The sequence below is a fragment of the Felis catus genome, chromosome F1 (genome assembly GCF_018350175.1).
Source record: "Felis catus isolate Fca126 chromosome F1, F.catus_Fca126_mat1.0, whole genome shotgun sequence".
In the NCBI taxonomy this organism is placed as follows: domain Eukaryota; kingdom Metazoa; phylum Chordata; class Mammalia; order Carnivora; family Felidae; genus Felis; species Felis catus.
In genome coordinates, this window is record NC_058384.1 from 39,826,693 (window position 1) to 39,895,221 (window position 68,529).

Here is a 68,529-nt window from a genome sequence, read left to right on the forward strand (position 1 = left end):
ACCCCCGCCAAAAGGGGTTATCTGAATGAGGCAAATGGAACAAACTTAACCAAGCCAATCTGGTTAAGAGCTTACAGGTCTGCAAACCGAGGAGGTGGATGAACTGATGTCACAGGACCCTTCCATCTCTGACCTCCTCAGAGGCTAGGGCATTAACCCTGGGGGAGGGGGGCTGCCCTGCCAAGCCTGAGCTGGAGCCGGAGGAGGGAGGCGGGGTGAGTGGGAGGGGCAGAGAGAGCCTGGGGCGTCCGCAGTGACCTACATCTGCTCCCGGCACTGTCTGTCCACCAGCAGTCCATTCAGAGCCTTTAGCGGTGTGCAGCAGCTGGAAACAGAGAGGAGGGAGCAGACAGGAGGCTGGAGGTCGGCGGTGCGCCCAGGTAAGTGGGTACCTGGATGCCCACCCATGGCAGAGCAGGGCAGAGATGGGGATGCTGGAATGCTCTCTAACTTTTCTACTCAGGAAGGGGCAGGCAGTGGGCATGGGATCAGCCTGGGGCACGTTTGCTGGCTGGCTGATTCCACCCTGGGGTGCCTGTACAATCCCTTCTAGAGGACTCCAGGATATTTGGAAGAGAGAATCTCAGTGAGTCCTGTCTGAGCAGTTTTGTCCTGGCTCTGATTTTCCAGGCACTGTTTGGCTTAGAGTGTGAAATGATGATCAGGTTAAAAATCTGACTAGCTGTCTAGAATAACGACTTCAGGTCTGGGGCTGGTTACATCTTGATTAATAACATGGTCAAAGCAGTTGAGACAAGCCCCATTTGACTCTTCCTGCCTCAATTCTACCAGTTTGGAAGGTGGAGGCAGCAGCTACCTAGAGACGCAAGACGACGGCAGGTAGGGGCAGGGGCGAGCAGTGTTGAGGGCTATTGTTCCGGGACAGACCAGGAGACACTGCCCTGGGCTCCAGGGCTGAGAGTCATGATGGGCTGGGCATGACACGGTTGCCCTTTGGTGCTGAGAAAAATTGGGATTTCTTCTCAAAAGGGCAAAGAGAATTCATGGGAAGAGAATTCATTTCCTTCCTCCTCCCCTCTGATTGAGACCATACCCCTCTAGTCTCCAACCAAGCAGATCTCTTGCCTGTTTATCACTAACCTTGTCCCAAATCTGGCTTCCTGGAGAGAATGGGGGTGCAGAGGGCAAGGTGGCCGAATCTCGGACCCTTAAGTTCCTGTAGGGGTTCTGCTTCTCTCTCCCTTCTCAGCTGGGACCTGAAGGCAGGAGGCCAGAGGGAGAGCAGCGGTTAGCATTACACTTCATGTGTGACAAACAGCGGAGTAAGGGACTGAGAGCTGGTAGCGAGGGTGATGGGGGCGGGGGGTGATGAAAATGAAGATGACAACGAAGGTGTCCCTGTTGAACGCTGACTACTCCAGGGTGGGGGTCGTAGACAGGTGCCGGGGCATGGGACTGGGGAACGGGTGGGACACAGGCCCCTGCAGCTCCCGCCACTCATGATCGGCTGCGTCCTCCTCCATTGGCGGCTGCTCTCCATCATCCCTCGCCCTCCCTCATGACTCCCTGCTGCGCAGCGGCTGTGGCCCTGTGACCGCTCCAGAACGCAGTTGGCGCGCCGTGGCATTCCAGCGCGCTGGGGGGCAGCCGCTGGCCTGTAGAGGGGACACCTTGAGGCCAGAAGTGGACAGTTGTGAAATGGAAGTGTCAGTTGGAGGGAAGAATTTGCTCTGTCATGTGTGATTCTATCCTGAACACAAGGCTCTTGGGGAAGGGAACGGCATCTTCAAAATGGAACCCCTCGGCCACGGGCCAAGCGCACAGGGGGTGGGACTGCTGGAGAATTTTTTCAAGACATCCCCCCACCACTGCCCTTCAATTCATGGCTCTCATCAAGGCTCTCATCCCAGCCCAGGGCCAAGTCCCCTCTCTCTCCTGGGTGGCACTCCCCATCAGCCATAATGGTAGGGGGCAATTGTGAAGAAATCAGGGGGAGATAGTGGTAATGGTGGTTGCAAAAGGCTGGAGAACATTTTGGTCACCTGACACTATAACTCACTGGCTTCAGAGGGGGGCCAGATGGATTTATGAGGATCCTGTCAGCCTGGGTCAAAAAGAGCTGAAGAACAGACAACTAAGGGATTCCCCCCTGCAGATCTGGTCATCAGTAGGATTCCAGATTGGTTGAGGGTGGGAGGCAGAAGGCTGCCGGGTCTTACTAGAAAATCTCAGAGTTAGGGGAGGAGCCAGGAGTCCCAGAGAATATCCCTGGCAAACTGACATTCCAAAATCAAGAGGGGGCGGTCCACTAAATAGCTAAAGGAATCCCAAACGCCAGGAATTTGTTTTCCCTGAGCTTCGGGGAGATTATGTCTCACCCTCTGAGTGGCCATCAGACCTGGGGACACACTCAAAGGCCAAGCCACCAGCTCAGGCTGTTACAAGCTCACCAGTTACAGGCTCAGCCCTGTGGTCTCGATTACCTGGGAAAGGTACAACCAAGCACCAACCTGCCCTCTCCCTGTCTCTGGGCAGGGAATTGTAGGACACAAATCGGTGTCATTAGGTGGGGTTAGAGAAGCTCTCAGGGACAACAACTCTACCCAGCTCCCATGCCAGAGAGCGACTGATGCCCCGATGGTGTGGGAGAGATGGGGTAAGACCAGCCTGCACCTCTCATAAACAATTCTGTCTTCTGTTCTCAGGAGATCAGCTGCACCCTCGGTAACCAAAGAGGCACCCAAACTATGGCAGGTGAGAGAAAAGCTGACCTCCCCTCCCCTGCCCTGCCCCTCATCTGGGCTTCTCACTGGCTGGAGGGGAGGGAAGGATAGGGCTCAGAAGTCTTTGGGACTTCACCTGTCTCTTGGCTCTTTTTAGTCTCGGCTTTGGGTTTTAACTTGTTTTCCTGAATAAAGCCCCCCCATGGGGAACCCCTTCGCATTCTCCCTTCTCCAGCTTTACCCCCATGACGCTCCCAGGGTCTTCCTTGGGTGCTCCCTGCCCACTTCCCAGGGGCTCCATTCACACTGCTGGAGGACTGTCAGATTCCACTAGAAAATTCAAACGCCCTGCTCACAGGCAGGAGCTCTGGGAGATAGTCCTGCCCCTGGTAGGATAGTGAGGAGGGGTTCATGGTCCTTGGGTGCCTGGGTCGGTGCTCCATTGTGTCGAAGGGCCACCCACAAGGAAGAGTAGGAAGGGCTCATCTCCCTTTCCCCCACCTTTCCCAGGGAAGCCCCTCAAGAAATCCCGCCTTCATGGGGTGAACATCCAGCAGCTGGTGGAGGATATCCCCGAAGGCTTCAGCACCCCAGACTTCCAGCAGAAGCCCGTCCCCATGGCGCTGCAGGAAGGTGAGACCTGGGAGGGGAGCTGCTGAGGGTGTGTGCAGTGGAGGGGGCTTGGGCGCTGTCCTTCCCAGCCTGCCTCCCAGCCCCCAAGTCCAGCACCAGGCCACGCCGTGTTTCTTTATACTTGTGCGGTGCCTGCCTGCCTGGGTCCCCTGAAGGGCAAGGGACCTGAGGAGCCGAACGAAGAAAGGGAGTGAAGACATACTACGGTATGCTGAAACAAGAAATATTTGGGAATAAGATTGGGGGATGCTAACCGTGGAGCGGGAACGGTGGTGGTGTTTCTTAGCGCCCTCCCCTCTCCCTGCCTCCGAGCAGCTACTGTAGACACTATAAAAAGGAGTTAAGGGGCTCCTGGGTGGTTCAGTTGGTTAGCGCCTGGCTCTTGACTTCAGCTCAGGTTGTGATATGGTGGTGAAATCAAGCCCCATGTTGGGCTCTGAGCCAAGCACAGAGCCTGCTTGGGATTCTCTCTCTCCCTCTCTCCTGCCCGTCTCCCGCTTGCACTCTCTCTCTTAATAAAATAAAATAAAATAAAATAAGTTAATTTGAGCCGTGTGAGAAAAGTGCCCAGGAAAGTGATGGCAGCAAAGGCTTTAGGGGGAAGGGATGAGAATTGGTGTTCTTTTACCAACACAGCTTCCTGCAATACCTTGAGTTTACAACATTCCGGTATAAGAAAAAGAATGGCACTTTATTTTTCTAAATCTGACTTTAAGTCACCACTCAACAAAGTCATGAGAAATTGTCTTTCATCACTGGGGAGGGCCCTTGGGTCTTCACTCCTCACTGATCTCTACTGAGATGTTCCTGGCAGGAGCCCAAGGGATTCCTTGAGGGTACGCAGCGCCCAGCCTTCCAGGCCAAACATGGAACTCGGGCGCTTTTCTGAGGCTGGAACCCTGTGTCTCCAGACCATCCCACCTCGAGAGTGGACATGGAACCTACAAAAGACTCATCCCCTTCCCAGTCTTGGGAGAATCCTTCAGACTCCTTTCCTTACCCACTTGCAAAGAAATACCCCCTTCTACCCCAAGCCTGCTTGCTTCCCCTTCCACGTGGACAGTCTAGCCACACTCTGTGATACAGAAGCCAAGCAGACATTGTCTGGAAATTCCTGATCTCCGCCTGGCATCATAAGAGCCTTGGAGTCAAGGGCACCAAGGCCTGACACCCTTTTTGGATTGGGTAGTTGAAATTCCTAAAGCAGTGAAAGTAACATAAATGAAAATCTCAACAAAAGTACACTGTCACCCCTCCCCTAACCTGCCAATCTTTTGACCACTTTTCCTGCCCCAGGGAAAAATGCCATCTTTCGGGCCGTGGTCTGTGGGGAGCCCAGACCCAAAGTACATTGGCAGTGCACCAAAGGTAACCTCAGTAACTCCAGCAAGTACGAGATCTCCTCTGCCCCTGGCAGCAAGGAGCACGTGCTACAGGTAAGATCTGAGTTCTCCCCCTGACCCAGGTCTACTCATTTCTTCCTGTCCCCTCGAAGGTCTCCCTGGTGGCCTCCAATCCCCAGAGGAGTAGGAGATGGTCCCAGTTGGGGATGAGTCCAATCAGCTCCATCCTGTGGCTCCAGGTCGCCTGAGCCAGATGTGGATCTGGCTGCCTTGCGGGTACCTCTGCTGATAACCTGGCAGGTGGCGGAGGCTGGAGCTTAAGAATTCCAGCTCTGGGGGCGCCTGGGTGGCGCAGTCGGTTAAGCGTCCGACTTCAGCCAGGTCACGATCTCGCGGTCCGTGGGTTCGAGCCCCGCGTCGGGCTCTGGGCTGATGGTTCAGAGCCTGGAGCCTGTTTCTGATTCTGTGTCTCCCTCTCTCTCTGCCCCTCCCCCGTTCATGCTCTGTCTCTCTGTGTCCCAAAAATAAATAAACGTTGAAAAAAAAAAAAAAAGAATTCCAGCTCTGGAGTGTGACAGCCTGGCTTCCAATCCCAGGCCCACCACCTTGGCCTTGGAAAGTTACTTACTTCTCTGTTTCTGTACCTCTGTTTCCTCACCTGTAACATGGGGCTGATAACGGTACTTACTTTAGGGTGTTGTTATGAATACAAAAGGTTGATGTAGAGTGTCTACTCAGTCCTGGCCTCCAGAGAGCGCTCTGTCCGTGCCGGCCAATATGAGTAATAATTACAGCTACCAGTCATGGAACACCTACTATGCGCTGGGCCTTGGGCTACACGTTTGACATAGATTATATAACTCAATCCTGACCATTCACTACTTTTTGAGATGTTATCCTCACCTTCTAAGAAACAAAGGTTCAAAGAGGTGAAGTAATATACCCAAGGTGCCGTAGCCCATAATATATGACAGAGATGATATTCAGTCCCAGATCCATCCGATCCAAAAAACAAAACAAAACAAAACAAAACAAAACAAAACAAAACAAAAAAACACGCGTGCTTTTTCTGCTATGCCACGTTGCCTCTGATGGCAGAGAGTTGGTACGTCTGCTCTCTGTCATGATCCAGCTCTTTGTTTTGGGGTCTGACTTTCTTGATGAAGGCTGGGGACTCCGCAAGGAAAGGGCTGTGTCTTGTTCATCTTTATACACTTATAGCCATGTCCAGTAAGTGGGGGAAAGGGAGGTGCTAGCCCTGTTCCCCTGGCCTTGGCCTCTCTGCAGATCAACAAGCTGACGGGTGAGGACACAGACGTGTACCGGTGCACAGCAGTGAACATGTACGGAGAAGCCACGTGCTCCACCAGGCTCATGGTCATCGAAGGTGGGCCTGTCCCTCTCCCCCTCTTCCTGTCTCGTCAGTACTTGGATGTTGGCCCTGCTTTTCCCCTCAGAGACCTCAGAGGCTGTGCAGCTGGTGGGGTAAAAGGAGAGAGGGACACCAAGGCTGCTGCCCCATCTGGTGCCAGAGCCCTTGGCTTTACCCACTTCCGCGCTAACTCTGCATCTGGTTTAAAAGGTGCACACTCAGCAGATGCCCCATGGCAGAGGCTCTGGATGATATTCTCTTAAACCCTTGGAATGAGGGCAGGAGCTGGAGGTTGGTGTCTGGTCCTGAATCTTCTGCTCACTCCTTCAATGGGCTTCATTTTCTTCTCTGGGCCTTAGTTCTCCACTGTACAAAGGATCCTTTGTACAGGCTTATGTCAGAGGTGACAGTCAGATATGTGGGGTCGGTTTGTTTGCTTTGGCTTGCACAATGTTTCCAAATTTTAAGTCACTTGTCCACTGGTAATAACGGGAAGGTACATGTCTCTTGAGAAAGCAGATATAGTCTTTCAATTGGCTATACTGTATACAAGTAACAGAAAACCCTACTACGAATAGCCCAAGAAATAGACACTTGAGCATGTCACATGATAAGAAGTCCTGAGGTCAGAGTCCAGGGATCAAACCACAGCTCAGGGCTGTCACGGGACAGCCGGACTCTTCCTGTCTCGCTGCTCTGCTACCCGAAGAGGCTGGTTTATCTCCTCAGAGTCATAAGACAACTGCTGCAGACCCACACTGAATCCACAGACAGATGCACCGGGTACATCTGGCCCTCTTATCAAGAAAGCCAAAGCATTCTCAGAAAGTCCTTGGAGACTTCTGTTTATATCTCATTGGCCAGAACCGTGTCACTCACACGGCCACTCCTAGTTGCAAGGGAAGCCAGTATTTAGCTTTTCCGGCCTCCTTCCTACTAGTGGGAGTGGATAGATGATGAGGACGAGGATTGGGAATGGCTGCAGAGTCAGCCAAATGGCAGTGTCTGACTTCTTTGGCAACATTGGCCTATACCCCGAAACGGCAGCTCCCAGGTGCCGGAAGAGCCCCTCCAGAGACAGTTCAGTGTGCTGTCACCCATGGTCACCTCACTCACTTCTGCCACCTCCCTGTCCCTGCAGCCATGTCAGTGGGCCTCCCCTGCATGCGATGATAATCAGGTGAGTTCCACCTCCATCATGCTAAGGCTCTGGGGTACCAAAGCTTATGACAGACAGACCATCGCCCTATTGAGCCCTCTTGCTGAGCCCTTGCTGTGACTTGGAGGTCAGTGGAGAGGGCAGGGCCCTGGCACTCAGCTGGCTCTCAGGAAGACCACCAATGTGTCTTGTTTCTCTCCCCTTCTGTCCACATTAACTCCCTCCTCTCCTCCTGATGGTCCAGTTGGCTTTCGGAAGAATCGGAAGAGGCACAAGGAACCCCAGGAGGGTAGGTGGAAGGGTGGCCAGAAATCTCCTTGGGATTGGGGGAATGGGCTACTCCTTGTCTGGTGCTCCCTACCTGGCCAAACCCTTACCTTATGGAGCATAACCAGTCCCCAGGAGAGCCTGTTCAAAAGCTTGGCTGTCAGCCATGGACCACAGGTCCTCAGACTGCCCACCCCACCCTACCCGCATTGCTACGGAATAGCCCCGTGTTAGCCCCTGGGCATCCCATCCTGGGCTTGGGGCCTCATTCCTGCTCCTTTTCTAGACCTCAGGAAGGAGTTGATGGACTACCGAAATCTCCTGAAAAAGAGGTGGGTCTGGGCCCGTCCAGGGGCAGGGGTGAAGGCTCCCTGCTACTTCCATGGGCAAGCCAGGCTCAGCTCTCCACTCCACCGGCTAGGAAGCTAGACTGCAGGTGGCCAATGGGAGGAGGTGGAGGACTGACCTGGGAGCTCCGCCGCCTTTAAGCTCTATGTCCTTAATCATCTCTCCTGTCTGGGTCCTGATTTACTCCTTTGTAAAAGGGGATGCTCTGCTAGAACAATGATATTTTTAAAAAAGTGTTAAAGTAACAGAATAATCTGCACTCTCCCCCTTCCCCCCGCCCTGCGCATCTTTCTCAGAAATACACAAAAAAAGTTGTTAGGAGTGGTGTTTCTCCTGCGAGCAAGTTTGCACTATGGGGAGAAGGCGGACGCACCCATCTCTAGGTCCATCGTGTCCTGACAGTGGTCAGTCCCAGAGCCCAGCTTCCCTGTCCCTTTCTTCCAGGGCAGAGAGGGCAGCTCCCCACGGGCCCCTCGGGGGGGGGGGCAGGCCCGGGAGACCAGCTCCTGGGGCTCCCCCAGGGCTCCTCCGGCCTCTGACCCGCCCACCCTGCTCCCCAGGGCCCCGCCTCCCACCAAGAAAAAGCCGAACCTGGAGCAGGTGTGGCAGCTGCTGATGACGGCCGACCGCAAGGACTACGAGCGGATCTGCCTGAAGTACGGCATCGTGGACTACCGCGGCATGCTGCGCAAGCTGCGGGAGATGCGCAAGGAACACGAGGACAAGATGGCCCAGGTACCCTCTCCTGGGCCGCAGCCCGGTGCCTCGCGGGCGCCCCCTCCTGGAGCTGGGCTTGGTGGAGGACCCGCCCTCGTCCGCACCGTCCCCGCCCAACCCCGGTGTCGGGCCAAGGACCCAGGCCTGAAAGTCCACGACTTGGCTTTAAAATCTGGCTCTGATACTTACTGAAATCTGGGGCTTTGGGAAAGTTAGGGCCTCCGTGTCTTGGTTTCCTTATTTGTAAAATGGGTGTTCTAGACATACCTGCCTCTTAGGCTTAGTGAGAGGATGAACGAGGGAAGGTCCTTAAGGCACCCAGCCCGGTGCTGCAAGGGCTTCCGGTCAGCTGTCAGCCTCCCCAGACCTTGGATACCTGTCTTATTTCTAAACGCTTCCAGTGGAGGGAATTCCACAGTGTCCTATAAACTGCAGGAACTTCTGCCCTGGGTTTAACCTAACTATAGCATCAGTCTGATTTTGTCTTCTGGAAATGCAAAACGACTAGTTTCCATCATCCTGAAAATAGTATTTTATCATTTTTGAAGGTGGTTCATCAAACATCCTGGGACTCAGTTTCTGTCCTCCAGGCTTTCTCACTGACCTTATCACAGGGCTTTGCACACAGTGGGAGCTCAACTAAATTTTTATTGGACGGAATAACAGATGAACAGAAAAGCCCTCCCAGGTTCTCAGAGCACTTGGACACCTGGGGTCCTTTCTCGCTTTCCTTGCTGACCTGATGTCTCACCTTGGAAAATTTCTTCCCACCTGTAAAATGGGCAAATGCATGCTCCAGTGGGGCCCTGGGGGGCTGGAGTCTGCGGGTTTGGAGTGCCCTGATTAGAGAGCTCAGACAGCTCCCCGGGCGGGTTTGTCTTCCCTAGTATGTCAACGCCATCTCCAACCTGAGACACATCAAGGTCAGCAAGGAGGGGGTCGCAACGTTTGGCCTGGAGCTGGACCTCAAGTATTCTGGGAGCAAGATTTACCTGTATAAGGTGAGGCCGGAGGAGCCATTGAAGGGGGAGGGATCTGGCAGGGATGCTGCAGGTCCTGGGCGGGGAGGAAATAGGGGCCCACGGGTTCTCCTCTGGGAGCAATTCAGGTCCACAGATGGTGAGTCCTGCATCCTATGGAATTCCTGGTTCGGGTGAGGTCAAACTTCGGTGTGGACAGTTCGCAGAGTGCTCTTACCTCTCATTACGCAGCCAGGTTCTCCAGCTAGGGCACGGGGACAGGCGGCGGCAGGGGTTAAAAGAGGATTCTGAGAAATCCCCCATCCAATTCTGCACCCCCATCCATCTAGCTCTCTCTCCAGAGATCTGACACATCCTTGCATGGGCTCCAATAGTAACTGCCTGTCAACAAAGTGGGAACTGGGGCAGATGTGTGTGTTGGGGGAGGAAACAGAGCACAGCAATTCTAGTTCTATCGTCAGACTCATCCTGGCTCCACCACTTACTGGCTGTGGGACCCCAGGCAAGATGCTTACCGTCCCTGTGCCTCGGGGTCCTCACATGTAAAGTGAGGGTCATGCAGGACCTATCTCATGGCACAATTAGAAGATGAATGAGATTATATATGATTTACCACTTTTCTTAGCTCTGTTCTCCTCCTGCCCCCTCCCCCCTCCCCTGGGCTTGCCTCGGTTTCCCTGCTCCAACTGGTCCTGCTGCCTGTCACGTCTGGTCTTCCCCGCAGCCAGGCTTCCCCTGGCCACCTTGTGTGACACTGTTGTGCCCCCCCAACCCCATCCTGCCTTCCTGAATCTATACCCTCCTCTCTCTTTTCTTTTTTTCCCTAGTTCTATCTCTTTCTAATATACGTTATATTGCCTGCTTATGATATTGGTTGTTTGTCTGTGTCCCTCGTAGAATTTTAGCTCCCTGGGGGCAGGAATCTTTGTTGTATTCACTGATGCGCCCCAAGTACCTAAAACAGTGCCTGGCACACAGTAGACAACCGAAGATGAGCTATTATTAGTATCTGGCACATAGCAAATCTATCCAGGCTTTAGCTAAAGTGGGCGTGGGTATAGAGTACTAGGTTTTGTAGAGCCCTGAGGGTATCTGATAGAACTCTCTCACGACCCTCTGGGAACAAATTTGCTGCCCCCCCCCCCAGGCTCCTGATGGTGCCTCCTTGCCCCCTGCTAACCCCCTCAGGCTGCTTGGTAGTTGCTCTACTCAATCTCAGCTGAGATCTCCCACTCTCAGGTGCCTCTTGGGTAACACTTACAGATTATTTACTCCACGGTGAGAGTCAAGGACACTCCTAGGACATTTATTCCCCTTCACCTCACATTCCCTGTTTTCAAGGGCTCTGAGCCCTGCTCTCCACCCCCTGCCCCTGTCCCCCTCCCATCCCCCGTGTGGTTCCAACAATATGTTGTCTGGTGCCTGGGCCAGTGAGAGAAAGCTGTCAGAATGGGGTTGGGGCAGGAGGTCCTGGGGACCCGCTGAGGCCCTGAACCCTCCTCTTCCTTTCTCCGCCTCAGGATGGTGAGATGATCCCCTACGGCTTCGACAACCAGATCAAGCACTGTCTGCGGCACCTGGGGAAACGCTACCACTTCCAGATCCGGAACCTGCATCCTGAGGATGCTGGCATTTACCAGGTCAAGGTGGAGGATGTGGAAATCTTCTCCACGGAACTGGATGCTAGCGGTGGGTGCTCTTCCCCTCAGAAGTTCGAATGGGGGAGATCCGTAAGGAGGGGGGCTCATGCCATGGTTGGGGGGAAGAGAAATGTGATGTGCCCCCTACGCCTGCCTTGCAAAGACTGTTCAGAAGAGGAAGATACACCCAGATGTTAAATTGAAGTGATCTCTGCTTTCCAAAAGTCTTGGTCCAAGGTCTATGTTCTCTTGGTGCTGAGTTCCAGCCACAGACGTACAACATCCATGCCATACCCCTGCTCACAGACCTTCTGCGGCAACCAATTATTTCCAGATTAGGTCCAAATTAATACCACTCCTCCTCGTCACTCCTTTCTGATGCAGACTCTCACTTCCCAGAACCCCCCCCCCCCCCCCCAGCAAGAAGCTCTACCCAGGTTAGGCACACTTGTGCCCCGTACAGACCTCTTCCTTCCCTGCCTCTAGTGCCCACACCTCACCTGGGAACCGTCCCTTCCTCCCTCATCAAACTCTGCCCCATCCCACAAGTAGCTGCGTATGCAATCTCCACCCCCCCCCCCCCGCGCCCCTCCACCAAAGCACTTGACAGCTCCAGAGGCTTCCTGGGAGGAGGAGAGACTGGAGAAGAAAGCTTTGGGCAGATAGAGTGTAAAGAACATGGTTCTAAATCAAGGTTGAGAAAAAAGAGGGCATGAGATCTCTGGTATACCTGGGCATATGCCTGGTATAGGGGAGAGGGGCAGGGGCTTTGGAATCAGCCAGACCTGGGTGTGAATTCTGAGCGGGTTGCCTCTTGGTTGGGTAAAACTGGGGCAAATCGTTGAACTTCTGAAGCCTCTGTTTCCTTTCCTATAAAAAGGAAATAATAATACCTACCTTGGAAGTGGTCACAAGAATACATAAGATAACATATATAAAGCACTGGCAGTCAGCATATAGGTTTTCTTCACGTACCCATCTTACCCCGAGATACAATTTCCGGATTTAGGATTACAGAATTCCAGAGCTGAAAACAGTCTTACTATTCGTAACCTAATTATAATCCCTCATTTTATAGGGGGGGGGGGACCGTCACCTGGGGTAAGGAGGTGACCTGCCCAAGATGACACAGGGGGTTTGTGGCTGAGCTGGTCTGAACCTGGGCTTCTGACCAAGCAGCCCCACCGTGTCAGGTCACACTGAGTCATGTTGCCAAGCTGACACCCCCATTCCTATCTCCCGGACAGCCATCCCCGCCAGAGTGGTGGTCCCGCTGGCTGAGACCCACTGTGAAGAGCAGGGTGACGCCGTCTTCGAGTGTGTTCTCTCCAACCCCTGCCCCAATGCCACCTGGAATTTCCGGCACCGGCCACTCCAACTCAGCAACAAATATGAAGTGTCTGTGTCTCCTGATGGGCTGACCCACCGTCTGGTGGTAAGGGGGGCCCATTTCTCAGACATGGGCCTCTACTCGCTTGGCACTGGGTTCCACAGCTCTAGCGCCTGGCTGGTGGTTGAAGGTGAGTGGTTCACACCTCTGTCTTTCCCTGCCTCTACCAAGGCAAGCCTCAGGGCCGAGGAGGGCATGAAGAAGGTCAAGAGTAGGGGCTCCCTTTGGTCAGTCATTTGCTTTTGAGGATTCCTTCCCTGTCAGAGAATGAGGAAGGCTCCCGAGATCGATTCCTGAGCTGTTGTGATGTAGGCCCTTCACTGCCAGCCGGGTCGACCTCAGCTATATCTCCTCCAAGAGGCCTCTGGAATTACTCTGGGGGTGCAGATCCAAGATGGCCTGAGGGTCCTGGCCAGCGCTTGGCCCAAGTTCAGTATGGGTGAGAAGTCCCTGGGTTAGGCCAAAGAACACCCTTAAATCCCCCTAGGGATGTGGGCTCAAGGTGATCTCAGGAAACTAAACTGGGCATTTGTAAGGCAGATGTTGGGGCAAATAGATCTTTTAAAAACCATGCAACTGCTCGTGGCAGTGTGATAAGGAGATGAGTTTGGGGTTATGCGTTTTCTCCAAAAATCCTCACGAAGCACATAGCAGCAGCGGGATGGTCTGTGGCTTGGGGGCTGGGGGAGGTGGTGATAGGATTCATCTATCAGTGAGCTGGCACACCCTGGCTTCTGAGATGGTCAGCTTTTTCTCTACTGGGGAACCTGAAGGTCAGTCAAAGCAGTTGGGGTCAGACAGGTGCCTTGGCCTGATTTAACGGGTCTTTTCTTTCGTCTCTCTGTGGGGCCATTGACCTCTCACCAAAGCTGGGAAGGATAAAGGCCTCATGACCACAAGTGATTACCACCAGCTGCAAGCACAAGGAGCCCAGACTTCAGAAGCAGAAGATTCCAGGCGCGTCGGTGGCAAGGGAGGGAAACCCAGAGAACAGGGCCCCCTGGAGGGCTCCCTTAATGGGGCCAGGCCTGCTTCTGAGCTACAGCTCACAGCTGGCTCAGAGACAGGTGGCCTCGGTGGGCATGGCTACTCCTTGATGGAGGTTGATGGGGCAGCTGGCTCAGCCTGGGGCCCTGGACAGGCAAGAAAGGGCTTTGGGGAAGCAGAGGGATACACAGTCACTCCCCCTGGGGAAAATCAGCTGCACAGGGAGGGAGGCTGGGACAGAAGCCTTCCAGGGAGCCCCTATCCACAAGGAGAAGGCCTGGAATCAGGTTTGGGCCTCACGGAAGGTCAACAGCAAGATCATGGCAGGGACAGTGATGGGGACAGATGTGGTAGGACAGCAGGAGGCTGGGAGGCTAAGTCCAGGCACTCTCAGGTGGGAGGCCTGGGAAGCGGTGGGGAAGGAAAGGAATACAGAGAAGATCATCAGAGTCCGCTGGACAGGCATAGCCAGGAACAACTCTGCAGTGCTCATCTGGGACCTGGGAGGGGAAAGACAGCTCTGAGGGGATCCCAGTCTGGTCCTGTGGGCTCTTGGTCAGAAGAGGAAATGATGGAGATTTTGCAGGAGGGAAGCCTGGGTGAGGTGGAGGGAGGGGGTGATCGGAGCAGGGAAAGGCAGAAAGGAACAACAAGGGCAGTGTGGGGTAGTGGGACTGACCTGGGGGAAGCCAGAGACAGTCATAGGGCAGGTGGTCCTGGGGCCCAGGAGTACTCTGGAGAAAGAGCTTCTAGCTCCAAGGCAGGCATAGGCCCTGAGTCCTGGGGCTCTCAGGGAGGTAGAGATGCTCATAATGGGGAAGCAAGGGGTTTCTGGGGGCCAGAGGAATCTCTAGGAAAGAACTTCCAGGAATCATCAATATCTGGTAGCAGAAAATTCCCCCTGGGACGAGAGGGGCCTGAGGACAAAGCTGAGGGTTCACTACAGGCAGATGATCGTGGCCCAGGGAAGTCTGTGGAGGGCGGAAAGGGCTACAAAACTAGCCCTGGAGGCCCAGGAGGTCCTGGGGGCTGGGAAAAGGGCCTACAGGGACTCCGGGGAAGGGAGGGCCAGGAGACAGCAGGGGGCTTGGGTGAGGCAGGGCATGACTCCGGAAGCCTCCAGTATTCACAAAGCTGGACAGCAGGGCAGTGGGGAGCAGAGGGTAGTGGCAGAATAGAGTCTGAGGGCACAGGTCCTTGGGATGACACAGGGTCCAGCCTCAGCAAAACTGGGGCTCACCGTGGGCCTGGAATGTTGGGGTCTAGTGTAGGGGATGGTGGTGTGGGTGGTGCCCAAGGGGCTGGACTGATGAGATCTGGTCAGGGGGTGGATACCAGAAGCCACAGGCTAATTGGGTCTCCAAGCCTGGGTGCTCAGGGGTCTGGGAGGACACTAGGAGACCCTGATGGGTTAAGAGGTCCAGGGACAACAGGTTCTGAACCAGACTTCTGGAATGGGTCAGGGGACTCCAGAGGACAAAGACCCAGAGGTGAGACAGGCTATGAGGATGGCTTAGGAGGTGCAAGGAGAATAGGACCTAGGTATGGTGGTGGCTCAGGGTATGCCAGGGAACTAGGTCTTGAAAATGCGGCTGGTTATAGTGATGGCTCAGCGACGTCAGGAGAAATGGGATCTGGTTATGGCGCTGGTTGTAGAGTTGCCTCTGGGACACCTGGGGGAACAGAGTCTGAGGAAGGGGGTGGTTATAGGCATGGCTCAGGGGTACCTGGGGAAATGTGGTCTGGAAACAAAGATGGTTCTGGTCCTGCAATAAGGGGGTCTGGGAGACTTGCTAGTCTCAAGAGTGGCTCAGGTAGCCCTGAAAGAGGGCCCATGGATGAAGCCAGGATACATCCAGAGGCCGGGGATGCATCCAGAGGCCAAGGGGATACTGGCCCTGGGGGAAGGCATCATTCTCATGGTGGCCTAGGGAGTCCTGGGACAGTGGAGTCTGTAGGTAAAGGTGGCCATGGGGCCTCTACAACAGTGGAGACTGTTGGGGAGGGACATGTGGAAGCAGAACCAGGGGTCTCTGGAAGAATAAGACCCTGGGGTCAGACTGGAGACTATGGGGACTTCAGAGCCTCAGGGTCTCTGGGGGCCTTTGGAGAAGGAGGCCATGAAGATGGCTCTGGGGGAGCAGGAGCCATGGAGCCAGGGTATCTGAAGGCAGGAGGTAAAGTGAATGACGGGGGTAGGACCAGGGACCTTGGTGCTAGGGCCTCTGGAGCTGGAGCTGGTCATTGGGATGATACCAGGTTCCCTGAGGCACTAGCTCCTCATGCTGGGGCCAGTTCCAAGAGCCAGGGGGCTTATGGCTCTGGTGATGTGCCGGGTTATGGGGGTGGATCAGGAATTCGAGGGCCTCAGCAAATTGGAAGGAGAACAGCTTATGGAGAAAGGTCAGGGGGTCTTGGGCCTGGGGGGATCGGGCCAGGGGGTGAGGCAGGTTATAAGGATGGTATTGGGCCCTCTGGGGGAATAGGGCTTGTAGATGAGGTAGGCTATAGGAAAGATTTGGGAGCTCCTGAGGGAATGGGTTCAGTGGGTAAGGCAGATCATAGGGGTGGTTTGGAGGGTTCTGGGAGAATTGGGTCAGGGGGTGAGATAGGTTATAGGGATGGTCTGGGGGGTTCTGGGAAAACGGGGTCAGGGGGTGAGGCAGGTTATGGGGATCGCTTAGGGGGTTCTGGGAGAATGGGGTCAGGGGGTGAGATAGGTTATAGAGATGGTCTGGGAGGTTCTGAGAAAATGGGGTCAGGGGGTGAGGCAGGTTATGGGGATGGCTTCAGGGATCCTGGGAGAATGAGGATGGGGGGTGAGGCAGGTTATAAGGATGGTTTGGGGAGTTCTGGGAGAATGGGGTCACAGGGTGATACAGGTTATGGGGATGGCTTGGAGGGTTCTGGGAGAATGGGAATGGGGGGTGGGGAAGGTTATAAGGATGGTTTGGGGGGTTCTGGGAGAATTGGGTCAGAGGGTGAAATAGGTTATAGGGATGGTCTGGGGGGTTCTGGAAGAATGGGGTCAGAGGGTGAGGCAGGTTATGGGGATGACTTGGGGGGTTCTGGGAGAATGAGGATGGGGGGTGGGGCAGGTTATAAGGGTGGCTTGGAGGGTTCTGGGAGAATCGGGTCAGGTTATGATGATGGCTTGGAGGATTCTGGGGGAATGGGGTCAAGGGGTAAGGCAGGCTATGGGGATGGCTTGGAGGGTTCTGGGAGAATGGGGTCAGGGGGTAAGGCAGGCTATGGGGATGGCTTGGAGGGTTCTGGGAGAATGGGGTCAGGGGGTAAGGCAGGCTATGGGGATGGCTTGGAGGGTTCTGGGAGAATGGGGTCAGGGGGTAAGGCAGGCTATGGGGATGGCTTGGAGGGTTCTGGGAGAATGGGGTCAGGGGGTAAGGCAGGCTATGGGGATGGCTTGGAGGATTCTGGGAGAATGGGGTCAGGGGGTAAGGCAGGCTATGGGGATGGCTTGGAGGATTCTGGGAGAATGGGGTCAGGGGGTAAGGCAGGCTATGGGGATGGCTTGGAGGGTTCTGGGAGAATGGGGTCAGGGGGTAAGGCAGGCTATGGGGATGGCTTGGAGGGTTCTGGGAGAATGGGGTCAGGGGGTAAGGCAGGCTATGGGGATGGCTTGGAAGATTCTGGGAGAATGGGGTCAGGGGGTAAGGCAGACTATGGGGATGGCTTGGAGGGTTCTGGGAGAATGGGGTCAGGGGGTAAGGCAGGCTATGGGGATGGCTTGGAGGGTTCTGGGAGAATGGGGTCAGGGGGTAAGGCAGGCTATGGGGATGGCTTGGAGGGTTCTGGGAGAATGGGGTCAGGGGGTAAGGCAGGCTATGGGGATGGCTTGGAGGATTCTGGGAGAATGGGATCAGGGGGTAAGGCAGGCTATGGGGATGGCTTGGAGGATTCTGGGAGAATGGGGTCAGGGGGTAAGGCAGGCTATGGGGATGGCTTGGAGGATTCTGGGAGAATGGGGTCAGGGGGTAAGGCAGGCTATGAGGATGGCTTGGGAAATTCTGAAAGAATTTGGTCAAAGGGTGAAGCAGGTTATGGGGACGGCTTGGGGGGTTCTGGGAGAATGGGGTCAGGGGGTAAGGCAGGCTATGGGGATGGCTTGGGGGGTTCTGGGAGAATGGGGTCAGGAGATGAGACCGGTTATAAGGATGGTTTGGGGGTTTCTGGGAGAATCAAATCAGGGGGTGAGGCAGATTATAGGGATGGTCTGGGGGGTTCTGGGAGAATCGGGTTAGGAGACGAGGCAGGTTATAAGGATGGCTTGGGAGGTTCTGGCAGAATCTGGTCAGGGGGTGAAGCAGGCCGTAGGGGTGATTTGGGGGGTACTGAGGGACTGGGGTCAGGAAATGAGGCAGATTATAGGGGAGGCTCACGGGTATCTGAAAAAATGGGGTCAGAAGGTGAGGTGGGCTACAGAGATGGTTCAGGGAGTTTCAGAGTAACAGGCACACAGGCTGGAGTGGGGTATGAGGGTGCACCCAGAGACCAAGAAGCCATAGGGCAAGGGTCAAGATACTGGACAGCATCAGAAGGGACTGATGGTGGCACAAACTCCAAAGATGGCTCAGAGAGGGGCAGAGGAAGGAGGCTTTTGAAAGGGGCACGTCCAGGACTGGGCTCTAGGACGACTGGGGTGCCAGCAACTACAGATGGTGCAGCATGCAGGGACGACCCTTCGGGCGCAGGGGTGTTGGGGATTCAAGGAGGGTCACAGAGTCTTTCAGATGGGCAGGACTCCAAGAAGGGTCTCAGGGGCCCTGGAACCTCAGGGGTCCCTGAGGCGCCGGGGGCTGTTGGCTCTATGGGAAAATCAGGTGTCAGAGAGTGGCAAGATGCTGCTGGGATCCCAGGGTCTCCTGGGGGCAGAGAGCCTCCCAGTAGGGAGGGTGGGTCTGCAGATCAAGCAGGGGGTATGGGGGCTTCTGGGTTTCCTGATGGTCAGGGCGCAATGGAGGGTGAGACGTGGGCAGATGCGGCTGCTCTGGAATGTGGACATGAGCAGGACTTCTGGAAAGCAGGCCCAGGAACACCAGACAGGGGTAGAGCAGCTGGCCTTGGGGGATTTGCACCTCGGGGAGGTGGGGACTCACAGGTGGAAGGCAGAAGGATGGGAGCTGCATGGAGGAGTTCAGCGGGTACAGGCCAGGTTCTGGACAGCAACCGGATGCCTGGGGAAAGGAATAAATCAGCATCAGGTTCTGCTGATGGACAAGGTGTAAGCCACACTGGGGCCCTAGACAGGGAAGACCAGGGATTTGGCCAAGGTAGCACAGGTGCTGGGAATCAGTCCCCAGGTTCCAGAGCTTCCAGATCTCTGCAGGAGAAAGATCCCACTTTCAGTGGGACCCATGATGGCTCCAGGAGCAGGAAGGGTGCTCCAGGCCAAGAAGGAGCTGGTGGGCGTCAAGGCCCATGGTTCCTGGATAGCAAAGGGTCAGGTCCTGGAAGGGGCAGGTCTATTGGCCCAGGGGACTCAGGTGTCCTGGAGGAAGAGAATTCCACTTATAGGGAGAATGGCTTCACCCAAAAACCTGGGGATTTAGGGCCTCAGGGAGCCTGGAATAGCCTAGATGGGCCCTTTGGCAGAAAAGACTCTGTAGACAGATCAGGGGGCATCCAGGGCATGGGCTTTCAGCTAGACAAAGGACATAGAGGAGAAAGAGGGTCCCTGGAGGCTGAGAATGACAAGGCCCAGGGTCCAGGTGCCCAAAAGGAATATGAGGGATGGGGAGCAGAAGAGTGTGGCGGGTCAGACAGAAGGCCTGGCCAGCTCAGAAGCAGGTCCCTGAGACAGTCAGGGGTGGAGGCTGGAACAGCAAAGAGAAGGGGAGCAGAGGAGGGCAGAGGCTTGGGGCAGCCACTGGGAGGAGACAGCAGAGGGAGCGGAGGGGTGACTCTGCACGAAGACTGGAGCCAGGAGCCCCCAAGTCATCTTGGCAGCAGGAGAGGTGGCAAGGACGGCAGGTCAGACATCTATGGCCAGGGGAGGGATGCCACCCCGAGTACCAGATCCAGATCCAAGCGTGGCACTGACGCTTTCTCCAAGGAGGCCCAAGGTAAGTATTTCTCAGGGGAATGGCTCCCGTGGGGTAGAGCCAAGGGCAACTGGAATGACTGGGTCGGTCTCAATTCTGTCTCCAGCCCCAGGAGTTTGTCCCTGCTGGCGCCCCTCCCCCCATTTTTAGGGATCTCTTCCCATCTAGGAAGCAGCCTCTTCTTCCTTGTGCAGGTGGGATCCAGGCTGCGTGGGGCCCAGAGGTCTCTGGGTCTCTGTCTTAACATCCTATGTCCAAAGAACTAGAGCTGTTGAAATGCTCTGTGTGAGCCACTCAGACCTCAGACTTCCCACCCATGTGACTCAAGGGGACCCTTCATCTACCTTGCATCCCAGGTCTCCCATACAAGCCTAGGTCCTGCTGAGAAGAAATGGAAGGTTTGGCTTTGCTGAGCCCAGCTGGCAGGATGTGGTGGCCTCCCAGGGCACAGTGTAGGCCATGGTCTGGGAGGCTGGGCCTTGGGGGGAATCCTTGGGTGGCTAGCCCCCCCAAACTCCCTCTGTGTATCTCCAGGCCCCATGAGCTACTTCTCCAAGAGCCTGGCTGACCTGGAAGTACAGCAGGGAGAGGCCGCTGTCCTCTCCTGTACCCTCACCCGTGACCTGGGCCCCGGTGCCTGGTTTAAAGATGGAGTCAAGGTACGGCCTGCCCCTGTGCTTTTCCAGCCAGTTTGTGGGAGGGGCCTCTGCTTACCCCGGGCGGGGGGGGGGGGGGTGGCCTGGAGGAGCTGGGCAGGGGTGGGGATGACAGGCTCTTCTGTGGCCCTTGTTTCCAGCTCAGCGCCCAGGATGGAATCACTTTTGAGCAAGATGGTCTCGTGCACAGCCTCCTCCTTGCCCACGTGCAGGGGCCCCAGGCTGGGAGGTACACCTTTGTTGCCGGCAACCAGCGGAGCGAGGCCACCCTGAGTGTCCATGGTGAGGCTCCGCCCTGCCCTGCTCAGCAGCCCCTTTGCACCAGGTGGTATGCTCCCCCTTTAGACACCTGACTGTGTGCTAGTCTGCAGCCAGTGACGAATCTCATCCTCAGTCTGAGAAGGTGATTTTAAAAAGCCGACCCACACTCTCCCTACCCTCTGTCAGGAAGAGAGGTCTAATCCTAGTCCCTCCTGCAGCAGATGAAGCCCATTCATCCCCTTGTTAGTCCTCTTGGGGAGGGGTCTTTACTCTCGGCCACATTTCCTTCTCCGGGTCCTTGTGTCCCCACCCCCCATGTGCGCGGTGCCCAGGCTGCCGTTTGACGCCCTTGCCCCGTTGTGTCTCTAGATCGCCCCGTCATCGCTCCAGATGTGACAGAGAAACTGAGAGAGCCCCTGGTGGTCAAGGCTGGGAAGCCGGTGACAGTGAAGATCCCCTTCCAGAGCCACCTCCCAGTTCAGGCTGCCTGGAAGAAGGACGGAGCTGAGCTGGTGGGCAGCGGCAGCAGCCGGGGGGTCCAGGTGGCCCTGGGGGACGGCTTCACTCGGCTGTGCCTCCCTAGCGCTGGCAGGAAGGACCGTGGCCAGTACAGCGTGACGCTGAGGAGCGAGGGAGGCTCCGTCCAGGCCGAGCTCACCCTGCAAGTTCTAGGTGCCAGCCCCGGCCTTCTCCCCAGCCAAGGCCTGAGGGTCCTGGGCTTCTGGAACCTCCCTGCCAGGAGGAGCAGGCCCAGAGTGTGGTCCCCGGGCTCAGATCCTCATTTGCATGCTGTTTAAGATCCAGACCTTCTCCACCTTGTCCTTTCTCCCCCTCTCAGACTGGTCAGGAAAAAGCAGTTTAGATAAATACAGGGCTGGGCTCCCTATGGTTGTGCTTCTCCAGGAGAATGCGCCCGGCCCCGGGAGCTAACGCACCCGGCCTTGAGTGGTGGCAGCAAGTTAGCGTGGAGCAGGGGCAGCCACGGTGGCACGTTCCACGTCACCCCTGTGGGTCTGTGTGTGTGTGTTGGGGGTGGAGACCGGGGACACCTCCGGGTAATGCCCAAGGCCCTCTGGACATTCTACCCCACTGCAGGCTTATCCGCTGATGAGGGGGGCAGTCTAGTGCCACTCCCCTCCAGCTCCTTTGACCCCCCCTTCTCTTCCTGCTCCTCTCGGTGGGACCCCAGACAAGCCCCAGCCCCCACAAGGTCCCCTGGAGGCACAGGACTGCCAGGGGGCTGGTGTCTGCCTCCACTGGCGGCCCCCCCAGGACGACGGGGGCCGGGCCTTGGAGCACTACGTGGTGGAGAGGCGGCAGGCTGGCAGAAGCACTTGGCTGAAGGTGGGCGAGCCCCCCGCAGGCACCACCACCTTCACCGATACCCACGTGGAGCAGGGCAAGAAATACACCTTCCGAGTGCGGGCTGTGACCTCTGAGGGGCCCGGGGAGGCCCTGGAGTCCACAGAGGTGCTGGTGGCTCCCGAGGGTAAGAGGGCTCTAACACTCCCGGGCTCTCCGCTGTGCCCAGAGAGTAGGCGGGGCTGCCCCAGACACTGAGGGACACCGGGGGTCTTGGGGCCCTTCTAGAGCACTGTGGAGACTCCTGACGTCAGCTTCCTTGGGGATCTGGCGGGCAATCAGGAAGCAAGATTTATGGGGTCTTCTCGTGGCCCTGGCTCTCTGGGAGAAGGGGTGGACAAGCAGAGCCCGCGTTCTCAGGAGCGTGGGTGGGGCAAGCGCCATTCTCCAGCAGATGCCCTCCATCTGGAGGGAACTTGAAGCTGAGGGGCCTCAGGGCAGCCTCTAGGCTCCCAGGCCACAGCCAGAACAGTGTCCTAGGGCAGGCTGGCTCAGCCCCCTGATGCTCCCTGGGAAAGAGCAGAGTGTGGCCCCCAGGACCTCACTGTGAGCTGGCACCTTTCCTCAGCCGCTGGGCTGATCTGCACCTTCTCTGCCCCCAGCTCTCCCCGGGCCCCCTTCCACCCCAGCCATCCAGTCGGCCTCCAGCCAGGGCATCACACTGACATGGACGGCACCTAGGGGCCCCGGCAGTGCCCACATCCTGGGCTACCTGATCGAGAAGCGCAAGAAGGGGAGTAACACCTGGACAGCAGTAAATGCGCAGCCCGTGCCTGGTGAGTGGGCCAGAATGGGCGCTCTGAGTTATCCTGGCCCAAAGCTTCCCTACGTGACCTCCGGGCTCCAGGGTCCTGTGGCACCATCGTGCCCGATCCCGTTAGTACAGTGGGTCTCACTTGGGGTGGTCTCGCCCCCTGCGGGCATTTGGCAATTGTCTGGCAATTTGGGGTTGTCATAACTGAAGTGTGGGAAGGTGGGGGGTAGAGGCCAGAGGCGCTGCTGAACATCCTACGATACACAGGGCCACGCCCCTCTCCCCATCCCCACGCCCCCAAAGAACTATTTGGCTACAAATGCCAATAGTGCCAAGGTTAGGAAACCCTGGAGAGGGTTCCAGAAGTCTCAGGATGGAAGCCAGAGATGGAGCTGCTAGCACTAACCCCTTTCCTTCGGGCCTGGACCTCGGGCAATGCACTCTTTTCTCTAGATCTTACCTTCTTCATCCATAAGATGGGGAGAAATGTCCCCTATCCCATTAACTTCCCTATGGTTTCCAAGAAACTGCTTTCTGAGATTGGAAAGAACTCAGAAAAGTCCAAGCCAAGTTTGCAGGAGAAAGACCAGGTTTGAGGCGGGTTGTCAGGAGACCAGGTTTCTAGCCAGGGCTGTGCCACTTAGGAGCAGAGGCCTCTCAGGGCCTCAGTTTCCTCATCTCTGGAAAAAGGGTTTGGAACTAAGGGCATTCTTCCAACTTCCCTATTTAGTCATTCTGTCTTATTTATAAATATATATATTTATAACAACTCTTATAACTCTGTAAAGCAGAGAGAACCAGAGAGATTAAGGCACTTGTCCGAGACCACCAGCAGGTTAGTGACAGAACCAGACAAGGATTAGGGCCTCTGACATCCTGAGCAGTGTTGTTTTCACCTTGGAGAGAACCGAGTCACCGGTAGCTGGCTGCCTGGAGAGGAGGAAGGTGTTAGCACCCTAGGTTTGGTCTTTTCCAGAGCTTGGTGGTGCCATCTGTGTCCCCATCACCTGGTCCTGTCACGGTGGGACTAATGTGGGGTTGGCTTCTCACAGGCAGGAAGTGGACCGTGGTGGACATGCGGCAGGGCTGTCAATATCAGTTCCGGGTCACGGCTGTGGCTCCCTCTGGCCCCGGAGAGCCTGGACCCCCATCAGATGCTGTCTTTGCTCGGGACCCCATGAGTAAGTAGAACACCAACCCAGGTTGGGGGTGGTGGTGGTGAGGCGCAGGGGACAGCTCTGAAGCCCGCGGGACAGGACTGGGACCGTAGGTCAGGGCCAGTCCTGAAGGAAATGGTCAGGAAGGCTGGAAGACAAAGGTCGGAAGGCCTCTGGGGTGAGGCATATTTTAGGGGCCTGGGGGAGACATAAGCCCCCAAGTTGAGATCAGACAGGCCCAGGGGCCAGGCAGTGGGGATTAGAAGAAGCCCTTCCTAAGATCACTTTGCTCACTCTTCAGGTTCTGAGAAGGTCAGCTCTCAAGGACTCATTCCAGTCCTGTAACTGTCCACCCACCCCAGTGAAGGGTCGTCATCTCTGTGGGGCAGGTGGGAGGTCACAGTGGAACCTCACCATTGACTCTCCAAACAGCAGATATTTGCCCTTCAAGGTGGCTAACACTGTGCCCGCAACTAGATAAATAAATCCTGGTCTCTGCCCTTGAGAAACATTCAGCCTCAAACAGCATTTCCCTGTCTGTGATTTCAGACCTCCATGCACAGAGAGATGTCAGAGCATCATGATGTTGAGAACAACACAGACAGCCAAAAAGTTCTGTGATCAAAGATGTTCATAACAACAACCACCACCACCACAACAACAGATATTTATAACATCTAGCCTCTGATATTTCCAAGTCCTACAGGAAAGAGTCCTGTTCTAGTTTGAGCCAGATTTCCCAAATTTGAGGAGAGAATACCTTTTCCACAAAACACCTATCCAAAACCTCACCCCAAGACATACAACTTGGAAGACGCTCCTCTGTATACCTCTTATGAGCCTCTTATCCCCTTACGAGTCTGCTAATGACAAGCCATGGAGGGAGCGGCACATTTCTGGCACCTCCTGGGTTGGCCAGGTGGTCCACACCTTGAGAGTACTTTTGTATCCCCACAGGGCACACACGGTAGGCGTCAGGTCTGTTGAAACGAACCCAGCAGGAACAGAACGTTGTACAAGTTGAATGGACCCAGTGGCATCTAAGTTTTAGTCCTAGAAAGGGCAGAGTGTGGAGTGGAGGGGATGAGAGGGGGAAGATTTTATCCCTTGCAGGTGGACCAACCCCGTCCTAGTTTATCAATCTCTCTCCCTCTCTCATCGCTAATAGGGAATGGAGACAGCAAGCAGCGTAAGCAGCGCCCCACATTAGCCACCCCAGTCCCTACCTGTCCTAGACCCTTGCTACTAAGCATGGTCCATGGACCAGCAGCATTACCTGGGGACTTGCTAGGAATGCAGAATCTCAGCCCTCACCCAGGCTGCCGAATTAGGATCTGTAGTCTTAACCAAATCCCCAGGCAGTTTGTAAACAAATTCAAGTTTGAGAAGCACTGCCCTGGTCCAGAGTTAGAAACACGTGGACAGCTCTTAAAAATCCTGCTGCCTGGGCTGCACCCCAGACTAATGAAATGCACGTTTCTGGGGGTGGGATCTAGGCATCGGTGTTTGTAAGGTTCCTCCTACATGATTCCAGTGGGCAACCAGGCCTGAGAGACTGCTGTGCAATTCACAGAGCCCTTTCTTTACACACGTCACAACCCCTGCGGGTGCGTAGGGCCTGTTATTATCCTTCCCATTTAACAGGTGAAGAGTAAGTATGGACTGAGTGCCCAAAAGGCGGTCTTGACTAACTTAGAGCTCAGAACCAAAAGATAGAATTCTAGCCTTCGGGGATCTTGGAGCCCAAGAGGTCATCAACGAAAATACCCCATTCCAGGAAATACAGAAGGGCAGTTAGGGGAAGTGGGTTGGCAGGTGGCTGAATGAGTGGACTGAGGTGGGGAAAGCTTTCTGGAGCAGGTGGCCTGGGATCTGTGGTGCGTAGCTGAGGCAGAGTATAGGATAGAGTAAGGGTGTGGTTCCAGGTACCTGCTCTAGGGAAGTCTAGGGGCAGAATCCTTAAGTGAAAGAGATACCCAGCCTCCCCCATGAAAACTAATGAATATCCACACTGAGTGGCCTCCCTCAAGAGAGGGTGATGCCGTTCCTGACATTCCCGTGGTACCTGGCCAGGACCCCCAGGGCCCGTGAGGGACCTCCAAGTCACAGATACGTCGAACACCAGCATCACCTTGAGCTGGGCCCAGCCGGATGCTCAGGATGGGGACGAAGCCCAGGGATATGTGGTGGAGCTGCGTGGCTCAGACAGTCTGCAATGGAGCCCATGCCATACGGGCACCGTGCCGGTCACCACCTTCACAGTCAAAGGGCTTCGGCCCCAAGAGGGCTACTTCATGAGGGTGACAGCAGTTAACGACGGGGGCCACGGCCAGCCCACTGCCCTGGATGCATTAGTGCAAGCCATGCCTGTTACCGGTGAGTGCCACCTCCTTGCTCTTCCTATGCCCCCTTCCTGAGAGGGCCTCTGGGCAGCGTCCGTGTACTTGCCGAGCCAGGATCCCCCTCCCCAGTTTCATGAAGGGCCATTTATCAAGCACCTATTATGAGCCCGGCACTGGGCCAGGCAGGCCCGTCCAGAAATGTTTTCTCATTACAACTCATAAAAATCCTACAGGGTTCATATATTTGCCCCCAATTTACAGATAGGGAACCTGAGGTCAGAGGCCCTTGGCCCTGGGTCATACCACTGGTATGTGGCATAGCCAGGATTTAAGCCAGGTGACTCTGACTCCAAAGTCCAGGCTCTCTCCAGGATTCTTTGCTGCTTCCCAAGCATGACCTGAGAAGGCATAAGTGCTACTCAAGTGCTACTAAGCACCCACAGTTCGTGCTCAGAGTAGAAGACACACAGCTCCCTGTTACCCAAATGTGGATCTTTTCCTTTGGATTTAACCCCTGGAAACAGCTGACTCGTCTTTGACCCAAGCTGACCTGGGCCATCCCAGCAGGCCCTACTTGTCATAGTAACCATAAGGAAGACAAGTACAATGAATAGCACGTGTACCCAGAATCCAGAATCCTGGAACCTTGTCCTGTTTCTGCCTCCGGCTTGGTGTGGTCCCAAGCCTATCACTTCCTAGCTCAGATCAGTGTTCATCTATCTCCTCTGCAAAACAAGAGTTGGATTACCTTTTCACTATCCCCCTCTGTTCTGGCCTAACCCTTACCCTCTCCCCGATGGCTTCCCTTTCTCAGCTCCCCACCACCTCCTGCGGCTCCCCCTGCCCCCGGGATCCTCCTCCCAGCTCCCTATCCATTTCCTCCAGAGCCTCCCCTGCCACCATGGATCTCTGCACCAATTAGTCGGGCCCAGACTTCCCCCTCCAGCTCCGCCTTGTTGGAGACCTGGAGCTGGGGCCCAAGTGTGGAGGGAGGTGACGAGCCATATTGTGTGTTCCAGTCTGTCCCAAGTTCCTCATGGATTCCAGCACAGAGGACCTGCTGATGGTCAGAGCTGGGGACACCATTCGTGTGCCTGTTTCCTTTGAAGTGAGTATATCTAATGGGGAGTGGGGAAGAAGGGAGCCCAGAGCAGCCAAGAGAGCCGGATTCAGCCCTGTGGTTCTCTTCCCCACCGCCCTCCTTTTTGGTCCCCAGCCAGTGGTCAGGGCTTGTGCTGGAAATCAGGCCAGAAGTGAGGAAGGAAGAGGGTCCTCCCTGAAGGCACAGCCCCTCACCTGGCCACTGGGTGGCCACTCTGCTCTTGTCTACAAGTCCCTCTAGTGGTAGCTTCTGTCACTGCACCTCTAAGCTATGGTGCCCACTTTCCTCCACCTCTCCTTACTTAGCCTGGGAATTCAGGGGCCTGCAGGATGGATAATCCCTTTTGACCTTAGAATGAGTATTGTACAAGCACATGACCTGCATTTGACTCGGGATGATCCCCAACCAACACCACCTGTCTCTGTATGTGTAATGTAGCAGTAATGTGTGGTGGCTGGAAGCCCAGATTGCCTGGGGTCAGGTTCTAGCATCATTACTCACTAGCCGTTTGACTTTGGACAAATATCTTAACCTCTCTGTGTTCCAAATTCCTCATCTGTCAAATGGGGATAATAGTAACTTATCTCAAAGGATTTTTCTGAGGATTCAAGGAATTAATACATGGAAAGCATGTGCAGTACCTGGCATATAGCAAGTGCCCAGTGTGTGTTATCCATCAGTAATTACGATGATGATGATGATTACTATTAAGATCATCATTGTCGGGGCGCCTGGGTGGCTCAGTCGGTTAAGCATCCAATATCGACTCAGGTCATGATGTTTCGGTTCATGCGTTCTAGCCCCGCGTTGGGATCCACACTGTTAGTGTGGAGCCTACTTGGGATTCTCTCTCTCTCTCTCTCTCTCTCTCTCTCTCTCTCTCTGTCTCCCCTGGCCCCTCCCCCCTTCTCTCTCCCTCTCCCACTTGCACTCTCTCTCTCTCTCTAATTAAATTTTAAAAGCCTTTAGAAAGAATCATCATTGTCACCAACATCATCTGTGTGGGAACTCATAGGCGGCAGAGCCAGACTCAAACCCAGACATAACTCTAAATTACATGTCCTTGGGGCACCTGGGTGGCTCAGTCGGTTAAGCGGCCGACTTCGGCTCAGGTCATGATCTCATGGTTCGTGAGTTCGAGCCCCGCGTCAGGCTCTGTGCTGACCGCTTGGAGCCTGGAGCCTGCTTCGGATTCTGTGTCTCCCTCTCTCTCTGCCCCTCCCCTGCTCATGCTCTGTCTCTGTCTCAAAAATAAACAAAACATTAAAAAAAAATTTAAATTACATGTCCTTAACAATTAGACCATAATAAGGACAACGGTGGTGACAAAAATACCTAACACACACTGAGTGTTTAACACTGAGTGTTCCTTGGCCCTCTTCTCTATGCTTTCCACGTGTTACTAACTTCTCCAATCCTCAGAACAATCCCGTGAGGTTCATTACTGTCGGAATGCCCATTTGACTCTGATGCCCAGTGAATACAGTACCAGAGGATCTCGCGGGGAGCTGGGGGTTTGCCTTACTCTCCCTGTCCTGCTTCCTCACTGTCCCACCGCCCCCTACTATCCTGTATCATTCCCTCTCGACCAGCCCCTCCCTAAAGAGGCACTTCCCACCTCTGTGATTCTGCCCAGACATTTCCCCTCCGAGAATGCTCTTCTCCCCTTAGGCCCAGCTTAAATACCATCACCCCCACAAAACCTCCCCTGCTTACTTTTCTTTCCTCTCATTTCCCAGGCTGCCCCCATGCCTGAGGTGACCTGGCTGAAGGATGGCTTGCCCTTGCCTAAAAGAAATGTGACCTTCACCAAGGATGGCCTCACCCAGCTCCTGATTCCTGTGGCCAGCCTCTCAGACAGTGGCCTCTACACTGTGGTGCTGAGGAGCTTGGAGGGCAAGGAGGCTACCTACAGCTTCCCCCTCAGGGTGGCAGGTGAGGCAGGCCTAGGTAGGGTCTGCCGACACTGGCTTGCCACTCCCCAAGGCATGGAGCTCTCCATCTAGCCTAGTCTCAGCTCGTCTACCATGCCAGGGAATCCAAGGTGACCACACCACCAGCCATTCCTAAGAGCTTGAAGAAAGGAGAAAAGGCAGAAGGAGAGTCTGGAGTGGGGTGCGGGGTGCGGGTCCGTTGTCCTGCCCCAGGAACTTAGGGACAGTCAAGCCACAGCCCTTCACTGGACTTGTTATTCTTTATTGGGGGTCAGTGAGCAAAGATAGTCATCATCATTACCTCAACTGAATGAGCCTTGGAAGGATTGTCTGTGGTCCTTGCACACGATAAATGCTGCCCTCCCCACTGGGACTCCCACATAGCCCCTACCCACCCTGGAGAAGCTTCTAGAACACAGAAGTGACCTACAGCTAATGATGGGGGCTCTGCAACTTGGTCTTGTGGAAGCAAGTCCCTCCGCTGTCCTGTGTCATTTGACTTATAAACCAGAGTGAATTCAAATAATTCTTGTTGGAAAGGTTTTCTACTCTCTAGGGATAGCTGCAGACCCCCAGCTGAGCTCTCTCTCTGGCTCTAGCTGCCTGCATGGCAAGACTGCACTCCCAGGACCTCGGAAGACTTGGGGACCTCCGGGAGGGCCGTACAGAAGCCCTGGGGACCCCTGCTCAGTACCCCCGGAACTCAGCTCCCTTTGCTTTCTTGAGCAGCATGCCCGAAGGCTCCCGGACCCATCCGCCTGCAGGAGAACGTGCCTGGGACAGTGACGGCTGAGTGGGAACCTTCTCCAGATGAGGCCGGGGATGTCCCCCTGCACTACGAGGTGCTGACACGCTCCTCGGAGCACGGGCCCTGGCGCCAGGTGGCCGACCACGTGCACACCAACCACTTCACCCTCCTGGGTGTGCTCCCCGGCCACGAGTACCACTTCCGGGTGGTGGCCAAGAACGAGCTGGGGGCCAGCCAGCCCTCAGACACCAGTCAGCCCTGGTGCATCCAGCGGCAGCGAGGTGAGCTCTCGGGGATGCGGGCTGCCACTGGGGGGCAACCGGGGCAGTGGTGGCCGAGCTCCGCTCAGTGTGTCTCTGGCCGCCCCGCCCTCATCCCCGCCTCCCCGCCTCCCCCACTCCCCGCCTCACCACCTCCGAACCTCGCTCAGCCTACGGGCCTCTGTGTCCTTGACTCAGGGTGGGTCCAGAGAGAACAGAGGGCCGTGGGTGTCCACGTGTCCAGGAAGCCTTTGGGCGGGGTCGCAAATCAGCTGCAGGCAATACAGCAAAGAGAGGTTAATGTTTCTCTGAAAACCAAGTGTGTTTTAGAGTTAACGAAATGTGGGCCTTCAAAGTAGTTACTAGAAAAAGCAGATGATGAAATCGAATGCATGATTCCATATTTCTAAAACACACACACACAAAAATGTCTGGAAGATTCCACACCAAAATGTTAGCCCTGGTCGTTGATAGGCAGTGAAATTATGCATGGTTTTTATTCTTTCCCTTTTTGACTTTCTATACATTCTAGTTTGTCCACAGTGAATGTGTATTAGCTTGTAGTTGAAAAAAAAAATCCAAAAGGTATTTTAAGAAAAAGATAAAAAAGTGAGTCAAGCCGTGGGGGCCAAATTTGCAGGTAAGATGTGGCAGAAGGACCGAGGAAATGCCTACATTCCATGTGACTCACGCCTCAGCCAGCCCTTCCTTGCTTGCTGACCTTTCTCTCTCTCTCTCTCCCTCTCTCTCGCCCTGGTTTCTGCCACAGACAGGTTCACGGTGAAGGCTCCCAGCTACCGGGAGCCTGACCTGAGCCAGAAGCCCCGGTTCCTGGTGGGCCTGCGGACCCACCTGCTGCCTGAGGGCTGTGAGTGCTGCATGAGCTGTGCCGTCCAGGGCTGGCCCCGGCCCAGCGTCACCTGGTTCAAGGACGACCAGAGCCTGGCAGGAAACCCGGAAGTATATAGCACTGATGTGCTGGGCGTGTGCTCCCTCATCATCCCCAGTGTCTCCCCCAAGGACAGCGGCCAGTACAAGGCAGTGGCTGAGAACACGCTGGGCCAGGCTGTCAGCACCGCCACCCTCATTGTCATAGGTAAACGTCCCGCCCTGGCAGAAGGCCAAGCTGGCAAGGGGGAAGGGAAGGAGAGTCAGAGCAGGGAGCCCACCCTGTCGCCTCAAGAGTGAGTGGGCTGCAGGTCAGGATACCAGGTTCTTCCAACCGCCTTGGCTCTCCAGGATCTCTGTTACCTAAGCTGGCCATCTCTTGCCATCCAGGGCCTTGATTTGCCCATCTGCAAAATGAGGTATTGACTTAGATCCTTGACAACCAACTCTTAGCTTAGGGGACTATGTGCCACCCACCCAAGCTTCCCAGTATGGCCTTGCAATACATCTCAAGCTGAGAGCTAAAGAGGCTTCTTCTGCCTTCTGTGTTGCACCTTCATAAATTTGCCCAGATACAGACGTTAAGTCCAAAAAGCCCTGCTGATTTCCTTATCAGTAGTCTCCTTTTCAGTAAAGCAAATAATATATGTTAGTAAGAAACCATTTTTCCTTAATAGTACTTAAACATCTTCTATTTTGAAGAAGGGGGGAAAACAGTAACTCCTACACATTTTTCACTCTTCAGAATCAACCTTTGGGCAAAATGGCCCTTTCAGCCCCGAACCAGCGTGTCTTTTGTTTCTGTGGCATTTACGCCAAGGCCCTCGGGAAGCCACTCTCAAAGCGCCCCAGCGTGTGCACACACCTAGTCCTGAAAAGACTGTTTTCAAAAAGGTGTTTGGAGATGGTTGCCAGGGAGGGAGTTTGCCCAAGCTCAGAGAGCACACGGTGTCTCTGCATTTGAACCCATGGCCCCTGACGGCGGAGCCCCTGGGCCTGACCCTGTTCTGTGTGACCTTCACCATGTAAGAGGGGTGGGAGGGGAAGTGGCAGCTGCTCCTTCGGGACCAGCCAGAATATTCTGGTGTGCTTTGTCTTGCAGAATCTAGCTCCTAGCCCCACCTCGCCCTGGGATGGCCCTGTCTGGCCCCACAGCCATCGGATGGTGACAGATTCCTGAAACTTCCCTCTTGACGCCCACACTGGCCCAGAGAGCCAGTCCTAAAGGATGGAGCACACTGGTAGTGCCCAGAGCCCCAGGGAGACAGAGTGAGGGGCTTCCTGGGGATGTTCCACCAGAAGGGCATGGAGTCCTTGGGGAAGAAAGAGAAGAAGCGGGGACATCCAGCCTCTCAACCCCAAGCCAAGTGCCTGAACGGATGACAGGGAGCCTCCTCCGCCCTCATTACGTGGGCTTCTTTCTTTTCTACTTTGGGGGAATCCGGAGAGAACCTGTCTGCAACATGGAGGCCAAGTCCTTGTTTTCCCGAGCTGGGTTCCTAGAGGGAGAGCAGGAAGAGCTGGGCCTGCTGTGGACACCAGAGGGAAGAATGAGGAGGTCAGAGGACCTGGGTGAGGGCCAGGGCGTCCAGGGCATGTGTGGAGGGAGTGCCTTCTGTGCCTTTCATCATTAAAACGTTAAGCTAATACAAGCCTATCGTTTGCAAGTTAACTTGGGGTTGGTGTGGTGGAGGAAAGGTTCCCAATGCAGAGCCTTCGTTCCAGGCTCCAGCTGGGAGGACGGGTGGGTTCTGGCTCAAGGGAAAAATTGGGTGAGGACTGGCCTCCTTCTGTAGCCCAGGCCTGTGAGCAGTGGCTTCCCGGGGCAGGAAAGCGGAGAAGACTTGTTGGGTCTGCATAGTAGAGAGACCTCCCACGCTCCTCTGTTTGGCAGAACTCCTGTGAGCGGCAGAGCAAGGGCTTTCCTGCGTGTTATAGTGTAGGGGTCACGGAGCCAGTGTTACCCAGGACTGCCCTTTGCCTGTCCCTCCCCGGCACCAGAAAGAGTCTGGGTTGGGGAAAATCCTACTCCAGGTTGTGACCTGTGGGCCCCGTGAGAAGGTGCTGAGAGAGACCGTCAAGTGCGTGGGGATTTGGCTCTCATCCAGGGCTGTGTGGGCCCCTCCTCGCCTTCTCCACAGTCCCTGTGTCACAGACAGGCTGGGACGCCTCCCTTTCCAGGGAAGGACCTCTATGTGACCTCCCACCGGAAGGTGCCCCTCCATCCCCAAGGCGTGGCCTCTGCGCCTCCTGGGCTTCCATGAAATACTCCAGGGTTCCCAGGGACGAGAAGGAAGGAGGGGGCCCCGGGAAGGCTGGGCCCCACTCTGTCCCAGGGTGCCAGCTCCGAGGCCCGGCCAGTGGCCTGACATAGTCTGCTCTTCACTCCCTCTGCCCGGATCCAGGCTTCCGTCTTCCTGGCCTCCCCTCACACCCAACTGCAGTCAGATGCAGGAAGGAAGGTGCACAAGCCCCACGGAGGGATGAAGGGATGAAGGAGGGTGGATGTCAAAAACTCCTTTCCGAGATGTGGGAATATGTGACCCAGGGAAAGCTTTCTGGATTCGAGAAATAATTGTCCACCCCAAATAGCCCAATAGCGGCCCCCAGAGGCAGGGGGACGGACTAGATGACCTTGTATAAGCCGTGGTTCACTCCTGCCCCCACCAGGGAAACCCACAAGAGCCGTTTTCCTTGGGTTTTCTCTTGCCGTCTTTGGCCACGGCAGGCCAACCTGGGGCCACGGGCAAAGAAAGAAGTTCTTGGAAACTACGAGGCAGTGGCCGAACACTTCAGCCTGTATGAACTGTTCGCCTGAGTGCTTTTTAGGCTGCAGTGTGGGGAGGGCAGGGCTTCAGCTCAGACCACAGTGTCAGCAATAGGGAGAAGAGGGGGGTTCCCACAGAAGGGATGACCCAGTGCCCGCGGCCTGCCTGGCTCTGAACAAAGGCTCACATAGCAAGGATGGAAGAAGAGCCCTTTCCGCATTCCTAAGGGTGGAGCTGGGGCCTGACCTTCCAAGGAGATACAAAAACAAAAGACCCCAACTTGTGATAGCTTCTCAAGATACATTCATCCATTTGATGGCCCAGAGCAGGTGCTGTGCAGGGAGGTACAAAGGTGACTCAGACATGGGACCCGCCCTCAAGACACCTACCTTCTGGAAGGGAGAGAAGACTGACAAAGGCACCAAGAAAGTCCTGAGGAGCTCAGAGGAGGGGAGAGCTGCAGGCTGAGAGCATCAAGGAGGGCTTCCTAAAGGAGGTGGAAACCTTCTCGGCAGATAAGCAGGAAGTGGGCTTGCAGAGATGAGAATGTGATTAGCGCGGGCTTGGAGGTGGGAAAGCACAGGCTGGGTTCAAGGACTGCAGGCGGATCAGTGTGAACAACTCAGCCCAGGACCGTGGAAAGCAGGGGTCTGTTTTGACGGTGGACACCAGAGCTCACGTCCAGGGCAAGTGATGTCACGTGTGCCTGGGAGGGAGTTGCACACTTCTGTAACCAGGACAGAACGTGAAGGAGAAGGGGAAAGATCATGGACATTTTCATTCATTTCCGCACAAAGCCCCCAAGCCCTTGCCAGTCAAGTACATTCCATGTGAGCATGAATGTTAGGGTTTGAAGACTAGTTCTGCCACCTAACTAGTTATGTGGCCTCAGCAGTTCCTTATCCTGTCTTTGCCCGCTTCCTCACTTGTAAATGAAGAACAATAATTCCGAACCCAAGGCCCCAAGGATTTCCTCCTGTTTTCTTCTCGAAGTTTTAGGGTTTTAATTCTCACTTTTAGATCTATCCCTTTTGAGCTGAGTTTTCTATGTGGTGTGAGGTAATAGCCAAAGCTTGCTTGCTTTCTTTTTTCATTATCCAGTTGGCCTAGCACCATTTTTTTTTTTAATTTTTTTTCAACGTTTTTTATTTATTTTTGGGACAGAGAGAGACAGAGCATGAACGGGGGAGGGGCAGAGAGAGAGAGGGAGACACAGAATCGGAAACAGGCTCTAGGCTCCGAGCCATCAGGCCAGAGCCTGACGCGGGGCTCGAACTCACGGACCGCGAGATCGTGACCTGGCTGAAGTCGGACGCTTAACCGACTGCGCCACCCAGGCGCCCCTACTTCATTCTTTTTTTGAGAGAGAGAGAGAGAGAGAGAGAGAGAGAGAGAGAGTGTGTGCTAAGGGAAGGGCCAGAGGGAGAGGGAGAGAGAGATACTCCTGAGCAGCCTCCATGCCCAGGGCAGAGACTGCCACGGGGCTTGATCCCACGACAGTGAGATTATGACCTGAGAAGAAATCGAGAAGTCGGATACTTAACCAACTGAGCCACCCAGGTACCCTGTCATTCAACGTGTTCAAAACCTAATGGGGGACACCTGAGTGGCTCAGTTGGTTGACTATCCAACTTCGGCTCAGGTCATGGTCTCACGGTTCATGAACTTGAGCTCCACATAGGGCTCTCTGCTGTCAGCACAGAGCCTGCTTCAGATCCTCTGTCCCCTTTTCTCTCTGCCCCTCCCCTGCTCGTGCTCTGTCTCTCAAAAATAAATAAACATTTTTTAAAAACCTAATGAAACTTGTTTCATGGCCCAAAGCATGGCCCATCTTGTTAAATATTCCCTGTGCACTTGAAAGGAGATGCATTCTGCCTTTGTTTCAGGGAGTGTTATGCAAATATCGATTAGGTGAAGTTGGTTGATGGTGTTATAAATCTGCCATATGCTTATTGATTTTCTTGCCATTTTCTCTCTCAGTTCCTGAGAAAGGAGTGTTGACATAGCCAACAAAATTCTGGACTTGTCTAGGGTATAATACGTATCTTTAATTTATCACAGTTTACATTCAAAGAATATGCCTCTTCAAATACAGAGTAAGAACCTCACCGTAGCATGCTTACTCTCTTCTCCTCTTTCCATCTTCTGGGCTGTTTTGTCATGGCTTTTTACTTCTACATAAGTTACAAATCCCAAATACGTTATTTTTTTTTCAGTGAATTTTTATTTTTGAATTATTTTTTATATAATTTATTGTCAAATTGGCTTCCGTGCAACACCCAGTGCTCATCCCAACAAGTGGTCTCCTTGATGCCCATCACCCACTTTCCCCTCTCCCCCACCCCCCAATCAACCCTCGGTTTTTTCTCTGTATTTAAGAGTCTCTTATGGTTTGCCTCCCTCCCTCTCTGTCTGTAACTATTTTTTTCCCCTTCCCTTCCCCCATGGTCTTCTGTTAAGTTTCTCAAGATCCACATATGAGTGAAAACATATGATATCTGCCTTTCTCTGACTGACTTATTTCACTTAGCATAATACCCTCCAGTTCCATCCATGTTGCTGCAAATGGCATGATTTCATTCTTTCTCATTGCCAAGTAGTGTCTCATTGAATATATAAACCACATCTTCTTTGTCCATTCGTCAGTTGATGGACAGTTAGGCTCTTTCCATAATTTGGTTATTGTTGAAAGTGCTGCTATAAACATTGGGGTGCACGTGCCCCTATGCATCAGCACTCCTGTATCCCTTGGGTCAATTCCTAGCAGTGCTATTGCTGGGTCATAGGGTAGTTCTACTTCTAATTTTTTGAGGAACCTCCACACTGCTTTCTAGAGCAGCTGCACCAGTTTGCATTCCCACCAAATACATTATTATTTCTGCTTTAAAAACTCAATTGTCAGGGCACCTGGGTGGCTCAGTCAGTTAAGCACCCAACTCGTGATTTTGGCTCAGCTCATCATCTCACAGTTCATGAGATCGAGACCCCCATTGGGCTCTGTGCTGACAGTGCGGAACCTAGTTGGGATTCTCTCTTCCTCTCTCTCTCTACCTCTTCCCCCTCACAATAAATAAATAAACTTTTTTTAAAAAAAACCTTAATTGTCTTTTAAAGATATTTTTAATGAGGAAAAACCATTTATATTTACTATTTTCAGTGTTCTTCACTCCTTTGTGTAGTTCAGGTCTCCATGTGGTATCATTTTGCTTCTGCCGAAAGAACTTGTTTGAACGTGTCTCGTATTGCAGGTCTCTTGACAATGTATTTTTTCAGCTACTATTCATCCTAAAAACTCTTTATTTATCCTTTGTTTTCTCCAGAGCCTACCAAAGAGGCTTTTATTCAATATATTAGCATATAAATGTTCACAGAAAAGCTGAATTATACTGTGATCCATATGCCCATCACCTGGATTCTACAATTAGCCTTGCTGTATCTACTGCATCACGTACCTAACCATCTGTGCGTCTCTCTATTCATCCATTAATCCATCCTATTATTTTTTTACACATCTCAAAGCGAGTTTCAAACATGAGTACACTTCACATCTGAGCATCTCAGCGTAGCAAAAGATTTTTTTAGTTACAGTATTTGGCCACGAGGGGGCTGCCAAGTGCCATCAAAAGCATGAGACGGTAACTAAATCTACAGTCCCAAAGGGTCCTGTTCTGGGGAATGTCTAGAGAAGTTTCACAAGGTGTAAACGGCATCATTTAGAAGGAGACTCCAGGGACGCCTGGGTGGCTCAGTTGGTTAAGCGTCTGACTCTTGATTTCCGCTCAGGCCATGATTTCACAGTTGATGGCATCGAGCCCTGCACCGAGCCCTTGCATCAAGCCCCGCATTGAACCACACATCGGGCTATGTGCCGACAGTATGGACCTTGCTTGGGATTCTTTTTCTCCCTCTCTCTCTTCCTCTCTCTCTGCCCCTTCCCTGCTCATGCTCTCTCTCTCTCTTTCTCAAAACGAAGTTTAAAAAAGAAAAGGAGAGACTCCATCTGCAATCTAGCAAGAAGGTTGGAACACCTGTTATCTTTACCCTCAGAACTGCCCTCCTCTTTTTTTACAGTTATTTTAGCTATAAAAGAGAAAATACAGGGACACGTGGGTGGCTCAGTTGATTAAGCTTCCAACTCGTAGTCTCAGCTCAGGTCATGATCTCACAGTCAGTGAGTTCAAGCCCCACCCTGGGGATCCACACTGACAGCAAGGGGGCTACTTGGGATTGTCTTTCTATACTCTCTCTGCCCCTGCCCTGCACTCTCTCTCTCTTTCTCTCTCTCTCTCTCTCACACACACTCTCTCTCTCTCTCTCAAAATAAATAAAGTTAAAAAATTTTTGTAAAAAGACAAAATACGTCACTGACCACTCTTTCAAATGATTTGTGCTATTTAGGATAGCAATTCATTAGATCAGAATCTCAGAAAACTTGATGAAGTCAGGGTGTTATATTCAGGGAAATGAGCCGATAAAATGAATTAAATGTTAATTTGTTGATTATAACTCTGCATGAGAGCAGGAACTTAGTTTATTACTTATCCCCAGGATGTAGATAGAATCCAGGCACGTACTAAGGCTCAATAAGTACTTACTGAAGTAATGAGTAAATTCAAGTGCTTAATTCCAAATGCAATATTCATACATTTAATGTTATTACTTATCAAAATTAAAACAATAATTCTAGTTTTGAATGTAATAAGACTCAAAATGACTATGTAATATAACAGCTCCCGTTACATTTCAAAAAGGAAAAAAATCTAAAATGTAACTATTTTACTTCAGAAATCTTGAAGATTCCACTGACTTTTTTTGTTGTTTCTTGTGTGTGTGTGTGTGTGTGTGTGTGTGTGTGTGTCAAAAATAAACCTTAATAAAAAATAAGAGTATAGATTTCACCATGGAGCCGGGGTGCATCTAGAAATGACCCTGTTTTCCACACGTGCCATGGGAGATTCAGCTTAAGCCAACATTGCATTATCCCAGTCCTTAGTTTTGGAAAAAAAAATTGGGGGGGTATAGAATCCTAAGTCATTTTTGTTTTCATTTCCATTCTCCAAAGATGTCACTCCATTATCTTTTGACTTTCAGCCGTGTTGAGAAGTCTGCCATCATTCTTATCTTTGTTCCTGAGCAGGTATGTGTCTGTTTCCTCTCCAACTAGGATATTGACTCCGTGCAAGTGGGGACTGGCCCTTATTCATTCTTGGACCCTCCTCTTCTTGCTTAGTTCCTGGTATATAGTGAGCTCAAATATCTATTGATTATTCCTATTGATGATGGATATCTATTGATTATTCTTCAACATGTTAATGTCTCTTCCAATTTCTCAATAGACCCACATACAAAGACTCAACCACACACATATCTTCTCCTCTCCTGACTCAACTGATAAAAATGAAAGAAGAGGGACAATGAGGCAGACATACAGAAATGGAGGTAAAGGCTTGATTTAAATGCAACCTCCAGTCATACTGGACTGAGGCCATGTACCTAATTCCATGGGGATGGGGAGAAAGACTTTATTTGAACAAATAAAAACTGGAATACTTAGCATTATGTACAAAGATAATTCTGAACTGGTATGCACCTAAACATAGAGCCCCCAGATATATTTTCAATATAGTGTCAAAACATCTAAAGCAGAAATTGATAGAACTACAAGAAAAAATAACTAATCATCATGCTATTGTACCACGCTTCTGTCAGCAGTTAATGTAACAAACAGACAAAAAAGTAATAAGGATACAGAAGATATGAACAACTCTATTAATGAGCTTGTTATAATAGATACACATAGACCATTGTGACCAACAGATGGAGAACAGCATTCTTTTAAAGCACGCATAAAACGTTTATGAAAATTGCTATGTACTAGGTCATGAAGCTAGCTTGAACAAACTTTAAATGATTGGTATCATGTAGACCACATCGACCACAATGCAGTTAAGTTGGAAATCAATAATGAAAGACAGATAGAAAGGAATCTCACACAATTGGAAATTTAAAAATACACTTTAAACAATTAATGATTCAAACAACAGCCACAAAGAGCACAATGGAAAAGAAAAAAATATTTAGAAATAAATAATAAAAATTAATAAAACTATGTGTAAAACCTTATAGACTTCAGTGAAAATCAAATGTAGAAGGAAATTTATAGCTTATATGCTAGCTCTAAAAAAGAAAAAAGGCTCAAAATCAATGAGAGAAGGATTCATATCAGAGACAGTCATCCAGCCTCCCACCATTGATATGATCATGTGTGCCCATATCAATGGGCCAACGGCGGATGCCCAGACATAATGTGAGTAGCTCCCAGGTCTAACCCTTAAAACTTCCTTTGCAAGCATCCACTTTCTAGATGCAAAGAATCCTTTGTGGGACTCCCTAGCTCTACAATATGGTGCAGCCAACCGATGAAACGACTTCAGATAGAGCAAGTTCATCCATGCCTCTCCACTTAACTGTATCATATTAGGCTACTGAGGTTTGGAGTTTGTTATGGCAGCCCATCCTCACTAATACAGCAAATAACTTTTTAAAACTGAAAAAAAGAAACCACAGAATGGTACTTAAAAACTTAGAGGAAAATAATGAAGTGCAAAAATTAATGAAATAAAACACTTCATAGAGGGGATAATTAAATTCGAAGATTATCTTTTTGCAGTGGTTAATAAAATTGACAAACTTTTGTTATGATTAATCATGGGGGAAAGGAAATGGCAAAAATAAACACTAAGACTGAAAATGGATGCACTACAGGTTCAGCAGAAAAAAGGACCACTATTTAAAACTATATGCTAATACATTTGAAAATTTTAATGAAATGTGTGAATTTGTAGGAAAAGGCCATTCATCAAAACAGACTCAAAGAAGAGATGGAAAACCTAAATAGTCCTATATCATTGAAGAAATTCATTTGGTAGCTAAGCATTTTTCCCACAAAGAAAACATAGCCCAGTCGTCTGATTGGGTGAAATGTTCTTCCAAGTGTTTGAGGAACATTTACAATTTTTAAACACTTCTCCAGAGAATAGAAAAAGACGGGGTACTCTCCAGCTTAGTAAATGAGATTAGCCTAACCCTGGTGCCAGACCCACAAGGACAGCGCAAAGGAGGAACACTATTGGCCAATCTAACTCATTAACCTAGATGCAAAATCCTTAACAAATATTCACAAACTGAATCCAGTAAGGAGGAAAAATGTTTACATCCCATGAACAAGATAGATTTCTACCAGAGTTGCAATGTTGGATTCATATTAGAAAAATGATTAACGTAATTCACCACATTGATGAAATAAAAGGGAAGCCATGCAAGCATTTCAACAGATGTACAAGAAACGTTCAGTGAAATTCCACATCTAATGACAGGTACTAGAGAGTGTTACAAACACGGACTCTGGAGCCAGGCTGCCTACTTTTGAATGCTGACTATATCATTAAGGAGCTTTGTGACCTTCGGCAAGTTATTTAATCTCTCCGAGCTTCCATTTCCTTGTTATCTATAAAGATAATAATAGTAGTTTCCTCATAAGTTTGTTGTGAGGATTAAAATAATTTATATATGTAAAGCAGTTAGAACAATCCTTGCATGTGGTAATACACGTTTGCTACTGTTATATTAATGATTTTTAAAAACTCTTAGCAAACTAGGAAAAGAAGTAAACATCCATAATGTCCATAAAGGGCACCTACAAAAGCCTGCAGCAAATATCATAATTGCGGCTGAAATGTTGAAAGCATTCTCTTTAAAGCTGAAGAAAGACATAAGGCCTACTGTCATTGTTTACACTTAACATTACACTGGGACTCCTAGCCAGTGCAAAACACACACACACACACACACACACACACACAAATAAATATACAAGAATTGGAGAGGAAGAAGCAAAGCTAGCATCTACTTATAGACAATAGGAATGCCTACATACAAAATGCAAAATGATCTACAAATCATACAGATCAAGAAGAGAATTTAACAAGAACTCTGGATAAAAGAAATAATAGACAAAAATAATTTGTATTTTCATAAAACAGCTACACACAATTAGAAAATGTACCTTTAAAAAGATACCATTTTAGAATAGGAAATATGAAATAGCCGGGAATAGATCCAAGAGAAGATGTGCAAAACACAGATGGAGAAATTATAAAACTTTATCGAAAAAATGTTAAAGGCATAGGTAGATGGACATACTACATTTCTGGATAAGAAGATAATATTACCCAGATGTCAGTGTTTCCCAGATTCATCGATAGATTCAATGCATTTTCAATAAAAAAATCCCAGCAGGGTTTTTCATACAAATTAATAAAGCAACTCTAAAATTTATGTGGAGGAACAGAATAAAAAAAAAAAGTCAAAACATTCCTGAAGAAGAATAAAAAAAGAAAGAAAGACACTTGCCCTGTCAGTTATCAAGATTTATTCCCTCTACAGACATTAAAACAGCGTGTTTTTTGTGTTATCAATAGACTTCTAGAAATAACAGAACAAGCAGACACATGCCTATTTGGAAACTTGATTTATGACACAGTGGATATTATAAATCAACAGGAAAGAGTCAACTCTTTAATACGTTATTCCAGGACAACTGGTTATCCAAGTGAAGTTAAATTGCTACTTTCTCCTACACATAAAAACAAATTCTGGGTGGTGAAACTATAAATCTTAGAAGATACGGTAGAAAAATGTCTAAATTACTTTGAGGTAGGGAAGGGTTTCTTAAACAAGATGCCAAAAGCAAAGCCGTAAAGGAAAAGAGTAAAAATTTTGACTACATTAAAATTAGAGCCGTGTTTTCACCCAAAGACAACAAAGTGTGTGAAAGAATAAGCCACAGAGCTGGAGAAAGATTTGCTGCACAAATATCTGTCAGAGAATTATTGCCCGTAATTAGTGTCAGTGTCTTGAAATCGATGAGAAAAAGACAAACATCTCAAGAGAAAAATGAGCAAAAGAAACTACTAGACCCTTCAAAAAAGTAGCATGAATACTGGCTCATACCCTAAACTCTTGGCCCTAATTTATGACATTTAAACGCACAATTAAAGGGGCACGTGGGTGGCTCGGTCGGTTAAGCGTCCGACTTCGGCTCGGGTCATGATCTCACTGTTTGTGAGTTTGAGCCCCAAGTCGGGCTCTGTGCTGACCGCTCAGAGCCTGGAGCCTGCTTTGGATTCTGTGTCTCCCTCGCTCTCTGCCCCTTCCCTGCTCATGCTCTGTCTCCGTCTCTCTCCCTTTCTCTCTTTCTCTCTCTCTCAAGAATAAATAAACATTAAAATTTTTTTTTAAGTTAAAAAATAAAAAAAATAAACACACAATTAAACACATAGTAACATCAAACACACAACTGTATAACCCTTCACCTCTATCAGACTGGCAAAAGTCAGTGGTCTGTTCAGGTGTTGGTAAGACTGTGAAACATGGGGACTCTCACTCCCTGCTGGGAAGGCGTAAATTAGGGAAAATCTGCCATTACCCGATCAAGTTGACCTTGGCAATTGTGTTGGTGAGGGCTCTCCGGAGAAACAGAACCAGAGATTTATCATGAGGGATCGTGGAGGCTGATACATCCCACAGTCTGCTGTCTGCAAGCTGGAGGCCCAGGAAAGCTGGTACTGAAGTTCTAGTCCAAAACTGAGGGCCCAAGAACTGACGACTGGAGGAGACAGTGGTATAAGTCCTGGGCTGAGTCTGCAGGAGCATCAGTATCCACAAGCAGACGACGGACGGATGTCAAGCTTTACGCTGAGCGCAAATCTGCCCGTCTCTGCCTCTCTGTTCTATTCAGGCTTTCAATGGATTATGTGGTACCCACCTGCATTGGTGAGGACCACCTTCTGTACTCGGTCTACAGAGTCAAATGCTGATCTCTCCTGGAAACCCCCCCACAGACACACCCAGAAACCGTGTTTTACCAGCTAGCTGAGCATCCCTTATCCCAGCCAAGCTGGCGCATAAAATTAACCATTATAGGAGTTACACCTTTTGACCCAGCAATCCCACTCCTACGTATATAGTATAGACGAGAAACTTTTATATACATGCCCCATGTAGAAGAACATTCATGGCAGGACTGTGGCTCCTACGATAGCCACACACTGGAAATAACGCAATATCCATCTGGAATCGGCAGAAAAAGAAAATGAAATGTAATAAAGCTTAGAAAAGAAATGAATAACTGCTGTGTTGGGTTATAGAGCCACAGCCTGAGGTTCCTGGAGCTAAGAGCTTACCAAGCTTTGGAGAGCACAGGCCAAGCTGGGGCTGAAGTTCCCAGAAGCCACAGGGCTGGCTGAGCAGGTACCGGCCAATGTCCCTCCAGAGAGACTGGGGAGGAGGCTGGGGGGGAGGAGAGGGCCGTGGGCCAGGTGGCCTGGCTCTCTCAGGCTCTGTAGCCGCAGCTGGACAGGAGCCGGTGGGAACTGGAGAAGGTGAAGGAGAGTGTGACAGAGCTAAGTGGCACCCCAGGGTCCAGCAGCTGGTAAGAGCAGGGTGGGCCAGACAAACTGCGCTGAGAGTCGGAAGGCTACCACTGCCTCCTTGGGGACCTTGGGGACCTCACTGAACCACCTTGGGTCTTAGACTTTCCTCAAAGGGGCTGATACTGCAGTCCTGCCTGCTTCCCATGGCCATGAGGAAGGACGCACTTTGAGCAGCACTGATAATGCCCAGTGATGTTCTGACTAGTTCCCCAGTGGGTGTCCTTCATCGCCCTGCCGATGACAGCTGATGGCGGCAGGCCCCTGGTGGCAGTACTATTGGGGCAGAGAAGACCGCGTGGGCTGGCTCACCTCCTCCCTTGTGGGTTTTTCCTCTAGATCCAAAGCCTCAGGGTTTCCCAAGCATTAGTCTCATTAAGTTATCAATTCCCTCATCCAATTGTTACCGACTGCTTATTATGTACCAGGCCCCAGCTGGATGCTAAGAGAACAAAACATGGTCTGTTCCCTACAGGGGCCCCTAGCCTAGGAATGTACTCAGCAGTGACTGGGCAGTTGCATTACTGTGGGGTTAGGGTGAGCTTACAGGTGAGCACGGGTGCCATGGGAGTGCCTAGCTGGGCACCTAACCTGGCTTAGGGAAATCGAGGAAGATTTCCTGGAGAGAGTGGTGCCCGATCAGAGTCCCAAAGGACAAATTAGCAATGACCGAGTCCTAAGGAGGAGTTTCCAGAGACAGGGGTGCCAGTGAACAGTGGGCACATTTGGGAGCAAAAGAAGTTAAGTTTGGGTCTTTACAGCGGAATCTTCGAGACTGGATCTCAGCTGTCAGCTGAGAGGGACAGTGGTGCCACTTCCTGAGAAGCCACACAACACGTTGAGTGGTGCATCCCAGTGGTGAGGCTGGCAGGGAGTCGGGTAAGGGATCGGAGTTGGAGATGTGCATTTGAGAGGTGTCTGTCCCTTTGGTTAGGAGGACGTGGGAGGGGATGCGGCAGCTCCGGGGTAGGGTGCCAGGGTGGACCCCGAGGTAGACCGAGGGCTCAGAAGTAGCCAAGGAGGTAGGAGGGAAGCCAGTAGATCTTAAGGAGAGAGGATCTGTGAGACTAGATGCTCTGGGAGGTCAAGTAGGGTCAAGCCCGAGAAGGCTCCTGGGGGCGTGGCTGGGCTCCAGAGAACAGGCCCTTCCAGGGCCGGCATCTCCTTGTGGGGCCTGGGGGCTATAGATGGGCTGGGGGTGGGGTGGGCAGGGGGTTCTGGACTTTCCTCACGGAGCCCCTGTGGGATGAGGGGCCCAGCAAGCACTGTCTGGTGAGCAGGAGATGAGCAGGAAGGCATGAGGACAGCCACCCCAAACCCACGGCGAGGTTTGGCCAAGAGCTTGTTGGTCACAGTGTTAAAGATGTTGGCAAGGATGACCTTGAGTAGGGGCATGGCCTGGACAGCAACTTGTGCTGGGGTGGCTTCATGGAGGAGGTGATATTTTAGCTGGAGCTCAATGGATGAGTGAGAGGTCAGAGGAGGAAGAACATGACTCAGCATCCTTGGGGCACTGGGGATATATCTGGGGTGGCTTCATGGAGGAGGTGACATCTCAGCTGGAGCTCAATGGATGTGTGGAGGTCAGAGGAGGAAGAACGTGGACCAGGGCACGGAAGAGGATGACCCAGCTTCCTTGGAGCACTGGGGATGAATCTTGAGTGGCAGCAGGAGGAGGAGGCCTTGAGGGCCACCCTAAGGGATCGGCCATACGTCCTTTGGTCAGTTTGTCTTTTGGGTAGCCAGCCAAATGTTTTCACCTGAAGCGACCTGGTTCCTGTTCTGGCTTGGCCACCTGCTCTGTTGGAATCAGTAGAACAGCTCAGGATGCCCCCTCCTGCTGCACCCTTGGGAGGACGAATGAGATGACATAAGCAAGGCCAGGAGGTTCAGACCAAGTCACGATGGCCACGGGCAGTTGGCACTGTCTAGGGGACGGTCCTCCCCCGCCACTCTCCCCAAGCTGCACCCTAAGGGGGAACGTCAGCCTCTTAGAAGAGATACTTGGAGAGGAAGCAGAGAGAAGCCCCTCCCGGGCCCCCTCAGATCGCACCAGGGGGACCACACCTGCCCGGTGGGAAGGGGTTGGGGCCCTTTGGGGGTGAGTCCAGCAGCCCCAGGCAGGATGAGGCAAGCGGTTCTGGAACAGGCACAGTGGAGCCCAGATGACCAACCCGAGGTCCCCAGTTTTCAGACTGACATCCGGCCAGAGGGGAGAGGCCCACTCACCACCCACCCCCCGGCCTCCAGGTCCCTGTGGCAGCAGCTGCGGCCTGAGAAGCCAGCGGCCTGAGGATCACCAGCCCCGACAGGGCCAGGGCGACAGGGCGTGCAGACCTCTCTGCTCACTGTGGCTTCCTGGCCTGGGGAGGGGGCACTGCTTGGATGCCCAGGGGAGGGCGGCGGAAGCCAGGCCGGGAAAGAAGGCCTGAGAAGCACAGAGAAGGGTACAGCAGCCAGCATCTGACCTCCCTCCGCTTCATCTCCGCAAACCTCATGTTCCCCAGCTGCCAAATGCGGGTAATAATACCTGTGTTTTAGGGTCGTTAGAATGAAATGAGGAAATGTGTGCGGAAGGGCTCAGTTGATGTTAGAATACATCACAATGAATATTCATCATGGCAATAATAAGAGGCTTCATTGCCGGGTTACTGGGGATCTAAATCGCCCTGAGAGCAGGGAAGGGGGCTCTGCTCCTGTCTCCTCCTCCAGGAGCCCTCCGATTGCTCCTCTGGCCTCCCTGCCCCAACCATGCTGGGAAGGGGGTCAGGGACCCTCCCACTTCCCGGGAGATCCCTCTTGCAGCACCCAAGACCACAGACAGTGGAAGAGCCCTGGGCCAGGACACCTGGCCACTGACCGAGCTCTGAGAGACTTTGAGCAAGTCCCGTCCCCTATCTGTGCCCCCAGGGTTCCTTCCTGTTCTGTCTGCATTTCTGATATTCTCAGGCTGGGGGCCGTGCTGGGGCTGCGCCTCCCTCCTTCCCACATTTCCGAGTACATCTCCCCAGGTGTGCGCTCTCCTGCCCGGGGAGGAGAACGTGCCTTAGGTGGCCAGGGGTGTGACAGCGTTCCAGGCACCTTCCTCAGGATACCTGTGACAGGGACTCCTGGGAGCCAGCAGGTCAGGCTGGAGTCAGGACTCGAGGACACCCAACATCAGCCTCTCTTCAAGCCCTGTGTGAGGAGGGGAGGCATAGTCCCTGTCCTTAGATGGACAGGAGGGGCTGGGGACAGGAAATGGGTAGAAGCAAATAGCCAGCCAGGTGCTGCGTTACTGAGTAAACAATGGTAGGGGGCAGTAGTCATGTCAGGCCATGTACAGACATTCTGAAGGTTTTTAAGAGTCTGCCGCATGCCTGCGAATATAGTTACGATCAGGCTCCTGCTCCCTGAGGCTTACTGGAGGTCCCACAGCCAAACAGTTCCGTATTCCATGTGAGGTGCTGGGCGCTATGGGGCCACACGGCTCAGGGACCCATGCTGGCCTGGGTGAGGACGGGAGGGCAGAATGTTCTAGGCAAAGATGTGAGGGAGAGCATTCTGGTGGGGAGAGGAGGCTGCGCATTCTTGAAGGCCAGGGAAAGTGCCTTCCGATCACCAGATAAAAGCCCACAGTGACTGGAGCCCATGGTCTATGGGAGTGAAAGAGGGGCTCTGAGGGGCACATTATGAGGGGAAGTTGAGGATTTTAAGAGACTTGCCACAAGTGCTTGGCAGAAGGGGGAGAGTGGGGGCCAGGAAGAAGGTTCAGTGATACTGAACACTCAACCTATGGTCTTTGAGGCCTACTTCAAACACCACACATCAGAACCCCAGAACCTCATTCAACACCTTTGGGTATCCAGTGACCTGTGAAAGCCAGGGGCACTGCAGCCCACCCCACCCCCCCCAGTCCAGCCCCGGATGGGCAGCCCAGATTCCCCCAGCCCCTGGAGGATTGTCTGATCTGACCCTCTCAGGGGATGCATAAGACCCAGAGAGGGAAAGTGCCTCGCCTAGAGTAACACAGCAAGTTAGTGGCAGGGCTGGGATTAAGATCAAACTCCTGGTTGAGTGTTCTTTCTACACTCTCCCCCAGGGCTTCAGCTTGTCCTGGGACTGAGACTGCGGATTTCACAGGCTGTCTGCAAAGCGGAGAGGCTCTGGCTGTCCTGTCAGGGGGTTCAGTTCCAGCCCCATCACTTGTTGTGTGGTCTTGGGCCGGTCATTTCATATTTCATACCCTTGAGCCCAGTATGTACAATGGAGATCATCCCAGAACCTCCTCCAGCACGCCGTTGTGAGAATCCAGTGTTACTCCATATTCCGTGCTGTTTTTCCTTTTTAAAAAATGTTTATTTATTTGGGGAAGAGGAGGGTCAGAGAGAGAGAGGGAGAGAGAGAGAATCCCAAGCAGGCTACACGTTGCCAGAGCAGAGCTCCATGCAGGGCTCTAACTTACACGAGATCATGACCTGAGCCAAAATCAGAGTCGGACACTTAAGGACTGAGCCACCCAGATGACCCTCCCGCACCCTGGGTGCTGTTATTTCTAAATCTCTCACACCTCCGGTGCAGGCCCAGCTCTCCAACACCGAGTGGCTGGAGCAGGCAGAAGGCAGCCAGAGCAGTGGGGCCCAGCAGCGGAAGGGCCTGGAGCTCTGGGAGATCACAGGTTGTGGGGAGGGGACCAGAGAGGTCTCAGCCAGTTCCTCAGAGTCCTGGGTGTCACATGGCCTGCCATCCCATATTTGACCACCAGGTGGCACCACAGGCTTTGCAGCAGTACTGGAGAGGTAGCAGGTGGGGCCAAGAGAAAGGGCCCTTTGAGAAATCCGGAGACAGCCTTGAGGCAAGGGAGCAGGGGAGGAGGATGGAAGGGAAGCTGGAGGAGGGGTGGGGTAGTGGGCACCAGCAGGTTCTCCCTCCCCCTCTGTTCTCTCCCAGGCCTCTCTAGAACATGCTGGACCGGAGACCCCTGTACAGAGCCTGGGTGAGAGATGTCTCCTTCCCCAGCCCCCTCCCCTAGCCACCCTCCATGGTCCTCAAACTGGCCAGAACTTCAGCTTGAGCAGACCCTCGGCCTGGGGTCTTCTAGGGGTCAGGGATAGGGCCCTGGGTGTCACTGAGAAGAGCTTCCGAGTTCAGGGCAGGAGGCAGGACCCTTGGAGGTCAGGATGTCCTGGAGGGCCTATAGGTGAGAAGAGGCTGCCTGGATCCTGGGTGGGAACCCAGCCTGCCACCATTCTCCCTCACCCGCTGCTACCTGGGCCTGCTTGGCCTTCTTACCTCTCCCCAGGTGCACTTCTCTTTAGCACTTTCCCTCCTGGATCCTGGGTAGGATTCTAGACTGCCTCCCCCCTCCCCCCCTGCAGGACCCCGGAGAAGACAAGCTAGGCCCACATAGCAGACCCTCGTCTCTTCTTCCTGCGTCCAAAGCTGGGGTCTCCCTGAGGGTCAAAGAGCAGTGCTGGGGGCAAGGCCAGAGTAGAGCTCTGGGGCCCCGGCTCAGATGGCCCAGATGGGACCGCAGAGTGTCCCGCCAAAGACAGGGCATGGCCACGGCCAAGAAAGGGTAGATGGGGCTGGTGGCAGAGGAAAGTGACGCCGGACCTAACCAGGGGCTCAGACCCAGAGCTGACACTTGCTGCCTGGCAACATGTCCTCCCTGGACGATGGAGGGGGGCCCTTTCCCTCCACCCTTGCCCACTTCGGCTGGGAGGTGCCTGGCGGCCCATGAGGGAGGCACCTCAAGGGTGCGGCCTTTGCTGCTGACAGCTCTGTTGCACTCCGAGGACATGGTGTCCTGGGTGAGGTGCCTAGGATGTGGGGCATAGTCTGGGCACAGGCCCCTCCTGGGGCACACCCCAGGGAGGGTGGGGTCCCCAAGGGTAAAGTGACAGGTGCTCGTCCTCAGCCCTTTGCTACAGTCGACGCTGTAGGAACAGCCTGGCTGGCCTGGCATTTAGCTGGGGCGCGGGGCGGGGGTCTTCCCAGTGCAAAGTGAGCTTCCCGCCCACCTTGGGCGATGCTGCAGGCTCCAACCTCCCCCAGACCCCACAACCAGTTGGAAGCCCCGCCAGCCGGTCCATCACCCTTCACAGTTCTCTCTGGAGCTCTCCTCCCTGCATGGACCACCCCTTACCCCCCAACCCCCACCCCAGGAAACCCGGCCCTGTCCCTCTGTCTCCCTCACCTCCTCTCCCCAACCCCATGAACAGAGCCCACACCCAGAGGCCCGTTCTCCAGGCTCGGGGGCTCATGGGCCTGCTCTCAGCTCATGGCTGGACCACGGAAGAGTTGCATCAGTGTCTGTGAAGGCAGGGGCCACCCCACCTCTAGCTGTGCCCCGCTCTGAGGGTCGACTGGGATCCTGGCCGAGAAGCTGTTCTCACATCCACAGGACAGTGGGCTCGGGGAGCCTCCAGCTGGCCCTCCATGCCCACCACCACTCTGCTGTCCTATCCCATCCCCACTGGTGACAGGACAGCCCATTCTGGGTCCAAAAGCTGGACTAAATGAGTGTGCTCGGCCTAGAAGCAGCACGCCCCGAGCAGAGCAGGCTTTGGCGGAACTGGATGAAGACCGGGCCGCCGCAGGTAGGGTGGCGGGGGCCGCACTAAGATGGCCCCTGGAGGCCCCGGCGAGCCCCTCCCTCCGCCTCTTAGCTTGCTGGGGAGAGCAAAGGCCCCCGGTTCTGCTGAGCTCACCGTTTTCAAACTCCTTCCTGAGAGGTGTTTTGTTTTTTAATGATCAGGGAGTTGGCCCGCACTGGCTCATCCTGGCAGCACCACAGGCACTGCCAAGCTCTCTAAGGAGCCCCTGGAGCTGGGGGCTGCCTGGGGCCCCTCCGTTCCTTCTCCGATGGGACCAAGCTGGTCTCCCTCCTTGAACTGGGGCCGCTGGCCTTGCTACATTACCAGATGGCAGGTGCTGATCAGGCCACATAATGGCAGTTACAAGAGGTCAGAGAAGAGGGCAAGGGAGGGGCTTGGCCCGGGGAAGAGGTGGGGGGACTCCCACCTGCTGCAGGTGAGAGAGGCGTGACTTTGTTGTTTCCTGGGGGCTGCAGCTAGTAGGCACCCCCTCCCCCCAGACCTGGCCTCGCCCAGGGAGCTGTCACTCAGGAGCCCGCCCTCCTACCCCAGAGCCAGGAAGGGCTACCCCTGCCCCGCTAGGAGGCCAGGCCCCTAGAGTGTAGGCTCTGGAACCCCTGCTAACGTGCACTGGGCACATGAAACGCTCACTGGGGGCCTTCCCCCGCCCCCAGGTCTGGGGAAGCTCGCCAGGGTGGGGGCTGGCCCAGCAGCCCTGGGGAAAGCCGGCTGCTCCCCTGGCAGCAGCACCTGCCCGCCCCCCCACCCCCACCCCTACCCGCCGCCTGCGTCAGGGGAGGTGTCCGCGCTTGCACCCGGCTTCCCAAGCGATGAGACATGGCTCCCAGCCTGCCTCCCCAAGCTGCTGGCAGCTCGCACCCTGTGGTCTGGGGAGGCCGCGGATCCCGGGAGTGCTCCCACAGCCCCTCTCCCTGGGCGGTAGACCTGGGACCCTGGTCCTCTGGGGGAGGGAGACCAGCCATGGACTATAGGGAAATGGAGCTGGATCCCCCTTTTATAGCTCCCACTAATTCCCCCAACCAAGCCCTGAGGGTTGGGCCGAGGACCGGAAAGGGACCACGAGTGAGTTAGGCTGGACCAGGTTGGGGTGTAGGTCTTGGTGTGGCCTCCGAACTAGAGTGGGGCCTGAGCAGAGCAGATTCTGGGAAAAATGTGCACACAGAGATGGGTGTGTCTGGCCTTGCCTTCTGGACAGAGACTCCTTCTCATCACTCCCAGGGCCTTTGCTCCAGCAGGGAACCACACCCATCTTCCCATGCTGTCCTGTCTCAGAATCCCTAAATAAAGGAGGCATGTACCCGTCTGCTAGCCCCGATTCGTTACTTCCCTCCCTCTGAGTCTGTCTCTTTCCAAGCCTTTTTTTAGCCATGGAGATAATGTTTCATACAGAGTCAAATGCACGGGCCTCGAGTGTACATTTTGATGAGTTTTGACAAATGTATACATTCCAGATATAGCACATCTCCAGCCCCCCTGAGGGTTTCTCACTGAACAGTAGCCTGTGGGCGGAGCCTGTGTCGTGACCATCTTTGCGTCCCTCCTGTACCTGGCAACAGCTACTGGTTAGTACGTGGAAAGTTTTTTCCACACTGACTCCTCTCCCCTGGACACCGGGACCACTCACACTCTCTCCTTAGAAAAGGAGGTCTCTGGGTCTCCTGGTTGTATCCAGACCAGCTTGAGACAGCCCCACTGAGCTCACAGGGTCTAGGCTCAATCCACATACCGTGGTGTCTTTGCTCCCTGCCTCTGAGCTCTGCCCATAGCTCGAGGGGCCCCTCGCTCCTGGTGTGGTGCCTGCCTGGGCTCACAGCATCTGGGGAGGTGGGGACCAGGGGAGCTGAAGGGCCTGCCCATTCTGGGAGTCTGAACAGCTTAGGCTCAAGTTCCAATACTGTTCGGGGTGGCCAGCCCCCTTTCCACTCTGGCTTTGGGAGGCAGTGGGGCTCCAGGGTTAGCAGCCACCTGCTCCGGAGCTGGAATCAGCCCCCTTGTACCCCTAAGAGCTTTGGCTTCAGTGATCGGCCCAGTACCTTGTTCTTGCTGTGATCGGGGCAAGGTCTAATTCTTTAATCTATACAAGGAAGAGGTTGTAAAGAAGTGACCTCAAACTTTCATGGCGACAAAAATGTATTTTCAAATATAATGCTATTTGAAACATTAATACATGAGGCAGATAGAAGTGGGGCTACTCAGAATTGGGCTTAAGGGGTTCAGAACCCCAGTCACCAAGAAAAGCCCTCTCTCCTTCCCACAGGAGCTCCAGGTGGCCCCAGTGAGATCCTTGGGTTCCTACCACACTTCGAAGTCCCTGGTGATAGGGCCTGCTCCAGACAGAGACACATGGACCCCGGGTCACCCTGAGAGACCCCCTTATTGTGAAGGGGGAGGTGATGGCAGCCGGGCTCTCGCTTGCAGAGTAAGCCACTGGCAGAAACGAAGGGGAGGACGTGACCAACTATTGATGAAGCACTTACTGTGTGCCATAAGTCTTCATATCCATGACCTCATTTCTTTCTCATGACCTTCCCACAAAGGGGGTGTTATTACTCTGTTTTATAGACGAGAAGTGTGCTCAGAAAGTACAGAGGAATCTGCCTGGGATTACACAACCGGTTCCCTTCAAGAATGGCAAGTCATGATGAGGAGTCCAGCAGGGTGGAAGGATCCTGGTCCCGATGGTCATCTCCGTTGTGCTGGGAGATTGACATCACCTGACAGTCACTCAGCAAACATGCCAGGCATGTAGCAGAGACTCTGTCATCACAGGGATGGGAGACTTCTTTGCTCAGGGACTACTGTCACCAGGAAGTTTGACTCTTGTGTTTTCCCGTCCTGAGGGCAGCAGAAGGTGAGAATGTAGCTTCTTTCAGGTCTTCTGTGACCAGGCAGACCAGTTGCTGAGGGTGGACTGATGGTGGCCATGGAGGCGAGTAGGGCCTCGAGTGCTGGTGGACTGAGGACAGTGAGTGGCAGGCAGGAAGCACAGGGCTGGATTCCTGAGCCCAGCTGCTCACTGGGCAAGAAAGGCCAGGAGGAGAGGGCTCTTCAGCTCTTTCCAGACAAGCGTGAAGCCTCATGAGCACCAAGCAAGTCTGCTCTTCTCTGAAGAGGAAGCTCTGTTGGGGCAGGGGCTGCTCCAACCCACCCCCCGCCCTCCCGGAGGCCTATCATTGGGCTGCCCCATCGCCTGTGTTAAGTGAAATCATGGGGAGAAAGTTTGGGGCTGGATCCTGTTGTTCCAAGTCCCCTCAGGGACAGAGACCCAAAGGGACCTTTTCTCTGTCCCTTCTTCTCCCTTCCTTTCCCTCTCCCAGGTAGGGGACCTGCTGAGAGCTGAGTTGGCAGAATTGGGACCCACAGTTGGGCCGGAAGCCTCACCATTTATTTAGCCTAGAGTTGCCCCTGGGAGTGGGGAAGTATGGCCAGGGGGGCTGGGGGTGGGGAGGAATGTGACAGAATGGCTGATGGGTCAGGAAAGGGAATCACACCAGCCAGGGGCTTCCTACATAGAACCCGGCAGAGGTCAGTAGAAGGAACTCATGGTTGTTGAGCAAATGAATGGATGAACGAATGCATCATTTGTTGTTTCTTTTGTGCCCCCCCGCCCCCCCGCAGTCTCCTGGACGTAATGTGTCTCTAGCTTGAAAATCTGTGCTGTCCAATACTATACCTGGCTATACAGTGCAGATCAAACACTTCATATGAGAAAAAGAAAGGTAAAATATCTTAATAATTTTCAATATTGATCATATGTTGAAATACTATTTTGGATATATTGTGTCATGTAAGAAAATATTATTGAAATTGTTTTCACCTGTCTCTTTTTACTTTTTAAAATGCAATCCCTAGGAGAACTTAAATCACATCCGTGGCTTGCATTGTATTTGTTGGACAGCCATGATCTCGATGTGTCTCCTGGTGGTTCCCTGCCCCGTCTGGAATCCTAGGGCTCTGTGCAGCATCCAGCCCAGCTCTCCCCTGGTGACTGCTCACCTCTGGGCCTGTGAGGGAGGTCCAACGGTCAGAGGCCTAGTCGTTAGCTGTACTAGACTGGCAGCCAACCAGGGCTGGTGAAGAAACGGCCCAGGGAAGATGTCTGATGGCCCGAGGCCACCAGCTAGAATGCAGATCTGAGTAAGAATCAGGAGTGGCAAGGAAATCAGCAAGCACGACATGAATAAAGGGGCCAGCCGAAGGATAATGCATCCACCGTGCATCGGGCACATTAGTTGTGCCATTCCATTTAATCCTCATGACAGTTTTATGGGGGAAATAATACAATCTCCATGTTATGTCTGAGGAAATTGAGGCTCTGAGAAGTTAATGAACACAGCCTAGGTCACACGGTTAGTATGTGGCAGAGCCTTGATTCCAATAAAATTTATTGGACTTCAAAGCCTGTGCTCTCAACCTCTAGCTTGTCCCGTGAGGTGGTTTTAGAGTCCTGGAGGTGGGAGTGGGGTTTGGGAATTTCATCCACGGGGAGGGAAGGGATGGGCTTCAAAGGTCAAAGTAATGACGGGGGTGGGACAAATGTTCTCAGAGGAGCTTAGAACCAGCCCCTGCCATTTATTGGGAAAAGGCTGAACGGGTTGGCCCAAGGTTGCCCAACGGTGAGTGGTGGAGCCTGACTTAGAGGCCAGGACTCCTAGGCCATGACTCCTTTGAGATCCAGGCGATGACCAGTTTCAACTGTCCTGCTAAAGCCCGGATACCGCAAGACAGCTGGCTCAAAACAGAGCCCTTGGGTTTCGGGTCCCAAGGCCCTGGGCTCTGGGGAAGATGAGGAAGCCCAAGACCATTTTATTGCCACTTGCTATGTAATTAATGACTTAATGACCTTTTGGGAGGCAAAAGCCACCATTTATGGCCTCTAAGAGCATGACCCCAGTTGCAAGCTGAGTCTCCATGCCCTGCAGGTTTGGGTGGGTGTAGTCACCATCCTGACCTTTGCCTGCGTTGTGACTTCAGTCTTCCTGGCCCCCTCCTTTCCTGGGCCTGAGGAAGACCTCGGCCTAACACATCCACTGCTTCTGGGAGTTGGTCTCGGTGCTCAGGGTCCTGTTTGTGGTGACACGGGACAACACCCGTCATCATTCCCTTCCCTGACCAGACTCATGGCCATTATGCTTTGCGGGCACTTCTTGTGTTCACACATACAGTCACAAGGTCCTTCCTCGGAGCCTTTGTATGGGATCTTCCTCACACTGCCTGGGACACACTGTCCCCGAGTTTTGCTCCACCCCTGCCCCAGGGAGGCCAGGTCCAAGCACTGCCAGCTGGCTTCGTGGCTGCACTTGAATTCCCAGTCTACCCTGTGCTTTGTGCTCTATCTGCCATGCTGTCCCCTCGCTTGCTCTGTCTGGCCTCGGTTTCCTCTTCAAACACTGGAGATGATCCTATCTACTCCATAGACACAGAAGGGCTAAGTAAGATAATCCATGCTGTGCCTGGAAAAACAGATGTTCTCCAAACCTGCCTGTTCTTCAAGGTCCAGCTCAAAGCCCACCTCCTCCAAGAACTCCTGTCTCCTGTCCATCCTGTGAGCAGGGAGGTAGACCCAGCTCTTGGAAGGAGCCAACGCAGGCATCCCACTGCAGCCTACAGGACCTACCCCAACTGCTCGAGGACTGATTTTTGGCTACAATCACTTTCTGCTTTCCCTCAAAGTTCCTAAGTAATGTTTTTGATGATTTCTGCCAAAATGGCACGCGCTCGTTATGAAAATTCAAACAGCACAGACATCTGCAAAGAAGGAAGTGATAACTCACCCCGGATCCCACCACCCAGATTTAACCCACATAAACAGTTGCTGAACATCAGTCCTGACAGATCTGTAAGCATAGATACAAACAGAATGGTAGGTAGATGATAGATGGGCAGAAATAATTGTCTACGAATGAAGTCGTAGATTACATGCTTTTAAAATATAGAAATGTTAAGTTTATTTGTACTTACATATAACAGGAAATAAAACAAAAAATAAAACTGAAGTCATTTGGACTTTGGATGAATGTTTCTTAACCACAAGGGACATTTGTACCTATAAACTCCCTCTGTATATAAGAAAATGAATTCTTTTTCAAAACCATTTGAGGGGCGCCTGGGTGGCGCAGTCGGTTGAGCGTCCGACTTCAGCCAGGTCACGATCTCGCGGTCTGTGAGTTCGAGCCCCGCGTCAGGCTCTGGGCTGATGGCTCGGAGCCTGGAGCCTGTTTCCGATTCTGTGTCTCCCTCTCTCTCTGCCCCTCCCCCGTTCATGCTCTGTCTCTCTCTCTGTCCCAAAAATAAATAAAAAACGTTGAAAAAAAAATTTAAAAAAAAACCATTTGAAAAGGTTGCAGTCATTGATTTTTTTTTAAGTTATGCTTCATGAGAGACAGTATGACTGATTCTGCTATGAAAGACGAGATGATAAACTCCCTGCACTTCATCCCTCCACGTCTCCCACATCCTGATTTTTGTTGCTTACACAATTTTCGTTTTGTCAGGATGATATTCTGCAACTCTATATTTAACTGGATATAATCCTCACCACCCATCTTTTCTTTGGCTTCCCTGCTTTTGAGTTCTTTAGCTGAAATCTTTCATGATTTTCTGCTGCTTTGTTGTCAGATTTTCAAGATAGGCTCTCCCATCGGAAGATCTCTGTTGCCTTGAGACTCACTTGGTATAGTGTCTGTGGGTCAGGCTTTCTGTCCCTCCAGATTTTGTGACCGTTACTTTCTGATCTTCTGGCTTTTCCCTCTTGTAATCACTTGGGTTTTTTTTTTTTTTTTCTGCCTGAATACCTGAAAAATTCTTTATGCTTTGAAGTTCAGGAACTTAAATAGGATGTGTCCGGTGTCGACCATTGTTTTCTGGTATGCTATGTGCCCTTTCTCTCGGAAAACTCAGTCCTTTCTTTATTTAAAGGAAAACTTTTCTGTAAATAGACCTAAATATTTTTCTCTTTCTGTTGTATCGTTCTCTCCTTCTGGGATATTAATTATTCTTACTTTAGCTGATCTTCATTTAGTTATTATTTTGTCTCCCAAACCTATTAGCTTCTCTCGAATCATTTTGATCTCTGCCTTTTCCTTTGCATTGATTACCGCAGGCTCAAGCCTTTCCTTGGTGCCATTCTATTTTTAGCCTTCTGTGTTGTTGTTTCTAAATCATTCGTTTGATTAGTAATTGTATTCAGGTCTCAAGTTGTTTTCCTAACCCTACAACCTCTTCTTCTCCTTCAGTCTTCTTATTATCTAGTCTTTGAATGTTGTGTTAACATGCTCCCGGAACATGAAACACCAGACAGGACTTTGTTTCTGTTTTTAGTTTCGATTTTCTTCCAGACTGGATTCTTCACCTATCTTTCTCATGCTGCGTTCCTTCCTTCCCGTCTCCCTGCCCCCAAAGTAGATTTTCATAGTTGCTGTGCTATTTCTTTTACATATTGCTTATGCTAACATGAGCAGTTCTGTCCACACCCTCTATTAGCTTTGATATCAAACAGATGAATCACATTAGTCTTGTATTGCTCCCTGGGTTGCCTCATGCATGTAAATCTCGCCCTCATGCCTGCGGCGTCCCAGAGACAAGGACCGTGTTTCAGTCATTCCTCTCTGTTCCCGGCTACACTGCTGGACACAGGCACACACAACTGGATGTCTGAGCTCTGACTAGAATGATAAGAGGTTGGGGCCGTCGTAAGTTCTCGAGTCCTAAATGAGTTTTTGATAATGACAGATGATTCTCCACCGCAGTTCTGAAAGTTTACTGGGGACAAAACTAGAGAAAATGTGTTTCAATTACAACAAGAAAAGTTGAAGTTACTTAGAAAATATAACTGTCTAAATTCCGAGAGTTTGCCCACCATGAACTAATTTTCTAGCCGCAGAAATCTTGGGTTCAGTGTGGGGAAAGGTTTTGCCTACCCCATCTTTTGCAGGCACAGAGTTTTCTTTGCGAAGTTCCTCCACCCAGATCCACCCTGCCGGGAAAAGCTTTCTTGAATAATTCCAACAAAAGCCACCACTTATTAAATACCTACTCTGTGCCAGGCACTTTACACTTATCTTTACACTTAATCCTCTCAAAACCATCCTGCAAGTTAGTGTGCATTAGTTTCCTTTTATAGGTGAGAAAATAGAAGTTCAGAGAAGTTAGGTTACTAGTCCAAAAACACAGCCTGGTGAACTTCTGAGATATGAACACAAAACCACCCCATCCAGCCCCAAAGTCTATGCTCTTCCCCTGCCTCCCACGTTGGCTTTCAAGAAGTGTGAGTAGCGGGGAGTTTGGGTGGCTCAGTTGGTTGAGTGTCCAACTCTTAATTTCATCTCAGGTCATGATCCCAGGGTTATGGGATTGAGCCCTGCATCAGGCTTCACACTGGTCATGGAAACTGCTTGGGATCTCTCTTGTTTCCCCTCTGCCCCCCTCCCCCACTTGCTCTCTCTCTCTCTCTCTCTCTCTCTCACTCAAATAAAAATAAAGAAGTATGAGTAGGTTTAGAAGAGATGAGAGAAATATGACGGGACTTGGAAGACGGAAATCAAACAGGTGGTCTAGGGAATGGGAACAAAAAGGATGTGACAGAGTCAGAGTGGGAGAAGGGTCTGGGTAGAGACCCAAGGGAACTGAAAGCAGGGACTTGAATGGATGTTTGCGCACCCATGCTCAAAGCAGCTTTATCCAGAATCCACAATCTGAAAGGGGGAAGCAACTCATGCGTCCATCCACAGATGCATGGATAAACACAAGGTAGTACACACATACAACACAATAGTGTTCAGCCTTAGTAAGGAAGGAAATTCTAACACCTGCTACAACATGGATGAAACTGGAAGACATTACACTGAGTGAAACAAGCCAGTCACCAAAGGACAAATATCGTATGATTCCACTTACAGGACCTAAAAGAGTCAAGTTAGTAGAGGCAGAAGGTAGAAAGATGCTTGCCAGGAACGAGGGGAGAGGGGAAGAAGGAGTTGTTGTTTAATAGGGACAGAGTTTCTGCTTAGGATGCCGAAACTATTCTGAGATGGATGATGACGGTTGTCCAACGATGTGATGCACTTATTGCCATTAATCTGTGCATTTAAAAATGGTTCAAGTGGTAAATTTGATGTCTATTTAAAATTTTTTTAATGTTTATTCATTTTTGAGAGAGACAGAGAGACAGAGTGAGAATGGGGGGGCGGGGGACAGAGAGAGAGGGAGACACAGAATCTGAAGCAGGCTCCAGGCTCCCAGCTCTCAGCACAGAGCCTGATGCGGGGCTCGAACTCACGAACGGTGAGATCGTGACCTGAGACGAACGAAGTCGGTCGCGTAACCGACCGAGCCACCTGGGTGCCCCATGTTATGTCTATTTTATTGCAGTTTTTTAAAGGCACACAAAATAGGAACTGGACCTGGAGTGCTCTTTAAAATTCAGATTCCTAGGCTTCACTCCAGACGTGGGTGGGTTCCTAAAATGTGCCTTTTAAAAGAAGCACTTCCAGATGATTCTTACACTCTCTGGCTTAAGAACCATGGGCTGAATAGGATCAGAATAAAGAGACTTGATTCATGACAAGAAGCTGGGCTGGAGGAGTCTGTGGAATGACCAGAGTCTTCCCAAAAACAGGGGGCTTGCTTGTCCAGAAGCCTTAGGAAACCCGCACCATTTCCCTCTTTCTGCCGGTACAGGACCGTCTCCTCGGCAGCCTGCTCTCTCCGTTAGAAGCCCGTCTTCCCTGAGAGAGACCTGGTCCAGCAGCCTCATGAGCAGAAGCTTCAAGACAAGGTTGGAGAGAGCTAACCCTCATTTGCTGTGACCTGACACCACCGGCAGAGCTCTTCCCTTAAAATGGAAGGTTCTGGACGAGAGGGGCCTAACAGGTCATCTGGTTCTTCTTCCCATCATTGTTAGATACCGTCTTATATCCTGATCCCCCAAGTCTGGGTCCCAGGATGATTCGTTATTCACAGAGGTTTACCCCCAGGGAAGTGTCTGTAGGAAGCATCTGGGAGAAGGGTGGACATTGGCTGTGAGCCAGAGAGTGTGGCATCACCTGGTAAATGGGGGCCCTGTCGTCATTGTTTTTATTCTCCATGGATCAGGCCCCTCCCCTGCTCAAAGCAGTCCATTACTAGTAGTCACGGATCCCAACAAGGGGATGTTGCACAGCCAACTGGGGGCCCAGGATCAGGGGCTAGGAGTGCACCGAGACTCTCACGTCTTCCGTCTTCTCTCTTCTGCGAGTCTCTCTATGCACTGGGCTTCTCTGCCTGCTGGTCAACATGGTGGACACATGGGTCCCCACCACTATTGCAGATGGGTCATGTAATCTCAGCTCCACGGTCAGCGTTACCATGTTTGGAGCAGTGGAGGTGACGCTGCACCTGTCAGTCACAGCCCGGGACAGAGCCCGCATCACACCTTGTAAACAGGGGGCCTGGGAGCCCCCTGCTCCTGCTCCATCCGTGTGAACCGGAGAAGGGAACTGGTCTCAAAAAAAGGGCCAGGACTCCCATGGTCCCAGTACTCTTCCATGGCTCCTGGGCACCTTTGCGTGGCACGTGAGACCTCTCCCGGATCTGCCCCAGCCCCCAATCTCCCCAAACTGTTCCCACATCCCTGTCTTTGCACGTGATATTTCTGCCTAGAAAACTCAGAGTAAGGAAAAAGCAGTGCTGGGTCCCAAACCAGTCCTCCTGGCTCCTAGTCTCAGCTGGTTCCTCTATCCCAGGAGGCTTCGTGGGTTTCGTGGGTAATGTGGTTGCTGGGTTTCACATATCTCCTGATGTAATCCAGATTTTTTTTCTTCCTTTCCCTGTGGTTCTTCTGTGATTAAGCAAATCCAGAAGGCTTATTGCCCAGGGAAGAATATATAAAAGGGCATGATGTAAAGAAGCTTCTACCCAACAGGAGGAAACAGGAGAAAACCCTTCTGGGGCCTGGGAAAAGGAGCAGAAAGGGCAGGGTGACTTGGGAGTCCTGTCCTCCACACAATGGCTCCCTACAGGGGAGGGAAGAAGTGCGAGATAGGGCTGTGAAGCCAGAGAGGTTTGGTGGGGATCCCCGTGCAGGAGTCTTGCTCTCAGCTTCTTAGTATATAGGCCTAGAAATTTGCAAGCCCATCAGGAAAGCCACTGTCCCCATAGGGCCACATCGGAAAAGGGATAGGGCAACAAATTATGCATGATCCAGGGAAGTGTCTAGAGAGATGGTCCTGTGCCCTTAGCCTCTAGCTCCCTACCACCTGTATGAGGCACGCGGGGCATCTAGAAGGTCCTGCAAAAGGGGGGTGAGAGTGCTGACTGGGTCACCAAGGAGTCACCGTTGGGGCAGGCCAAGCAACCAGAAGGCAGCAGGGTGGTGCACCAGGCTCCGATGGAGTTTTTGTCATGACCAGGACTCAGGGCATCTTCTGGGGCAGTGGGAGCCATGTACGATGAGAACTGGCCAGCAAGGGAGAAGGCCACGCTCCTTGGGAGAAACCCCAGGGCTTGCCCTCAGACAGGGCAGAAGGATCTGCAAACCGTAGGCAGAGGGCATTGTGCAGACCCTCAGTCTCCAATATCACAAAGGTGCCTTTGGGGGTGCCCTTGAAATGGGCAGGAACAGCCCCGACGAGGAGTTTGGATTTTGAACGGATCACTCACCCAAATGACTCTGAATGAATGCAAAAGAGTTTGCTGTAAATGAGCACCCCTGTTACTTTAAAAGGGTAGTTCTGTTTGTTTTCTGCTATTGATTTCCCACCATTATCAGAATCAGAAAGGAGGTCTGTGAGTTCCATAGGATCAGGTATAAAACAATAAGGTAATTTACTTTTTTCCTTTCTCGCGCACTTAAGCATATTATGTAAACATTACACGTTTGCAAACCTGCACCATCATACCTAGAAACTAAGAAATATCCTACTCAGCGTTGGAGACCCCCACAGGCCCGGAGCCTGGTGCAGAGTGCGTCTGGCTTCATACAGAACCGGGCTGGGCATCAGGGGTCCGTCGGGGATCTCCAGGGGCCTGGTCTCTGGCCTGCAGCGGGCTGCTGTTCTGTGGCCAGTTGGGGTGAGTAATGCCTCTCCTATTGTCAGACCGATGATGACGGTATAATCAGCACAAACAGCAATTAGGGTAATTGTTCTGTTTAGACGTAACCCAACTTCACTGCCTGGGTCGGGAGAGAGTCTCTGAGGGCCGCGTGCTGCTGCTTCTGGCTTGTCACAGTGCCCACGCTACAAGGTGCTCGTGCTAGGGGAGAGGGTGGGATGCTGAGGTGGGTGAGGAGGGGAAAAGTCACCGCTGGGGGAAGTCCCACTATCTAGGCCTGGCGGGCAGGTGGCGGCGGGGGGGGGGGGGGGGGGTGCAGGTGGGGGCGCTCTGAGCCGCTCCCAGCATCCAGCTGTGCCTCCCGCTGCCTGCTTACACCCACAAACCTCATCGCCATGGAGACTGACCTCCGCTCCCGCCAAACCCAAGCACCTTCAGGCAGCAGGCAGTTTCCCAAGGGAAATGAAGCTCAGATCCCCCTGATCTGAGCCAACTGGCCTCCCTCCCGCCCAAACCCCCAAACTCCAGGCCTCACTCAGATTCCCCAGCAGCTCCAAGTGGAGACACGCGCACCGTCAGGGGGCCTGAAGAGGTGGTGACCCAACCCTCCAGGGCAGGAGGAAAGCAGAGGAGGGTGGGTAGGACACAAAATGGATGTTTTATCAGGACCTGGCAGGTTGGACTCCAGGATAGGAGGGGAAAGAACTGGTGAGTGAGGAAGCCCCAGAACCCACCCCCTCCCCGCCCCCGTCCCCATCCTGTAAGTGGGAGAAGGGTCGTGAGGAGGAGTGAAGACCCAGTGGCTTTCTGCAGGCTGTTGCTTCTCTCGACAATCTTATTTCCTTTCATCTTTATAACGAGCCTGGGAGGCAAGCGCCTTCACTCCCATTTCACAGGCTCAGAGAAATAGAGTGTTTGCCTAAGAGGCCCTTAGCTGTGACAAGTGCTGGTCTTTCGTTCTTTCGCGAGCCCAGTACGGGCCCCAAACTCACGAGCCATGAGATCATGACCTGAGCCCAAGTCAGAGACCCAGCCGACTGAGCCACCCAGGCGCCCCTCCTCGTATCAAGTCTTAATCATAGTTTTGGAGACCTTTTTAAAAACATTTATTTGTACATGACTTTAGAGCTTACTAAGTGCTCTTATACAAAACAGGGAGCCTTGTTCTTCAAACAGCACCGCAGGGAAGCGGGTGACAATGAGATGATGGCATTTGACAAATCATGTTAGGTGACTTGTTACTCCGAGTGTGGTCTGAGGACCCACAGCATCAGCGTCACCTCGTTGCTTGCTGGAAATGCAGACCCTTCGGCCCCACCCCAGACTTGCTGAATCAGAATCGGTATTTTAACAAGATTCCTGGGTGATTCCGTGCACATTACGATTTGAGAAGTACTGACTGTGAGCATCTACTCCAACCCCCTCATTTGACTAGCCGGGAAACTAAAACCCAGAGAGGGCAAAGGACTTGCCCAAAGTCACACAGCAAGTTGGTGGCCAAGCCAGGCCCAGAACTCTGCTTTGCCCTGGGTAGAGTGAGGTACGGAGGACTCACCGGGCTCCGTCTACCTCACCGTCCATCCTGTCGCGCCCCACCCAGTTCGCCCTGCTCACTACACCGGGCAGGCCGGCTGCACCCCACTCTGACCATCTCCAAGAAGGTACAGTGATCCCTGAGGACTTTTCTGCAAACAACAACAAAAACTAAGCTTCTTGTTAAAGCCCGGTAGATGTGACCAATGAAGGAGCCCGATGGGCCTTCAGAAACAAGTTCTTGCCCAGTAGCCCCGTGGTGGCTCTCTTCCTCAACAGGACCTCAGTTTACCCGTCTAAAAAGGGAGTATCAAGGGGCCTCCCAAGGCTCGTAAAACTGCCTGAGCTCTCACAATGAAAGCCCCGTGGAAAGACAAGGTCCCATTATGTCTTCTTGTGTTTAATTGTGTCTGTGTGGCGTTGACTGCCTAAAGACACCCCATTAAGTGGGAAGTATGAAAATGATGGGCCGCCAGGGCTGAGCAGTTGGATGTTATTAGAGGCTGGGCCCTTCTGACTTCCTGGCAGAGGCGTAACTGGCTTCATAAATTCCTCCCGGGGGAGAGGTGACGTCGTCCGTGGCCGCTTCCCTTTTCCCAGACCCGTTGGTGCATCAGTCTGTCCTTGGCATGGAGTGAAACCAAACAAAAAGTTGGTGGCAAAGAGGGAGGGCCAGAGGGGGTGAGAGGCGGGCTGTCGGCCCTGACTGGGAGCCAACAGGTCCTTGCGTGGCACCATGGCTGAGGGACTGCGTCATGCACCCCCAACTCAGGGCCAGTCCTGGGTCTGACATACTGGCAAAGCCACGTGCTGAGGGAGTTTGCTGAGAGAGGTTGACAGCTCATGTCAGGTGACCGACAGGGTTCCGAATACATGTCTGTTTCCTAGGGCGGCCACACGAATGGCCACAAACAACAGAAATTTATTCTCTCACAGTTCTGGAAACCAGAAATCCAGAGCCAAGGTGGTTCCTTCTGGAGGCTCTGAGAATCCATTCCACACTTATTCTAGCTTCTGGCGTTCCTTGGCTTATGACAACATCACTCCAGTCTCTGCCTTCACACAGCTTTCTCCTCTGGGCCTCAAATCTCCCCTGCCTTTCTCTTGGAAGGACACTTATTGGATTTAGGGCCTCTCCTAAATCTAGGATGATCTCATCTCAAGATTCTTTACCTAGTTACATCTGCAGGGACCCTTTTTCCAAATAAGGTCACAATCACGGGTTCTGGGAGTTAGAACACAGACATAGATTTTGGGGGGAGGGAAACCACCATTCAATCTACTACCGTGTCCCCCAAAGACTGTACTTCAGTGGCTTCCTCCACCCCAGAAGTCTTGTGGTATGTGGGGTGCCGTGTGGAGGAAAGGCACTGGCTTGGGGTCGTGGGAAGAACCTCCAAGACGAACCTCTGCCACTACCCAGCAGCATGGGCAAGTCTCACAGCCTCTATGAGCCTCAGTCTTCTCATCCTTACAATGGGGGCAATAAGAGGCGTGAACGCTTCTCTCAAGGGCTGATGGGCAGGGACGGAAAACCGCTTTGTAGACCGTAGAGAACCAGATAGATGTGAAGCATTATTGTGATTCTACTTGCAAACAGACGAAAGCAGATGCAAAAACCAGCCAAGCCAGCGAGTAAGCAAAAGTATTCACTCCCTTTGAGTTATCACATGATTTCTCTTTGCTCCACTAGGAGCAAAAACTCTTTGCCCTGCACTGCAAATTTGCCTTCCACAGTTCTGTGCTGTCCAGTATTGCCTGTTTTCCAAAAGGCCCCCAAATTCTGTCTCTGCTGTCACATTGCCCACCTTCCCCAACCCTGTCCTCATCCCCAGCCTGAGCACTGGAGCTTATGTGGGGGTTAGGAAGTCACCAGGGGAGTCCTGCGCTGACCCCCCTTGCCAATCCAATCCCAGTATTCCTGCTCAGCAGACCAATTTCCAAGACAATGGGGTGGAAGACAGAATCCTCTGTCAGAGAGTCCATTCAGGGTGTTTCTTGTGGCAGTAGGGGCTCCCACGGCAGATGGTCAAGGTCCAGGATGAATAGATGCAAAGCATGTCTACGGTCCCCTTTGGAAAGGAGTGAGTGGTACAGAACCCCCTGGCCTGGCCACTCTGCCCCTTCACCCCACTCCCTCGACAGAACTGTGGCAGCCAGTGGACAGTGAAGACCGAAGATGGTTGGAGGGTCAAGATGTCAGGTGACCCCACAACTCCTCAAGAGCTCTTGGCCAGAATGGGCCCGCATCCAGCCCCAACTCCGGCAGGGCTTAAAGTCATGGCCTCTGGTATGATGATAGGACCGGGAAAGAGGGCAGGGGTAGGTGGGAGCAGAAAGGTGCCCAGAGGGGCATCTGGTCACAAGGATGTCATAACAGAGCACACAGAAGGAACGTAGGTCAACAGGACAAACGTTTCCTGAGCCACTGCGATGATCAGGGCCCTGCAGTAGGCCAGCGGGTGGTGCAGAGCTTACAGAGTTCCAGGGGGCAAGCGTGCCGTGCTAAAGTCACACAAGACAGGTACAAATTATACCAAAAGTTGGGGGAGAGACGGGAGGACTTCTGGCTCAGAGCAACTGGGGAGCCAGCGAAGAAAGGCGGGAGCATCTGAGATGGGCTGGGGTGGGGGGGGCGGGACTCCCACGGGACCGGATGGGCAGAGGTGAAGCAGCAGCCTGTCCAGCCAGAGGGAGCGGCATTAGTGCCCCGTCGTGGCTCCTAACTCAGGTCCGGTTGGTGGCAGACTACAGACCTGGGAGCAGCCCGGAGCCCAGGGCCCTGCTGAGCACGGATCTGGGAGATGCCTGGCCTACATCTTGTTATCGGTGTTCCTAGTAAGAAGGCACTGGGCTGGGCTGTCTGCAGGAGGCCATAGCCACAGCAATGGGGCAATGCAGGCAGGAGGGCTCCGCCACTCGGCAGGTTCTGAGCCTGGCCCAAGGCCCTGGCGCATCATGGCTCTCGTCAGTGCCCGTCCACGGCCTGGCAGGCTGCTGGCCCAGCAGCTCAGAGCAGAAACACTGTCAGGGTGCCAGCTGCCCTAGGTGTGGCTGCCCTGTCTGCAGGCGCGGGCGGGTGATTCATCAAATTACCATCGAGGCTGTGCGGGGCTGGGGCTGGGCAGGTGACTGCGAGGCAGAGAGGGGGAGAGCAGGGCTCTCCAGCTCTTTGGGCACACACCCCACGCTGTTGCCAGCTTCGCGGCTCCCACAGCCTTTCTCTGGGCTGCTGCCTCACCTCCCAAATGCTAGCGATTCTTCTAGCACAGGGCTGCAGGAGCAGGACCTCCAGGAACCGCAGCCTCCGAGGCTCCTCTCCTGCCTTGGTTTCCCTTCAAACCTCAGGCCTACCACCCACTCTCCCCCAAAGGGAGGAGGGGACCGTGCCCCCATGGTGGAGGAGGGAGGACACAGACACCCCGGCCTTCACAGGGCCGTGTCACCATGCCTCTCTGCATTCGATGGCCTCCTCTGACAAATCAAGGGGCTAGACCAGATGGTCTCTGAGGTCTCCTCCACCTCTGAAGTTCTCACGTTTCCAAGGGCGATCATGACAGAGCCACGTTGTAGACAGCAGTGCTGGGCTGGGAGGGAGGAGGGATGGGGTCGATGGGAGAGAGGCAGAGCAGAACCTGGAAGGAGGCACGGCTCAGCTCCCAGGGGAGGGAGGAATGTGTGAGGCTCTGAGGTTAAGGAGGAAAGGCACACGGTGGGAATTGGATAACAGTATCGGACGGAAAGCAGAAGACAGGGAAGTCAGATAAAAGGCCACAGGTGCTACTGGAGGGAGAAAGGAAATTCTGTTTATTATTAAGCACCTACAGTGTACCAAGCACTGTGTTAGATATTTCATATATGTTTGTGGCCCTAAGAACTCTGTGAGGTAGGTGTGACTAACCTAATGTTACAAATGAGGAAACTGAGGGGCGCCTGGGTGGCGCAGTCGGTTAAGCGTCCGACTTCAGCCAGGTCACGATCTCGCGGTCCGTGAGTTCGAGCCCCGCGTCAGGCTCTGGGCTGATGGCTCGGAGCCTGGAGCCTGTTTCCGATTCTGTGTCTC

At 52.7% G+C, this 68,529-nt stretch overlaps 1 protein-coding gene across 4 annotated transcripts; it reads left to right on the forward strand.

Annotated features, from left to right (window-relative positions):
- The first annotated feature begins 236 nt into the window (after positions 1 to 236).
- IGFN1 (immunoglobulin like and fibronectin type III domain containing 1) lies at positions 237 to 32,693 on the forward strand. Of its 4 annotated transcripts, XM_045048848.1 has the most exons (24): positions 238 to 380; positions 2,667 to 2,715; positions 3,195 to 3,317; positions 4,614 to 4,753; positions 5,948 to 6,047; positions 7,436 to 7,480; positions 7,745 to 7,790; positions 8,367 to 8,541; positions 9,411 to 9,524; positions 11,024 to 11,192; positions 12,391 to 12,663; positions 13,403 to 19,603; positions 20,117 to 20,241; positions 20,379 to 20,520; positions 20,869 to 21,171; positions 21,689 to 21,988; positions 22,464 to 22,637; positions 23,668 to 23,796; positions 25,846 to 26,148; positions 27,134 to 27,222; positions 28,956 to 29,151; positions 29,880 to 30,179; positions 30,928 to 31,254; positions 32,149 to 32,693. In XM_045048848.1, exons 2-24 carry the CDS (start codon positions 2,709 to 2,711, stop codon positions 32,160 to 32,162), a joined length of 9,795 nt encoding a protein of 3,264 aa, XP_044904783.1. In that variant the 5' UTR covers positions 238 to 380; positions 2,667 to 2,708; the 3' UTR covers positions 32,163 to 32,693. The 4 variants fall into 4 exon arrangements, with proteins under 4 accessions (XP_044904785.1, XP_023103210.2, XP_044904783.1 ...); XM_045048849.1 differs by lacking the exons at positions 238 to 380; positions 2,667 to 2,715; positions 3,195 to 3,317; positions 4,614 to 4,753; positions 5,948 to 6,047 and adding an exon at positions 6,074 to 7,212; XM_045048850.1 differs by lacking the exons at positions 25,846 to 26,148; positions 27,134 to 27,222; positions 28,956 to 29,151; ... (1 more) ...; positions 30,928 to 31,254; positions 32,149 to 32,693 and adding an exon at positions 24,322 to 25,836 and having other exon boundaries at positions 237 to 380.
- The last annotated feature ends 35,836 nt before the right edge of the window (positions 32,694 to 68,529 follow it).

Coding starts and splice junctions, on each gene's coding strand:
- IGFN1 (XM_045048848.1), top strand. Junction 4,754..5,947: donor GCAAGGAGCACGTGCTACAG/GTAAGATCTGAG, acceptor GCCTCTCTGCAG/ATCAACAAGCTGACGGGTGA. Junction 21,989..22,463: donor GGTGCTGGTGGCTCCCGAGG/GTAAGAGGGCTC, acceptor CTCTGCCCCCAG/CTCTCCCCGGGCCCCCTTCC.